The sequence below is a fragment of the Chenopodium quinoa genome, unplaced genomic scaffold (genome assembly GCF_001683475.1).
Source record: "Chenopodium quinoa cultivar QQ74 unplaced genomic scaffold, ASM168347v1, whole genome shotgun sequence".
Taxonomy (NCBI): domain Eukaryota; kingdom Viridiplantae; phylum Streptophyta; class Magnoliopsida; order Caryophyllales; family Amaranthaceae; genus Chenopodium; species Chenopodium quinoa.
In genome coordinates, this window is record NW_018744626.1 from 5,378,911 (window position 1) to 5,450,999 (window position 72,089).

At 33.0% G+C, this 72,089-nt stretch overlaps 2 protein-coding genes across 7 annotated transcripts; both read left to right on the forward strand.

The window, feature by feature from the left end:
* The first annotated feature begins 32,257 nt into the window (after window positions 1-32,257).
* LOC110700662 (chaperone protein DnaK-like) lies at window positions 32,258-43,115 on the forward strand. Of its 6 annotated transcripts, XR_002507258.1 has the most exons (6): window positions 32,263-32,653; window positions 34,238-34,319; window positions 34,621-34,675; window positions 40,327-40,447; window positions 40,993-41,072; window positions 41,177-41,410. XR_002507258.1 is itself a non-coding variant. In XM_021878236.1 (5 exons), the coding sequence occupies exons 2-5, from the start codon at window positions 34,228-34,230 to the stop codon at window positions 41,595-41,597; spliced, it is 714 nt and encodes a 237-aa protein (XP_021733928.1). In that variant the 5' UTR covers window positions 32,258-32,653; window positions 34,143-34,227; the 3' UTR covers window positions 41,598-41,910. The 6 variants fall into 6 exon arrangements, 4 of the variants coding, with proteins under 4 accessions (XP_021733928.1, XP_021733927.1, XP_021733930.1 ...); XM_021878236.1 differs by lacking the exon at window positions 34,621-34,675 and having other exon boundaries at window positions 32,258-32,653; window positions 34,143-34,319; window positions 41,177-41,910; XM_021878238.1 differs by lacking the exons at window positions 32,263-32,653; window positions 34,621-34,675 and adding an exon at window positions 42,760-43,115 and having other exon boundaries at window positions 33,654-34,319; window positions 41,177-41,327.
* Window positions 43,116-54,615: 11,500 nt separating this feature from the next.
* LOC110700753 (protein FAR1-RELATED SEQUENCE 5-like) lies at window positions 54,616-58,457 on the forward strand. The gene is made up of 6 exons (XM_021878353.1): window positions 54,616-54,736; window positions 55,694-56,070; window positions 56,377-57,095; window positions 57,230-57,269; window positions 57,384-57,574; window positions 57,656-58,457. Exons 1-6 carry the CDS (start codon window positions 54,616-54,618, stop codon window positions 58,455-58,457), a joined length of 2,250 nt encoding a protein of 749 aa, XP_021734045.1.
* The last annotated feature ends 13,632 nt before the right edge of the window (window positions 58,458-72,089 follow it).

Sequence of the window (72,089 nt, forward strand, 5' to 3'; positions counted from 1 at the left end):
TACTTAGACATAAGTAGATCGATTTTTTAGCGTTTAACCTCATTAGTTCCTTCATGAGTAATCTGCAGCAAATCCCAGATTTCCTTAGCGTTCTTGCACCCCATAACACGATTGTGTTTGTGAGGTCCAAGTCCACAGTGGAGCAATTTCACAGCTATAGCATTTATTTCCATTTTATCAAAGTCCTCTTTTTCATATTCAGACATAGGCTTAGGGATTACCTCGTTCTGAGCATTTGTTTTGGTGACTTCGAAATCACCAACCTCGATGACCCTCCAGACTTGATAGTTCTCTGCCTTGATAAAGATCTCCATGCGGTTCTTCCAGTAAGTATAAAACTTGCCGTTGAACATAGGAGGCCTCGGAGTTGAGTATCCTTCCTCGAGCTTCTCATGAGTATTCAATTTATCCAAGACCTTCCTTCTTCAGGGTTTCCTGATTTTCCTAGAAGCTAGGCTCTGATACCAATTGTTGTTTTAAAGAATACTACAAGAAGGGGGGGTTGAATTGTAGTATGAGAATTTAGCCAAACTTTTTGTGGAATTAAAATTAAGTTAGCTAAAGGAACTGAAAGATTAACTAAAGGAACTAAAGAATGCAAGAGAGATTTTACGTGGAAAACTCCTTGGCCCTAACAAGGAGAAAAACCACGACCATTTGGGATTTTGGAAAATGAATCTTCACTATAATAGGGCAAATGAACCTATTACAAGATAATGACTCAAACTCAAGTTCCTCTACGAACTTGAGACCCTGAGGAACTAGTCACCCAACTAGTTACTCTTCTCTTCTCTTTCTCTCTTCTCACTTCTCTGTTCTCTCTTCTCTTTCTCTTCTCTTTCTTTTCTCTTTCTCACTTCTCTTCCTCATACACAAATGTTCACTTGAACTTCCCCATTCCCCAAATTACAACTCGAAAGAAATCAAACTCTAGCATAAGACCATTAAGCACACTCTAATGAACTTGTGTGGAATTGACACTTGACTCGAATAAAAGCTAGAAAACTTATGTGAGCAAGGGTGAGTTTTTCCATTAGATTTCAAAGACTATTTATAGAGCAATAAACAAGTTGTAAAAACCTCTTTGTGCAGCAACACCATTACGTTACTACTCATACCCACTAAGAAGATCATGTCCCTTAAATTAAGGAGCCATGAACTCCTTAATGTGCAAACCCATGACTGAAGAAGAACATGGGAGAGTAGGCCGCAAGTTTTGGAAAACATGGGAGATTTTATTTTGTAAAAGATATTTTCCGAAAATCAGAAAAAGAAATAAAATAAAATCTTTTTAACTTGAGAAAAAGATAAACGTTTAAATGATAATAGTTTTCCTAAAAACTAGCATGCACATATTTCATCTTTTAGACCAATTCCACACAGATTTTTCGAATGCAACTTAATATCTTATACTTACATAAATCCTAAAATATAAAAATATTTTTAGTCTTCATGTTCTCTGATGAAGCTTCTACTCCGAGGCTTCTGTTCCTTGGGAGGAACTTCTCTTCTCCACTCTTCATTTCTGAAGCGCTAGTTCCTGTGAGGGAACTCTTCTCTATGGCTAGTTCTGATTCTGGCCTTCTTGTTCCTCATGGTATTTTTACAAGACACTTCATTCTCCTGGTCTTTGTAACTGAGTACACACTTAAAAAATCAAGCACTTATTAGTTTGTAAGTAAGTGAGGTTGTGTCATCATCAAAATCATTAAGTCCAACACCACCGCCCGCCGTTACCCCACCAAAAACACTCTAGAGTCTAGACCCAACCGCCGTAAATTTCATCCCCTCCCTTTCCCTCCTTCCCAAAATCGTCAGAAACTCCCAACGGCCACTTAAAATAGGCGGCCGTTTTTCAAAAAATCCAAAACGACCACCATTAACTGCCACTAAAAGTCGAAAATGACCAGTTTAGGGCCTAAGTGGTCGATCTCGACCATAAACCGGTCGTTTTCGACCCTTAGAACCTAGTTTTGGTTGGCGATAATGGCCACCTATTTTTGGTGGCCGTTGGGGCTATGCTGCCGGTTTTAGTGAGGGGGAAAGGGAGGGGGCGGAGTTCCGGTGGTTGTGGTTGGGAATGGGGGTGTTTGGGTGGGGCCGTGGCGAGCGCCGCCCAACCAGCGGTGGGGATGGGGTGGCTGGGTTAGTTTAGGGTTTTTGTTTTTTAATTTTTTTTTCCTTCCATTAATATGCTGACACGTAAGCAATGTGGACCCTACTAACGGATTTCATCCATAAACAAGCTAAGTGGTAGTAAAAGCCATTTTTTTAGAAATTTTGTGGTGTTATAATAATATTTTTTTTTAGTGTTAAAATCAATTTTATGACTCTTTTGTGGTGTTAAAATCTAAAAAATCCTTAATTTAATTAAATTAAAATAAAATAAATAATTATGTTTAAGCTAGTTTATATAAACTTAAACATAAATTATTTATATAAACTTAATTAAATTAAAGTTGTTCAAAAAAAATATATTAGCATAAATATAAATTAATAACATTATATATATATAAACTGAAGTTGTTCAAATAAAAAATATATATATTGAATTTTTTTATATACATATATATATATATATTTTTTAAAAAAAAACGAGTTGGCCCGCTGCCCGGGACGGCCCGGCCCGCCAAGCACGTGGGCATGGGCCGTGCCACGTGCTAGGCTGGTGGGCCATGCCGACGTGCCGACCCACGGGGTGATGATTGTGCCCATGCCGAATTTCAATTTTTTTTTTCACGGCACGGCCCATGACCCACAAGTGGGCCGTCGTGGGCTCGTGGCCGTGCTGGAATCGTGTCGGGCCCGTGCTGCCCACGTGCCGGCACAACCCATGCCCACCTTTAGGCTCTATCCCTCTTACTTGCCGATGCCCAGCTCCCCTTCCTCGGTGCGACGCCCATCCCCTCCTCCCTTTCCCCTCCCTTAAAACAATCCCCTTCTCAAAATGAACAAACACCCTTCCTAAAAATTTCCCCAAACCCTAAAAATGTTTGTTTTTAAGTGGGGTGTTTAAGGTTTGGGGTTTTTTTTCAAGAGGGGAACAAAGGAGAGGGTTTTTTCGGAGAAAAGCCCATTTCAAAGAGGGTTTTTTTTGGGTGGGGGAACATAGGATAGAGGGAGAGGGTGGGAGTTGTCGTCGTGGAAGAATGGCAAGAGGGGTATGGGAAATGAAAAGAGCAAGGTATGGGTGGCAGCAGGGGAAGGGAGATGGGCATCACACCGGGGTAAAGAGTTGGGTGGTGGGTAGGGAGGGGTTGGGTTATTTTTTTTTTTTTTTTTTGTAAAAATAATTATTTCTAAATTAATTTAATTTTTTTTTTAAAAAGTGAAAATTTAATCATGGTTAAAGATTTTTTTTATTAAAATAGTTAGAAAGTTTAGGGAGTTGCAAACTTTTATGTCATAAAGTTTAGGGAGTTTATAGAATTAACCTGTTACTTTAGGTCATAATGGTTTGAGTGAGTGAATTGCAACTTTTGTAAGTTTAGTGAGTAGTTTGCAATTTTAGTTTAAGTTTAGGGAGTTGTGTACTTCTCCCTCATGTATAAACATATGCCAAGTCCAGTCATAAAGATTTGTAGAATTTTTTAGACCATAAAGGTAATATATATATATATATATCCTTTTGTCACTTTGCATTGGTTCATACAAAATGGAGAAGGTATTGCGTAAGTCTAGCGGATTTTTGATATCCTATATATATTGGCTGGATGATATCCTCTATTGGCTGGATGATTTCCTTTATTGATTAGATGATATCCTTTGTTGGCTATATGATATCATGGTTGGATTATATCATATAGCCAATAGAGGATAACATCCAGCCAATAAAGGATATCATAGATACAATCATAAATGATATCATATAGCCAATAGAGGATATCATCCAGTCATGATATCATATAGCCAATAGAGGATATCATCCAGCCAATAAAGGATATCATATAGCCAATAAAGGATATCATCCCGCCAATTGAGAATATCAAAAATCCGCATTTATTATCTTATATGATTAATGTTGATAAGTATATTAGGTGACTCGTACTTCGTAGCTTTGTCCGCCCGATCGGGCGGACATTGCCCGGTCTGACCGGGCGGAAGAAGAAGAGGTGCCTGGCAAATTCGTTGAAGAAGCTGCTCTCGCGCCCGACCGGGCGAGCCTTCGCCCGACCGGGCGAGCCTTCGCCCGATCGGGCAGACCTTGCCCGGTCTGACCGGGCGGTGGGGGTTGGATACGTTGAAGCATTCGTATGGAGTTTTCTTCTCGCGCCCGATCGGGCAGACCTTGCCCGGTCTGACCGGGCGGAGAAGGAAAAATACGGAACGCGGATTTTGCGGTTTTAGGTTATCTTATTTTATTATCTTTTTGCCCAAGTATCTTTTAATTAGGGATTAATATAAAACCTCCCTAATATCAGTATTAGGGTGAAGAGAGACAGAGTGAGAGCCGTTCTTGAGAAATACAAGAATCATCTTTGTAATCTTTGCAGTTTATAGTGAAATCATTCGATCTCGGTGCCCGTGGACGTAGCTATCACATCGATAGTGAACCACGTAAATTCTTGGTGTTGTTCTTATTGTTTGCATTGAATTTCTTTATTGTTTTCTTGTTTGTTTACGACCTTTGCTTCCGCTGTCGCACAACAATTGGTATCAAGAGCTCAGGTTCAATCCTTGGAGAGTTTCTTGAAGATAACAATGGCAGGAGATTCAACAATAAGAATTGAGAAGTTTACCGGGAAAAATAGTTTCGGGCTATGGCAAATTAAGATGAAGGCTCTGTTAAAACAACAGCAGATATGGCGTCCGTTGGCTCCAAAGAGTACTACTTCGGAGTCAGGAGACGGACCGACTGACTCGCAGTTAGAAGTTATGGAAGAGAAGGCACACTCTACCATATTACTTAGTCTTGATGATCAAATCATCACGGAGGTTGCTGATCAGGAAACGGCGGCTGGATTGTGGCTGAAGCTGGAGTCATTGTATATGACTAAGTCGTTGACCAACAAATTATTACTGAAACAGCGGTTGTTTAGCCTCCGGATGCAGTCAGGTACTTCCTTACGGGAACATCTAGAAAAACTTAACTCTATTTTGCTTGATTTACGTAATTTAGATGTTAAAATTGATGATGAGGATGCTGCGTTGATTTTACTTGTATCTCTACCGTCTAGCTTTGAGAATTTTGTAGAGTCTTTTGTTGTTGGTAAGGATTCTATAACCTTAGAAGAAGTGAAGGCAGCACTTCATACTAGGGAACTCAGAATGAAAGCTACGAGTGATAATGGGGATAATGGTAGTGGGTTATTTGTTAAGTCCGGAAAGTCTAAAAAGAATAAGGGGTTTAACAAGGGGAACAATGCTGGGTCGGGTGCTGGAAACGGCAAGGATGGATCTAGTAAAACTACTACTAAAACATGTTATTACTGTAAAGAACCGGGTCACTTTAGGAATAATTGTCCGGTGAGGAAAAACAAGTCCCAGGCTGCTGTAGTTGAAGAGAAACCGAATGAGAGCTATAATTCAGAGGAAGATTTAGCATTAGTCAGTTCTGCTAGGTCTGATGATTTATCTGATAACTGGGTTCTAGATTCGGGGTGTTCGTTCCATATGTGTCCACGTCGAGATTGGTTTGATACATATGAACCTCGCAATGGGGGTATGGTTATAGTCGGTAACAATGCTCCATGTAAGGTCACAGGTATTGGTTCCATGAGGTTGAGGACTGTTGATGGGCGGAGGTTAACTTTGACTAATGTACGGCATGTTCCTGCTTTAGGAAAGAATCTGATTTCATTGGGTACCCTGGATGAATTGGGGTACAATGGTGTGTTTTCAGATGGGGAGTTGTGTATTTTCAGAGGTTCTGAGTTGGTACTTAAGGGTATCAAAAGGAACACCCTCTATGTTTTTGAGGGTGTTACACTGCCTAGTTCTGCGGTTTGCGCATCTGTATCTCACCAGGAGATGACTAAGATTTGGCACATGAGGCTTGGTCATATGGGGGAGAAGGGGATGCAGCTATTGTCCAAGAGGGGTCTTCTATCCGGGGTCAAGGTTGCCAACCTTGAATTTTGTGAGCATTGTGTGTTTGGTAAGAAACACAGGTCAAAGTTCAGCAAGGGTGCTCACATTACTGATGCAGTGCTCGATTACATCCATTCAGATTGCTGGGGTCCATCTAGAGTTGAAGGTATGGGAGGTTACCACTATTTTGTGTCATTTGTTGATGACAAGTCCCGATACACATGGCTTAGGTTGCTTAAGTCAAAGGATGAGGCCTTCAAATTTTTCAAGCAATGGAAAGCTTTGGTGGAAAATCGACAAGGAAGGAAGATCAAGAAGCTACGAACGGACAATGGGCTAGAGTTTTGCAAAGACGAGTTTAATCAGTTCTGTGCAGATGAGGGTATAGGTCGGCATCATACTGTCAGGAAGACACCACAGCAGAACGGTGTAGCAGAACGGGTTAATCAGACACTGCTAGAGAGAGTCCGATGCATGCTCTCTAATGCAGGGCTTGGGAGGAGGTACTGGAGTGAAGCTGTGTTAACAGCTTGTTATGTCATTAATAGGGGTCCTCATTCTGGAATTGATTCCAAGATTCCGTTTGAGATCTGGAGTGGTAAGTTGCCTAATTTTTCGAATTTGAAGATTTTTGGTTGTGTTGCTTATTATCATGTTATTGAGGGTAAGCTGGATCCACGAGCCAAGAAGGGGTGTTTTGTTGGGTACGGGGATGGTGTGAAGGGGTTTAGAATTTTTTCACCTTCGGAGGGTCGGGTCATTCTTAGTAGGGATGTTACTTTCGATGAAAACACCATGTATTCAATTAAAAATGCAGAGATTTCAGATTTGAGAAGGGAAGGAGACAATTTATTACAGACAGATGGGGTACTTGAGGTACATCAGTCTACCATTGCTGATTTACCTCGGGTACAATATATTGATGATGATGCTGATGTTCCAGTGCCGGGTACTCCTGAACCTGAGATTACTCCTACTCATTCTAACTCTGGGGATGAGGTGGAGCAATCTAATCAGGGGTCATCTAGTCAACCTGACACCATTCTTGAGATGCCTAAACGAGTTATCAAGAAGCCTGTTAGATTGATTGAAGAGATGGAGGGAAGAAATTGCTGTGTTGATGCGATGACAGGTTATGCATTGAGTGTAGCTGATGATGTAGAGTCATTTGAACCTGCCACATATAAACAAGCAATTAGTTGTAGTGAGTCTGCGCAATGGCTTGCCGCAATGGGTGAAGAGATGCAGTCTCTTTACAAGAACAGAGTGTGGGAACTGGTAAAGGTACCGGAAGGGAGGAAGCTTGTGGGTTGTAAATGGATTTACAAGAAGAAAGAAGGGTTGTCGGAAACTGAGCAAATACGTTTTAAGGCTAGGCTAGTTGCTAAGGGGTTCAGTCAGGTAGAAGGGGTTGACTTTGTTGAGATATTCTCACCTGTGGTTCGACATACTTCTATCCGTGTGTTATTGTCAATTGTAGCACATTTTGATCTTGAGCTGGAGCAGTTGGATGTTAAAACGGCTTTCCTTCATGGCGATTTGGAGGAGGAGATTCTGATGAAGCAGCCCGAAGGATTCGAAGTTCCTGGAAAGGAACACTATGCCTGCAGATTGCTAAAGTCATTGTATGGACTTAAGCAATCCCCCCGACAGTGGTACAAAAGGTTTGATTCTTTTATGGTTTCACAAGGTTTTGACAGGAATTCATATGATTGCTGTGTGTATCATAGTAAGCTGGATAATGGTTCCATGATTTATCTTTTGTTATATGTTGATGACATGTTGGTTGCCACAAAGAATAAATCTGATATTGCTAGATTAAAGGAGATGCTTAACTCGGAGTTTGACATGAAAGACTTGGGTGCAGCTAGGAAGATTTTGGGTATGGAGATCTACAGGGATCGGGCTAGAGGTAAGCTTTTCTTGACTCAGAAAAGCTACATTGAAAAGATTCTGTCTCGTTTTGGGATGGAAAAATCGAAGCCTATAAGTACGCCAACTACTGTTAGTTGTAAGTTGTCTTTGTCTATGTCACCTCAATCAGAGGAGGAGTTGTCTTATATGTCTAGAGTTCCATATGCAAACGCGGTTGGTTGTTTGATGTATGCTATGGTCTGTACTAGGCCGGATATTGCGCATGCTGTTAGTGTTGTAAGCAGGTTTATGGCTCGACCTGGGAGGGAACACTGGCAAGGGGTGAAAAGGATTTTTCGCTACCTGAGAGGGACAGCTGATATTGGTCTTGTGTACGGGAATGGTAAGGAATGCTTGGTCACTGGGTACAGTGATTCTGATTATGCAGCTGATGTGGATACCAGGAGGTCTGTGACTGGTTATGTGTTCACTTTGGGTGGTTCTGTGGTTAGTTGGAAGTCTACATTGCAGTCATCAGTTACGTTGTCAACTACTGAAGCTGAGTATATGGCTCTAACTTCTGCAGCTAAGGAGTCTATTTGGCTCAAAGGCCTAGTAGGTGAACTGGGTATTGCACAGGATTTTGCTACAGTGTATTGTGATAGTCTAAGTGCGATTTGCTTAGCTAAAGATCAAGTACACCATGATCGGACGAAGCACATTGATGTCAGGTATCATTTCTTACGTACTGACAAGAGGATTAAGGTGAAGAAGATTGGGACTGCTGACAACCCGGCTGATTTCTTCACTAAGCCTGTTCCGTTGAGCAAGTTTAAACATTGCTTAGACTTGCTAAATATTGATTACTACGTGATGTAGTAGGCCCTGAGGGGCGAAGTTGGGGAGCTCCTGGTGTAGGTGTGTTGGCCTTAAGGTGGAGCTTGCCCGGGGCTTGTGATGCAGGTGGAGCATTATGAGTTGTTATACTTGGAGACGAGTATGTGATGGGTCTTGGTTGAAGACTTATCGGGATGTATGGCTTATGCATGAGTCCTGCATCGGGTTTGGCTTGAGATGTTTTTTCACTATGTCTTGATGGGGTTGTTTGCTGACTACGAGTTCTCGTCAAGGTGGAGATTGTTGATAAGTATATTAGGTGACTCGTACTTCGTAGCTTTGTCCGCCCGATCGGGCGGACATTGCCCGGTCTGACCGGGCGGAAGAAGAAGAGGTGTCTGGCAAATTCGTTGAAGAAGCTGCTCTCGCGCCCGACCGGGCGAGCCTTCGCCCGATCGGGCAGACCTTGCCCGGTCTGACCGGGCGGTGGGGGTTGGATACGTTGAAGCATTCGTATGGAGTTTTCTTCTCGCGCCCGATCGGGCAGACCTTGCCCGGTCTGACCGGGCGGAGAAGGAAAAATACGGAACGCGGATTTTGCGGTTTTAGGTTATCTTATTTTATTATCTTTTTGCCCAAGTATCTTTTAATTAGGGATTAATATAAAACCTCCCTAATATCAGTATTAGGGTGAAGAGAGACAGAGTGAGAGCCGTTCTTGAGAAATACAAGAATCATCTTTGTAATCTTTGCAGTTTATAGTGAAATCATTCGATCTCGGTGCCCGTGGACGTAGCTATCACATCGATAGTGAACCACGTAAATTCTTGGTGTTGTTCTTATTGTTTGCATTGAATTTCTTTATTGTTTTCTTGTTTGTTTTCGACCTTTGCTTCCGCTGTCGCACAACAATTAATAAATGTATTTTATTTTACAAACAAATAAACCCACTGCCCACAAATCATCACCATATAAGCAATTCATCATAATAAACGGTCCACCACTTCAGAAGAACAAAATCGATCATGCAAATTAATTTGGAGTTACCGAGTCACTGTTAGCATCCTATTTAGCAACAAGATACAATGGTGTTTTCAAGCAATGGCGTTTAATCTACATTGAACATTGAAGTAATTAATTTAATCGAAAAATACTACTTGTAGGAAAATACAGAGCAGGAGATGTCCTGAAGAAGGAGAAGTAGATCCACCATTGATGTCGTCATCGTTATTATCATCGTCGCCTACAAGGAGAGAAGGAGATCCACCGTACCATTGTTGTCATCATCGTCATCGTCGTCTTTATCGTCATCGTCATCTCCTTCGCCGCACAAACTATTTGGTTAGACTTGACTGACCCAATAGTTTGTGTACAAAATATTATTACTCCATCTGTTTTCTTTTTTTGCATAAGTTTGACCGGCATATTTACCGAGATGCAACTTTGACCATTAATATCTTTAATTGTTAACTAGTAAAAATTATAACAAAATTATATTATGAAACTAGACATTATGATGAATCTAATGATATATTATAATATAATAACATTTATTGATATTATAGAGGTGAAAAAATCAAGTCAACCATGATATGTGAATAGTGCAAAAATCAAAGTGATGCATTTAAAAAAAAATGACACGTGTAGGAGTATTTAAAAAACTAGACATTGTATATGATGCATTAAGAAAGTATTTATTATGAACTATATTTAAGGAGAGTGCCCCATAATAATCAATCATAATTAAGTCATAATTGATAATTTTAATTCCATTCCACCTCATCAATGGACTCTTATGAGAAAGTGAGGGATAGCTCAAGTGGTTAGAGCTTCTCTACAGGTTCTAAGAGATCCTAAGAGCAATTCTCATCACCTATCTTTGCGGCTCTCAAAACTCCAAAAAATCAACTCTTATGAAGCCAAAAATAGTATCAACAGCTACTATATAATATCAATTCACTCCTCATTTCAATTAATCACTCGAAACATATTTTCTATGTGTCATTTTTATCTAGCTGTTTTTGTGTTTTAACATGGTATAATATTATTTTACTTATTTTATTTTATTTTGTACATGATCAAAATTTAAATGAGTAATAATTGTTTTCGTAATGCATACATGAAAATTTTATTACGATTTTCTTTTTAAATCAATCAACTAATAACTATATACTAAAAGGCACACTAGAAATAACGCGTGTCAATTTCTGGCGTGTCTTTAGTTTTTTTTTTTAAATAAAAAAATCCTTATATTTTAGGAAATTATTATACAACAATAATTGTCATATTTAACTTTATCAAAAATAAGTAAAGATCTTTTACATTCTATAGGACCATAGATGAACAGATATGCAATAAGTATTTGTTTTGGCAACATATATTTACTTTAAAAAATGCAATATTTGAGAATCCTTTTTTTTTAAGAATATATAATCTTCATATACTTGACAATAATAATTACTGAATTAGGAAAAGAAGTCTATATATGAATAATTTATAAATACTTCTTTGATTAATACTAAGAAATAAAAAGGATACGTCAATTTTGTCTTTGAAAGTTTAAAATTACCCATACGATCAAAGACCACTATAAAAAATAGAGATTAACTAGTGTGTGACCCGGGCTTTGCCCCGGGTGATACTTTGAATAATTTCATTTTTATATTAGAATCTTTAAAAGACTTATTAATTTATTTAACATGGGTAAATTAGAATACATTGACATTAATAATTTATTTTGGATTTTTTTGGTTTTTATTCTACATTTTAATACATGTATGTATTTATATATACATTGGATCAATAAAGCATGAATTAATTCTAGCTAAGATGGTAATGCATTTGGTTTCCATTCAATGAGGTTAGGGGTTCAAATCTCATTGTATGCATTTTTAATTAAGATCATTGGATGATGATGTGCAAGATGCCAAAGGCTGTTGAATGATGATGTGGTGCTAGACAAGTGTAAAACAAGAAACACGTGACACATACACAATTTTATAAACGCCTTTTAATATACAGTATAGATAGATATTAATGACGAGCGTCAAATCAATTGATAAAATAAAATAGTAGCAAATGATTTTAAAAACAGTCGCTATTTACCGACCTTTAAGATGATAATCGGTCGTAAAGTACCGATCGTTTTAAAAAGCAGTCACTCGACATAATTTTAAAACACCCATTTGAATAAAGTACTAAACAACTATTTCACGTGATATTCGATATTTAAATTTTTTTAAAGACATGAAATAAGAATAAAATAGCTATATTTTGGTAAAAATTTATTCACAATAGTTTTAGAATTTTTTTATTAAATATAATGCTAATTTAATAATGAAAATTAAAATATACCGTGCATGGCACGAGACCTAACCTTCGGGGTGAAAGTTCAGTTTTCGGTTTTGTTTTTTTCCCAAACCGAAACCAAACCACCATATTTCGATTTCTTGATTTTGCAAACCACACCACACCACTTTAGCTTTGAAACCGAACTAAACCAAACCACCTAAATTTCGGTTTTCTTAAAAAAAAAACCAAATCGCACTGAATTTTCCTATGAAGCATCATAAACATCAAATTTTGCAAAAAAACCGAACCAAACCAATCCATACAAACATAATTAAACCATCAGATTTTTACCAAAAATAATGAAATTTACCAAAACAAGCACGAAAATTACCAGAAATCATATCATATAAATGGATTTATTAAATATTAAAAAAAGAGAGAAAATTAAAAATAAGAAAACATACCTTTTAATCCAAAAAGGGCCTTGAATTTCATCTCGAATTACGTTTAAAACGGTCAAATTTGACCATGATGTGTTTTCATGGTCAAATTTGACCATTAAAACCTTTGTTTTGGCCGAATTTCGCGAATTTTGTTATGTAAACCCCAACTCGCAACTACAACTATCAAGTACGGGTGTGTTCGCAAGGAAGTTTGGGAGGGACGTGACTGGTGAGGAAGGTCATGACTGGTGAAGGAGGCAGGGAGAATCTAGGGAGGTGGTGGCTGGAGAATCTCAAATCTGAACAACTAAACTCAGAAGAAAATAAGAAATGAAAGAGGAAAGGGAAAAGGGAAAAGAGGCGAAAGAAAATTAGGGTTTATGTTATATATGAAGGGGTTATGGGATGGGGTATTTGGGCTTGTATAATTCGGTTTCAAAATTCAGTGATTGGTTTTTTGAAGGCACAAACCGAATCCAAATTGAAATATTTCGGTTTTGAATACTTGAACCGATCCAAACCGAAAATCGAAAAAAAAAAACCAAACTGAATTAACAGTATTACTTTCACCCCTACCTAACCTAGTTTTAGTAAAAAGTCAAGCGAGACATGATTTTGCTATGATTTTAAAACCTAGTATCCGTTTTTTTTTTTTTTTTTTTTTTTTTTTTTTTTTTTTTGTAAAAAAATATTAAGATTTATGTTTTTTAAAAAAAAACAAAAAACAAAAACAAAAAAAATTTCATACCTTGCTATCTTCTTAAACAAACTTTACTACTTGTAGTTCTATAGGTTTTTAAGGCTAAACTATCTCGACTAAAAGCTCACTCAAGCTAAAAAAATGTCTAATACGTAGTATATCAAATTCTTAAGCTCTTCTCAATGGACAGTAGAAGACAAATGTTGAACCTCAGCCATCACTCGCGATTATTCTCAAGAGTGAGGGATAGCTCGAGTGGTTAGAGCTTCCCTCCCGATTCCAGGAGATCCACTATTCTAAATGTTTTTACATTTTTAAGCTCATTCATTCAACTTAGCTCAACTTTAAAGAAGGTAGAATAATCCCATATTCCCATACTTGTCTTCTTTGTTCCATATTTCGCTTGTTTCAATCTGATCCCCTTCCATTTCTCCATACTTTTGTTCCGCAACAATTAAGTCTCCTCGCACTCTTGTGGCTAAAGGAACACCGCCACATTTATTTAACATCCTCTCATTTCATTATCACCGGCATTGAAAATTCTACAATGTCATTTAAAGATAATTGTTTATAGATAAATATATTTAAATTTTCTCTAAATGAAACATAATCATAGTGTGCAATTACACCTTACTACATCTATTTAACATTACATTCGCTCATGCACGTGTCGTAGGCTCATCTTTCACTTTTCGTATCTACATTATGAAGCATTTTATTAATTTCTTGGTAAATTTCTTAAGGTATTTTAATTTCGAAGTTTAGGTAATGATCCGAATCTTAAGACAAAGAATATGGACCCTCTTTACTTAAGCAAGATATCTATATCATTCCGTGCTCTCAATAAAACAATCCATGAGCGCGGTCCTTGGGCCGCTCATGCCTTTATTGATAGGTTTTGGTAATTTACGTAGTAATTATTTTCGCTTGCCCTGGATAAATGATACATCTAAAGAAAAACAAAGAAATAATCTCCTTGCTTTGTTCCACTTTTGTTATATACCCCCTCCGTTTTTAAATACTTGTTCAATTTCTCCATGTTCATGAGTTTTAAAGTAATGAAATATGGAGGTAGTGGGGTGTGTGAAAGAATAAAAAATAGTAAAAAGTAAAAGTAGTGGAGAGAACTACAGGATAGAGAATATGAAGTTAATAACATATGATTTATGTTAAATCTATGAGATAATTACCAATGGTTACAAAAAGGACATGCTTGCAAATTAAATTAAATTGTAAGCATGTAGCTTACCATTGGAGTGACAATATTGATGTAGATACATCAAGCAACGTTGCTCAAACAAGCTATGTTGCTCAAACAAGCTACATTGCTTGATTTTTCAAATTACACTTCATCCACTTAGAGCATCTCCAATGGTTTAATTGTAAGGACTTGCTTGCAATATAAATAAAATTTCTAGCTACATGCTTACCATTGGAGAACAAAAAATTGAGCACCATGCTAGCAATTGTAGCCCAAACAAGCTACATGTTTGATTGAAAAAGAGACAAATAAACTCCACTTATATTATAACATGTGTATAATTATTTATTTATTTATTAAAATTTATTTTTTGCAAACTAAAAATGTTGTAGCTTACCATTGGAACACTTTGTTGCTAAAAAGTGTTGTAGTTAAAAAATTAATATAGAAAAGCAAGCTACAAAGCATTGTAGCTTGCCATTGGAGATGCTCTTATATTTTGATATGTGTATAATTAAAACTTTTTAATTTATTTGATTATTATTTTTTCAAGCTACAACATTCTATTTTTCACCATTGGAGCACCTTGTAGCTTAATACTATACTGCTCAATATTTTGATGTATCAAGGTAAGCAACAAGCCCTTGTAGCTTACCATTGGAGATTCTCTTAGGTGAGAGAAATGAATCAAATATTGTTAATTTTTTCTAAATAAGAAATGAAGCAAATATTTAAAAATAGCCGGAAATGGAAAATGGAGCAACGGAGGGAGTAGGTACTTAGATCAGCTTGGACTAGCTGCAACTTGAAAAAAAGTTTGTGTTGTTAGTAAATTAAGCTAGATTCTCAACTTGAAATTGATAGAGTACAAATCATACTCCTAGGCTTCAACCATTAGCTTAAGCTTTTGGTTGAGTTGCTTCTCTAATAAAAATCCAACTAGTTGGTTACATCTCATCGTAGGAATACGATTAACAAGCAATATAATGTAGAAAATGTTAATCCTATCCAACCCTGCATTGAATAATTCATACACATAAAATTATGGATGATTTAGGCTTCATAAGTCCAACACCAACCAGGGAATAGTAGCACAACAAAAAGGAAAACAACCAATTTGTTACAAAGAAAGTTTCCATGTCAATGGTTCAAAACATGAATATATATATAGAAGTCTAATGACAAACATATGAAAGGATTAGAGAAACCTGTCCACCAGCTAACCGAAGCAACAAACTCTTTAGTCTCTGATGATAGATTTTAAGAGACGAAGGAGTCGTTTTCGAACCATATAAATCTGTTCAATGATCCTTGAGATAGCCATTTTTTGAGGATCTCCCCCTTGTACACCATCAAATGGTATATACCATCCCTCTAGAAACCAAGCTAATGGCACATAAATTTTGTTTCGACGATTTTCTTCTAATTCATTATACCCTTGAAGTGCCACATCTATGCTTCCTTCCTTTAGAAATTCATCAAAACATATGAAACGCTCGATCCAATGCAAAGACTTGTAGTGCTGCGTTATCAACATCAAAGAGTAACATTCCATACTAGTTGCACTTGTAGCACGGTGTATCTTTGAACTTAGCATATTGCGCATTGCACTTGATAATGTTCCATGAGCCGCCTCAACTGCGTTGTCATATGCCCGTTCTAAGGCTCTAGTAAAGATTTCATCTGAGTGTTCAATCATAACATGGTTCCTAGTAGGGTGAACTTCGACTGCAGGATCACGAAAGTATTTCACATAATCATCTATGTAGCCCTTCATCTCTTGCACCTCCTCGAGTTTTGATGTGAACAAGTACTCTTTCACTAGTTCAGAGTGTAGTAATTCTCTACATGTACTAGCTCCAGTATTTTCAGCAGTGATATATGCTATTAAAGACGACGCCTTTTCACATATGCTCAATCTGTCACTTTCTTCAGGTAGCATTTCAGGTGATGTTTCATTTTTTTCTCGGAACAACACTGAAGCGCACCGGATTATTAGCTGCACAAATATCAGTTTTTCAATAACTAACTGAGTATTAGAATATAGGCCTGGACAATTGTTAGATTGTAAAAGACTTATTTGAGAAAAATGTGTAGTGCATAGTTGAGCAAACAAATAAGCTTGTAGTTATTCATGGGATGGAAGGAATTATAAACTAAGGGCTTGTTCACGTATACTGAACTGAGTTAAATTGAACTGAACTGATTGGAGCTGAACTAAACTGATTGGAACTGAACTGAGCGGAACTGAATGGAGTTGAAATGCATATTTTGTGAGAGAAGAAAATTAAGAGCTGAAATGAACTGAATTGAATTGAATTGAACTGAACTGAACTGATTGGAGCTGAACTGAACTGAAATTAAGCTGAAGTGAACAAGCCCTAACAACTAGAATAAAAGGTTTAACTTGGAGGTTACTACTAATTGGTTGTTGGTGCAGTGGTGGATGGGCCGGGGGGCTCTAGGTAGCTAGGGAGGACTGCATGTTCGGTCCCTGTAACAACAATTGGGAGGGGACTTGAACCTAACCATTCAGAACTGAGCCTCGAATTTGGATTTTCTTATCCCAAAGGGTGAATCAAGTGGAACACCGAAAAAAAATAAAAAAATAGAGGTTACTTACTTTTCCTAAGTTTCGTCGAGCACTCGGATTTCCAGCTTTTGCAGCCCTCAAAATGAATCCACCCATACAATGGAATGCTTGAAAATGTGTGGATAGATTTGGAGAATTACTGCAAAGATTGGACAAAATCAATGAAAATACAAGTAATAGCGCGAATTTATGGTTAACCTAACACCACGTTAACTTAAATAGGTATAATGTAGAACTATATATGAATGCAGATTGTGTGCAACAATTGAGTTGCATACGTACCACTTTTGCCATTGAATCATTAGAGATGAATCACATGATTTTAAGCTGTATTTTGACAAGTCTTCGAAAACCAAATCCTTTAGGATACTTTCGTCGTAAGAAAGTTCCTGAAACGCCTTACACCTTGACAAGATTTCACATAATAGATATGATTTTAACCAACATAAACTGATAGCATCATCAAGAAAAATTTGAGAAATTACAATTCAGGGTCTTCACTCCTATAAAATAGGGTAACTATAATCAAGTCTTTTGCAATAGGTTTACATAGGTTATAAAAAGAAAAAAAAAATCATAATATGTTTTAGACAAAGAAATGAGCCTAATCAAAATGTAAGTCTTGTTAATTTCTTCTACATAAGTATGATGTGTATTTGTATATTTATTAGTGCAATTTCAAGTTTATGCTTTAAAAATAAGAAATAAAAAATCTAAAATACGCAAACTAGCTTATGTATTCATGATCATATATTCATATTGCATGATGCACAATATGACTACTACAAAGTTATTAGGGAAAAAAAAGAAAAAAAAAAAAAAAAAGAAGCAAGTGCTCTTACACCAAGAATGTATTGAACATTTCAAATCCAGAGCTTGGAGTTTCCGGAATAACAAGCATCATAATATTTTTCAAAGCATCAAATGACAAGTCTTGAATCGATGATATCTCGATGTGATCCATGGTTCGAGCTGACTTCTCGGTATGATCCATTGTTTGATCGAGCTGCTATATTGGTGTTTGAAATTAATATTATTAGAGTTAATGCAATAGTATAGAAAAAATGTTGAGACAAATACTTGAAGTAATAGCTCATAAACTAGACATGCATCAATCTTTAGATTAATTCTTGCATCATATCTTGCCAGTTTATAGACAGATATTTATATAACCATGTTTAGTATCATATATAATGATCAAGGTTAGCATGGAGGTCGGGGGAATACGTTAATAGACAATTGTGATTAAGAATTATTGCCTATTAAAGCAAAGATATGACCAAGAGTGAGGGATAGCTCAAGTGGCCTAATTAGAGCTTTCCTCCAGAAACTTGGAAATTCTGGGATCATTCTCACCATACCAAACAAAGAAAAAAGCTAAGATATGACTCATAAGTTGAAATAAACATAATTCATTAAAATAATCAACTACATCGTTAATAATTGATGTCGTATTTTTTTTGTTTGTGAATGTGTAAAATAATTTCTCACATACTCTTTTTTTAGCTAGGTTTCCTTTATTTCTTAAGGGTTACGTTATCCTTATATCCTCTTCGGTCAATTAGGCCATATTTGGAAATTGAAGAGAAAGAAATACAAAAAAAAAAAAAAAAATGGCGGAGGAAAATGTAGCTAATGAGAATTTCACTTATTATCAAATTTACTTATTATAGTGAGAATTTTTATCTCTTGATATTGAAATTTGTTGGATAATGAATCTCGAAATAAATTAACTTCTTTAAATAAAAAAAGGAAAAAGTAACCTAGATCTCCTTTGAGGTCTTTTACTTTAATTTAACATGTCACGTGTGCACGCGCATAAATATATTAAATTTGTGACACAATAGGTGATGCTGCAGATAGAATCAAATTCAATTTAGATTGCATAAAATAAGCTAAGTTTATGCATTTTTAAACCATATTTTTTCTTTGAATTGAAAAAATTGGATTAGGAGTAGTGACTGTTACTTAAATGAACATCATTGTGGAGAATAAACCTATTGAAGAAAAACTTTAAGTTCACATTCTAAAAAGTTGATATATAAATTTATGTATATATATAACGATTAATTAAAATTAAATAATCTGATCTATATCTTTTAACTTGGTTCATAAATTCTAAAACGATTAATTAAAGTTATACGATAACTTTTTATCACCTGTTAAACATGCAAAACAAAATCACTAACAAACATAAATATTGGTATAACGAAATTAATATTGAATTTTACCTTTGATCAAATTATCTTTGATTTATTAAATTAAACACGTATTGATGATTATTGGTTAATAATCTTATATATCATTTCCTAATAATTCCAACACTTTTTTAATTAATAAATATCTATCAACTTTCACTATAATTTTGTTAGTACGTTACACACGTATATATAATTGTCATTTTTTTAAAGATCTGTTGAATTTTCTTATACATATAAAGTTGTGGTTAGCAAGTGTGAAATCAAAATCATTGCAATATTGAGAAATAGAAGTAATAATACTAGATTATTTATGCGATGACTATTTGATGGTGAAAATACTGAGTTTTAAATTACTCTATGTTATGTTTTGTATAAGACAAAATTTGGACAAATGTCTCATATAATATTTTCAAATGCAAAAGGAAGTCAAATCAAGGTTTGAATTAGTTCAAAAAAAGTCAAACATACACGAAAAATTATTAAATACTCCGTATGTTAAAATTAATCTCCTTGGGATCTAAATGCCATATTGTCAATTGATTTTATTTTTTCTTCCTTGAATATATTATAAAGTTTTAAGAGACTTGACACTTATTAAACAACATGCAAGAAAAAAAAAATCCAATTTGCTAACCATGGCATAATTTGAATCTGCTATAATAATTTCTAGACAACCTAACAAATTACCACCTTTAATTTATTTATTACTTTTTTTAATACAAGTAACCACATGGAACAACTTTTGACAATTCTCTCAAATTATGCACCATTAACTTTATACTTATATATGTCACAAAGATAAGATATTCATATGTATACAATATTACAAATCATCATTAGCAGATTAAAATCAATCTATTGAACTCACAAAAAAGTCCTAAAGCTTCATCAAAATTTAGGCAAAAAATTATCATATGAAATTCAAATAAAAAAATCTCGAAAGTAAGACAAGATAAGTTGAATTCGTTGAAGAAACCAATTATTTTACAGTATATTTAATCTAAAAATCTATATAAAAAAAATAATGGATGGGGGTAGGAGGACTAACCATGGGTTATTAGAAGCTTACAAACTTCGGCGTTGAACTAAAATCACTTCTTAGAATTGAGTGACTTTTTTTTTTTTTTTAATCTTTTCCGTTTTCACTTATTCTTTGGAAATTAAACTCAACATATAGCTTCTTTCATCTAGAGAGAAAGAAAGTAAGTATACATTCTATTAGTTTTTGGGTTGGTGGGTGAAAAACATCTAATTCATAACGGTTATAAACTTTTTTTTTTTTTTTTCTCTTTATTGTTCTGGGAAAATGGATTAACTACAAATGCTATGAATGTGTCATTAAGGTGTATCATATCCTACTTTACAATATAAATGCAGCACATCATGTATGATTTATTACCATATTTAGTGATTCTCTAATTGTACCATTATTTGAAGGAAAATTTGTAAATTACCACCCAAAAAGGGGTTCTGTTTTGAAATTACCACCCATTAAAACTTTTATTTTAAATAACCACCCATTAAATTAAAAAAGTTTTCAGATTACCACCTTTTTTGTAATTCCGGTGGTAAATCAGTTTGAGGGCCCCACATAACGGCTAAAAACGGCGAATTTGACTCTTTTGAATGTTTCCCTCCTCGTTTTTTTTTTCATTATAAATTATCCAACATCAATTCACAACTTTTGCCCCAAATTTCATCCAAATTTCCTCAAATTGTAGCTGGTACATGTCTAAAATTTTGGAATTAGGGTTCATGGGGCAATAAAATTGGGGGTTTTATGCAATTTTGGAATTAGGGTTCCTGGGGCTTTAAAATTGGAGGTTTTTTGCAATTAGGCTACATGTCTAAAATTGTAAAAGGTCCCAATTGCTTACCTCAGGCGTCGCCATTGACATCACCATTTGACAGGAGCTTCACCTACGCACTTTTGGTCCCCAGAAAACACCCCAAGATGGCGACTTCAACAGCAAATGCAAGTACAAATAGGGTCCCAATTTGCAGAAAAAAAAATGTTAGGGTTCTGATTCAACCCTTAAGGGGTAGTTGCAAAGTTGACAGTGAATTAAAGGAAGCAAAAGGGGGAAAGATTGATGCTTTTGGATGAATTAATTAAAGAAATTGATGAGAGAAGATGTTTTTTTGAGTTTAATGTTTCAAGCAGAAGGTTAGGTCGAGGGAAATGAAAAAAAAAAGGAACGAAAATAAGGCGGGGCCCTCAACCGGATTTTCCACCGAAATTTCAAAAAAGGTGGTAATCTGAAATGTTTTTTAATTTAATGGGTGGTTATTTAAAATAAAAGTTTTAATGGGTGGTAATTTCAAAATAGGACCCCTTTATGGGTGGTAATTTACAAATTTTCCTTATTTGAATAATACATTAGTATTAAATTTTGCAATAATTTTATTATTTATTTACCATCTACTCTATCCACCCTATAGTATAGAGCTTCTTTGCACTTTCATGGTCAAACTTTAAAATCCTTTGACAATATTTCATCTAGATATACAAATAAAAAACATAATTATTCCAATGTGTAGTTTTATAATACTCCGTATACATTTTCATGAATATTGTTAATACATAATTAAAAAAATAATTGATAGTAAAAAATACGTCTCGAAAATAGTGCAAATAAAAATAGGATATATTATTTGGAGTACTAGTTCTATGAATTTTTTTTCTTATTTTACTTTGACCATATCTATTACTTATATGTAAAATAAAAGATGCTACGTACGGAGTACTAATTAATTTATGCTCAATTAATATCAATTTAATATAAACTCACATGTTAAGTTCCCATCTCAATTACGTTGATCTAATATTTAATTTTTATTATGTATTCTTTATTGTTGTATATGTGTGAAAAAACCTACATGAACTTGATATGATCATTCTTCGTGTCACATAAGTGAGGATATTATTTCGACTAATGAAATAGGAGAATTTTTTTTGGTAGAAATTGACATTAGATTAGAAAAGCATAAAGTGCGTCAAATTTTTTTTCATTTTGTATTGAAAAAAGAGAATTACATGTTAATTTGGAATGAAAAATATACAAATGCCACATTATAAGCAGAATTAACGAAAAATATTTAAATAATTCAAGTGTATAATTAAGGAAAAAGATTTGATTCATTCAAGTGTCATGTAGGTTGAAAACAACAAATAATAATTTGGGATTTAAATTATTGAAAAAAAAGGTATTTTGATATTAAAAATTTTATCCAAATACTATCTAATGAATTAAGAAAAAAAAATCTTACTTTATAATAAATTCACGTGCGACATATTAAAAGAAGAGTTGAATCTAATACTAATATCAATTGAAATCATACTAAATCAAATGTGCACGGCTTATATCTAGTAATAATAAATTCTAATCATATTAAAACAAAAGCAAACCCATCATTGTGCATCAAACATGCTAACAAATAGCTCAAAACAAAGAATGTTTCCATATCAAATATGGGTCTAATCATAAAAAAAACCAAATGTCTTAACTCTTAATTTTTTGAAAGAAGAAAACCTGAAGAAATTTGACTAGCTAGTATAGTTTAGCTAGAGAAAAGGATATCAAACTCTGAAATCAAATCATCTCTGATCTTGGACATGTTCATTATAAGTTGCAGATGTTTGGACAAATATTCTTGAACCACCAAAAACTTATGAACCATCGTTGTAATCGTGACAGCTCGAGGATTATCATCATAAATAATAATGCGGCCTAGATGGTAAGCCTCGGTATACCCTTCAATGAGCAAGTCATTCACATTGTTGAAACAATCAATCAAAGTCGTATAAGAACAATAGTTATCCTTCTTGACCTTCATCCAAGCAAGCCTTATACTATAGGGTATCATTGGACTCACACCCAGTGCTTGCATTGTTGATGCTGCCGCGTAACACAAGTTGTGAAATACCATAGAAAATCTCCTTGTTGATTCTCTGAGGAAGAATGTGTCGCGGCTATCTGTCAATGTCTCTAGCTTGATGTGAAACATAAGGTAGTGCCTGTCGACTATTGATGTAATATCAATCAAACATTTCAGCACATAATCATCTAAGTAGGGTTTCATCTGTTGTAACTCCTCGAGGGATGCTTCCTTCAGGAATGTCTTCACTAGGCTAGTGTGGAGCAAATCAACTGCATTGCTAGCATTACTTTGATCTTCGAAATAAGATATGAAAGCTGATGCTCTAGCGCGTTTCCTTGATTTTTCAATATCAACATTCTCAGATCTGTATGCTTCATTTTCTCCTTCAAACACCTCTGAAAAGCTCCTAATAATCAGCTGCACGAAACAAATAACCAAGAACTTTAGTTGAAGATATGATGATCATAATACTAGATCATATAAGGCGTAGAAAATTATAAGATAGTTTTTCACAAAATGTCCTTAAAAGTATACATCATAGAAGTTTCTTACTTTAGCAAGGACTAGGCGAGCACTCAAATTTCCTGCTTTCGCGGCTTTGAATATATATCCACCCATTTGATTGATCACTTGGAATTGAAGCATAAGTTGGTCTAAATCACCACTGTAAGAGATTTGACAAGAGTAGTAAAATTTTAAGTACAAGTTCTAACCTAGTTAGTTTAGGCTCAAAATAAAACAAAACAAAAGTAACAAATTTAAGATAAAAATAAGATCAAATTCAATTAGTGTAGAATGGAATTGCATGTATACATACCTTCCCCAAGAAATCACTGGGTTTGGTTCAAGAGAATCAGGAAAATAAGATCTTGGCAAGTCTCCAAAAACCGCGGATTTTAGAACGCATTCTTCTTGAGAAAGTTTCGCAAATTCCCTGCAGCTGTTCAAAGATTTCATATATATAGGTGTGTAATTCTAACTAAAAAGTCATTACAAATATCATCATGTGTTGGTACCATCAAGAACAAAGCAAGACATGTATATATATGCTATAAAGTTCGTAAATCTCCATCATTGTCACTATAATTAGTATATAATTTAGCTTATTTATTCATGTTGTGCTTGAAAGAAAAAAAAAATAAACCTAGTGAAAACAAAATGTACTAGCACCAACTCGACAATAATAAGTATAGCTAAATAATTGGGAAAATTCGAAAATAAGTTAATGACTCTTACGTGAAAGATGAATTATACACTTCAAATCCACCGTTTGTTGGTGTTGCAGCAACACGAACCATGATTAATTTCCAAATATCGCGAGGCAACTTCGAAATTGCTGACATTAATTAAGGGCAAGTAGTGTTACTATAATCAAAATTATAGCAAGCAGTTACTGAGTTACATATATAAAACATTGGTAGAAAATTAATTATGCAGTAGTTTATAACGTACAACTAACATGCATCAAGCCATCATCAACCGTATCAATTATATTTTAAACTTACTAAGAATAAGGAAGGAAATAGCAAAATTTACGGGAAGGAAGAATCTATAGGTTTATCTAATGAGTATATTAATTTTAATTGATTGCATCAATCAATCTCTAGTCATTTAGATACGAAGTATATTCTATCATTATTTGGTATTGATCGAAGATTATTGAGCATGACAATGCCTAAAATATGTATAAAAAACAAAAATGATGATAAAATTGATATACTAGGTATAAGATCAGATGAACTCTATACTTCTATAGTTAGTTCAATCAATGACTAAGAAAAAACAAGCACGAACAATAATTTTCAAATAATGAGCAACTAAGTAAGACTTCAAACTAGTGGTTTTTTTTTTTAGGGTTTAGGGTAATTTCCACTTTTACTTCTAGTATAAGAAGAAGAAGAAAGAGACATTTCAACACAAAATAAATATTAGTATGTATGTAGTAACTAATAGCTAGCTAGTACAATAGTAAATTGGATTAAAATGCACATAATAGTTGGAAAATTGCAAGTTATTAAGCAACTAGTAAATCCATTTCCAATTATTGAACATTTGATGAAATAACTAGGTCATTAATAATTTTACTCTAAAATTGAAATGAATAAGTGATAATGACTTGAATGATATTTAATACTTCATCCGTAAATTATAATTAAAGATGACAATATTGGAAAAAAAACAATTTAGTAATCTACCTTGTCCTTACACTTAACCTCCTATTAAGGGTTTTCATAGTTTTATGTTTTTTCCATCTTTTAACCCTTTTTTTTTTGGCATCTCATCCTATTTTTGGTTGGAAATTTCACTCCAAAATTACTACAGTTTATTTCATGTTTCATTTCTTCTAAATGATCAATAGAGTCATGGAAAATGTTTGGGATGAAATAAGTTATAATATAAAATCAATTAGATGTAAAAAATGTATACTTAAGACAATAACCCTACAATGATGATTTTCATTTACTCCCTCCTTATATATATATAACCCTAATTTGAAAAAAAAAATAGGGAGAGTAAAAAAACAAAAAACAAAAACAAAAACAAAAAAACCCTAATTTGAAAAGAGGAGTTCGTATAACTTGCATTACCTAATAATTTAATCTACTCTGTATATATTTATATGATCTATGATCGATTGCTCTTTATTCGAATTAATTAACCAATTGGTGCAAGGATTTTTAACATGTGTGTTTTAGGAAATAAATGAATAGAAGATTCTATTTATGATTAATTACTTCTATTTGTAATCATACAGGGTAATTCAAATTATTATATATAATGCATATATACTTAAATTCTATGTTTATGTTTTTATATTATTTTTTTGGACGTGTAATATATTTCCTTTATCTTTAAAAAAAATTTTGGCGAATTTCTAATTCCCCCTCTCTTTTCCCTGCATTTCTTAATTCGACTTAAGCTACATTTGAGAAGAGGAGATAGAATATATAGGGTAGCTAGGAATAATGAGTATGAAATTGCTATAAAATAGGGAATGTAATAACTAATACTACCTCCGGACCAATTTACTCACAACAAATGAATATTTTATGTCTCACAAATAATACCCCTTTGTTGCGAGTAAATTGGACCGGAGGTAGTATTCATTTTTATATAGATCTTCTCTAAGATTTTATGATAAATATTGAATTTGAATTGCGTCAAAAAAAAGGTATCGGTATGGAAAGGAATGAGTACAATTTAAGAGGAAAAACAAACATGAGTATCTATTTTTATTTTATGTCCGTCTTTATTAATTAATCCCTCTTTGACTCATTATTTCTTTATTATTGCCCTTAAAAGGGGCCAATAAAATTAAGAATCATCTATCTTAAACTTAACTATTTGCCACCAGAAACTAAAAGAAAATACATAAAAAAATAACAAAGAAAAAAGAGATCTTTGAATTGCTGCAAGATATCATAACTATCTCATCTTAACGAGTATTATTTGTTATTTAGCCTAATTACTGAAACACTATTTTATTTTACCCAATAAATAGGTTTTAATTAAAACAACGCATGAGTAAATTTGTTGTTGTGGGGGATAGATCGATTAGATAGCCAATTTGTGATCTTATAGCATATACACATGTAATGTTATATGGTTAACAATATGTGTAGCATATGCCTAACATTTTCAACCCCGACCTTTAACTAAATGTAAACATAAAAGACCTTAATTTTTTTGGTCTTTTATTATTTGGAGGAGGGAATGAATGAAATTCGAAATCATGTTGTTAATAATGATAGTGCTCTATATAACCTATATGATAGTTATAATAAAATAATAACTGAATTTATTTTTTCTCCCTTCTGATTTTTTTAACGTATTCATTGTAGAGGTGTCCATTATTCGGATAAAAACCAAAATTCAATTCAATTCACGTCGAATTATTAGTTCGGATCGGATTCAAACTTTAAATTGAAACAGATTGGATTGAAATTATTAAAATTTAAAATTTTCGAATTGGATCGGATCTGATCGAATTGACCTTATTTGAATTTTAAAAAACTAAATTAATTGAATATGAAACCAAGTTTCTATATATAAGGTTTGTTTAATTTTTATTAATCATGTAAAATTAGGTTGATAATCCAAATTATGTAAAACTATATTTCAATAATTGTATTAATCGCGTTTAAGATTAATTTTTTTATATACATTTTTACTTTTATAATCATTTTAGGCCCTAAAATTTTACAATGTATTTTAATTCATATTTTCTGATCGGATCCAAATGATTGAATTCTAATTTGGATTGGATTGATGAGAAATTCAGATCGGATTGGATTTGAAAATTAAGAAACGAATTTTATTTCGGATCGGATTGAATTTGGCCTAAATTCAAATCGAAAATTGAATAAACACCCCTATTACTTTAGGGGTTTCCAATTGATTTATATATATATATATATATATATATATATATATATATATATATATATATATATATATATATATATATATATATATATATATATATATATATATATATATATATATATTTATAAACTTTTCCCTATACGCTCGTCATTAATTTTTTTGACCAATGAAGATACGTAGTAATTTTTTTAAAAAAATTTATTCATCCAATATTATTATTACATTTTTCAAGACTTCCATTTAATTAAACTAACTAGTATGTGGCCCGGGTGTGCACCAGGTTGCTACTTTAATTAAACCTTGTGATTATATGTATTTAATTTATCTTTTTTGGGTTTTTTTTCTTTTCTTTTTTTTTATTAGTCATTGGGATTGCAATTATATACATTTATTTTCATATTTATAACATGTTTACTACGGAGTAATTGACTTAGATGGTTAAATAATCATATTATGATATTTTTTTTATTTAAATTACAATTAATATAAGTTTTAGCACACAATCAGGAAAGCATGTTTTTAGACTTTTTTTTTGAAGAAACATTTTAGACAAATTTTAATTATTCTTTATCATCTAGAACGAGTAAAATTGAATTAAGACAGTAAAAATTACTCAAGTTTAAAATTAAAAATTACTCAAGTCTAAAATTGTATTATCAAGGATTGTATAATCAATTTATTTAATTCCTACTAGTACTAATTTTGTTATATATTATGAAAACTTGAAGCCTCAAATTTTATAAAACATTGTAAGAGTTGTAACTCATCAACTAAAATTTACAAAAATAAATAAACAATTTATAACTCATCAATTTATAACTCATCAACTATTTCATAAAATAAAAACAAAATAAATATATAAAGAAATAAATATATAAAGAAAAATAAAAATAAAATTTGAGGATTTACCACAAGTTGGAAGATCAACAACTTCATGAGCACGGAGATCAGCAACTTCATGAGTAGGGACACCAACAGCTTCACGATTAAAGAGTTTATCAAATAAATTCTTCATTTTTTCTATATTTCTTAATGTTGAAAATGTTTTAATTTAACAATATCACTTCCTTTTATATCAGGAAAAAATAATTTATTTTTTCTTTTCAGCTTTGAGTGAAGGGCTGCAAAAATTTGTAACAGCAAAAATGTTTAATTTGGCTCATAAATGTTATGACCCTAATTTTGTTTTATATTAGCTAGTGACTGTTTGGGAATATTATATTATTGGAAATAATATTGTACATCCCTTTGGATATAGCATCCATAAGGTTCTTATACTGTCTTGATAATACTTGTTCACTTTAGATTAACAAAAATAATTTTAGATCAATTTTGTAAAATTAATTTCAACTCAGTAAAAATCAGTAACTTTATAGAAGAAATATAATAGAGAATCAGTATAAAAAAATAATTTTATTTTAGTAAAATTAATTTCAACTTAGTAAAAAATGAATTAAATTTAGCAAAAATAATTTCAATTAAGTAAAAATAATTTCAATTTAGCAAAATTAAGGTGAAGTTAACAGGATCTAATACGAGTATAATATAGTTATATAAGTTGAAAAAATAATTAAAAAAAAAAACAAAATTGTTATGAGACCACCACATATTTCTTGAGGAGGTGTATGTGAGTCGGATGGTATCCCATTGTATCAAATATTTATTACTTTTACTTATGTAATCTTTTTTCCCATCTAATATAACATGCCAGATCATTTACAAATTATTGACTATGAGATATTATGTTTTGATATTTTCCAAAATCAGTGATCATGAAATATTATAATCATGACTGGTTACCAAATTTGTTGATGGCAAGATATTACATTCCACATTCCTAATTTTTTTTTTTACCATATTGGTTGATACTTTAAATTAGGTTGTTTACGGATCGGATATCACATTTTGGATCGGATATCCGTATACTCAGATATTAAAAACCGATATCAAAATTCGATTCGAAAATTTCGGATATCTTATCCGATATTTGGATATTCAAAATTTTGGGATGGGATGCTTCGGATATTCATTATCGAATATTAAGTATAATTGATTATTATTACTTTCTAAATTTTGCTAAATTTTCCCTTTTTTATCGTTAAAGTTGTACAACATATTTTGAAAAAAAATAGCAGTTTTTTTTTTGTGAAAAACTAAACGAAGCCCTCGATCATCTAACTAACACCCGCAAATTAAACTAAAATTACAAATTTACCCTTGTTTGATTAAAAAAAGTTATTATCTAACTAACGCCCTCGATTATCTATCCACACCATCACCATCCTCGGACTCAGAATCCTATATAAATATTAATAAAAGTCAAGAACCAACAAACACGACTAATAATAATGATAATAACAATTTTAACAATACAACTAATTATAAAAAAAACTTAATATATTCAATGATATAAATAATAATTTAAACCCTATAATCATTCTAATACAATATTATAATTTTATAAAATTATTTTAATAACAATAATAATTTCAAAAGTGTAAAATCCAATAACAATCAACCTATACGTGAAATAAAAAACAAACAAAAAAGAAAAAAAAAATTGAAACCTAGGAAACGCCTAGGATTTTCGAATGACCTAGGCTGAAACGCCTAGTTTTAGGCGTTTCAACCTAGGGCATTCGAAAACTTTTGGCGTTCCTGGGTTTTGAATTTTTTTAAAAAAATTAACGCAACGTATCGATTCTGTACGGTTCGATGAGCCTTCGGCGAGGGTCAAAGGTTGTGTTTCTGGTATTTCGTCGTTGTCCCTAAGATCTAACGAATTTGATTTTGCAAAATTTAAAAAATTTGTTTGATTTTAAGGTGGTTGGGGTTGTTGTCCAATGAACGTCAGTGGCCGTTGACCACTAGAGAGAACGGTAAAAAGTTTTGTGTACAGTAAAAATGTGAAATTGAGGTAAAATTAATTATTTTTATAATCATTATTATAAGGTTAATTACGTAATTTAATTTTATTTTGCAGGCGTTAGTTAGATAATCGAGGGCGATATTTTTTTTCAATAAAATTTATCGTAAAATATATTAAGAATATTATAATAAGTTAATAATACAGAGAGTGAGGGATAACTGAAGTGGTTAGAGCTTAAAAAAAAACAGGGTCAGTTTTATATGAACAAATTAAAAAAAAAAAAACTCAAAGCGGTGCATCTATTGAGAAACGAAGGAAAATTGAATGTATGATGCATCTAATTTTGAAATTTCATATGATATATCTTTACTACTTTTCTTGGATTAAAGTCTTAAATTTTGATGGTCAACTAAGGCTCCGTTCAATTCACCTTATTTTTGCTAAATTGAAATTATTTTTACTGAAACAAAATTATATTTGTTGAACTTAAATTATTGTTACTGAACTTAATTAATTACTAAACTGAAATTATTTTTGCTGAACTGAAATTATTTTTTACTGATTTTCTATTATAATTCTTCTTTAAGAAAACTAAATTTTGCTAAACTGAAATTATTTTTAATGAACTGAAATTAATTTTACTGAACTGAAATTATTTTTACTTAATATTTTTTTTAAGGTGAAGTGAACAGGTCTAAGAAGCATATATAATACTCACGCTATCTATTCCATAATTAGGGTTTGTATTCCTTTTTGAGTGTCTCAAAATATGTTTTCCATTTGAAATTTTTTTGCTTTAATCATAAAATTATTTTTATCAAAATACCATCATTACACATTAAAATTTGTGCCCATATTATTTATTTATTTTAATAAGACTAGCATTAATTTTGAAAACAAATATCTTTTTTTTTTTTTGAAACCATTGAAAACAAATATCTTTATTGAAAATAGATTTGTTAAATGAAATGTCACATTTTTTCATAGCAAAAAATCAATACAATAATCCAAACTTCATTAATTATTATTTTATTTTATTTTTCACCCTTATTGGTTTCTTAGTGGATGTCATGTTTCCCAGCCTTCCAAGTTATTGTAAAGTATTTTAGTTGACAAATAAAAACATGATAATTTGAAATTCTTAAGAATTGAAATTGTTTGGAGGTTTTTGGTTGACAAATTCATGAGAAATAGAAATTACCATGAATTTCCACTTCCTCCAAAATAAATGAAGTAGTATCTAAGGAAACCTAGGTAAGTGGAACCTCCTATGGGAATTTCCACTTCCCTTAGTTAACCCATCACTTTTTAGAATTTTCTAGAAAGTTCAATTTCATGGGAAATCAAATTTCCTACATTCAACTAAACAAGCTCATTCACATCCTAAAATGTGTTGCTTATTTGCTTCATTTTCTTCGCAAAACTTACAAAGCTCCAAGATTGAAATAATAAACCCTTTGAAAAGGCCAAAAACTCATTGGTGAAGGTTTTCCATTTGGAAGTTCTGGGGTTGGGGTGGGTTTGAGCCTTTGAGGTGAGTATGGATATCAGAGTTGGTGGTGGGGCGGAGATGGATATTAGCTTGTATTCGGCGAGGCGGGTATGGATGTGGATACATGGGCAGTGGGCCGGTGGAGCGAGGATAGGTATAAGATTTTTCAGCAGGGATGGGTATGGATTTTAGCCCTCCTGGAGGTATTATCCTCCACATATGACACGCCTCATTGTCATCCCTAAGTCATGTGAGTATATAATTGTCGAAACTGTGTCAATGCATAGTATCTGGATCTCTAGTTTTTTATAATTTACGTTTTTTATAATTTACAACACATTACTCCAATAAGCATGAATAGATATCTTGTATCTACAACCCTTCAAAAGCCCCAACATGTGTTACTATTTGAAATTAATAGTGTAATGACGCTTTTACCCTTATGTCTTTGTTAAAATCTACAACCCTTCAAAAGCTCCAACATGTGTTACTATTTGAAATTAATAGTGTAATGACATTTTTACCCTTATGTCTTTGTTAAAATACTTTATGTCCCTTTGCTTTAAATTTTTTTTTATCCTTTTTCTCAGTCTCTTTTTCCCCCTATTTTGTTGGTCTTTTTTGAATGCTGAATCAGCAGGCTATGGTCTTCTCATCTCCCTAATTTCCTCACAACCGTTCATGTTTTCGTTTTCTTCTTTGACTACTATAGTATCAACTTGATTCTCCTCACAATAATACGCTCCTTCTCCCCGACTAATTTAGGGCTTTAGCGTTTACGAAAGCAAAGTTTAAACAATCTTCAATGTCGGACGACAATTACAATGATATTGATATGGGATAAACGAACCCTAAAGCAATTCAATCTCTTCAGGTATTTCCTCTCTCCTAAATTTGGGTTCTTTTTTATGTTTTCTTGGTTTCTTTGTAACAAGCAAATCAATCTCTAAAACTATTTTCTATTGTTGGCAGTGGCGGACCTAGAAATTTGACAATGGGGGGACAATTTCGATAATTCAACTAACATCAACCTATTTAAAAAAAAACGGGTATACAATACAAGTAATTTGGGTTTGGTTGGAAAATAGGAATAAGGGAGTAGTCGATTGGTATGGCTGAAATAAAACACCCCCCCAAAAAAGAAGTGATGTTACAAGGGGGATTCGAATGCCATATTATCTTGTGATGTTAATTTCTTAGCAAACTAGGTTAGGTCCGGTTATTGACAAAAAAAAATCATGTACGTATATATTTATTAGTGATTATATATTGTAATATCTCGTTTTTAGTCATTAATTTTGTCTGTCTCAATTGTATCCTTGAAACGGATATTATGTTTGCCACATAAAAAGTTATAGTAGAAGATTGTATTTTTTGAAAATATTTACAAAGATTATATTTTGCTATTCTATTTTCCATATTAATTAGTTAATTGAATGTGAATATTTGCCATTTGCCGAAAATTTTCTATATTTTACTAAGGACACACCAGAAACTGACACGTGTCATTGCTGGTGTATCTTTTAGTATATAGTTATTGACATTTGCCGAAAATGCTCGCTGCAGTCTGTGACTCGTGACCGCGTGGGTGGTGATTTGTGCCTCATAGTTGGGAAATAGGAATAAGAAGTAGTCGAGTGGTTTGGTTAAAATAAAGGAATTTTTTATTTTTACCACCTCCAAAAAACAACTTAATTGCTTTTACCACCTCCACATAAAAAAAAAGTTTTATTTTATCACCACATAAAAAAATGAAAATTGACTTTTACCACCAATCACCGCCAACTAACGGATTCAGTCCATAAATTCGTTAGTGGAGCCTATCATGTCCACCTGTTACCAATATTATTCGGTAAAAAAATAAATTAATTAACAAATAAAAAAACAAAACCCAATAATATAGTGACACGTGGACATGATACGCCCCTAACGGATTTATGGACGGAATCCGTTAGTTGGAGGTGATTGGTAGTAAAAGCCAATTTTTTTTTTTTATGTGGTCGTAAAATTTAATTTTCCTTATAGAGGTGGTAATGCCAAAATTTTCGCTTTTTTCGGGTGGTAAAAGTCAAAATAACTTAAAATAAAAAACTCAAAAAAAAAAATAAATGATGTTACAAGGGGGATTCGAACCCTGATCTAGGTAAACCTAAAATTGGGTTTCTTGACATATTATTTTTAGCCCACTACCAACTTAGCTAAGGCAAACTTCTTATTTATTTTTACACTCAATTTTATATAACTATTTTTCCAGTTTTATTTTTTTCCTAAAATTTTTTTTCCTCTGTTTTTTTTTTTCCCGAAAGTGGGGGGACAATGGTCCCCCCTTGTTCCTTCATGGGTCCGCCCTTGATTGCTGGTAGTGTTGGTATGATAGGACGTCAGATTATGGAAACTACATAATTTGACTATCTCTAAATCAATACTCAATTTGATGGTTTTTAAAACATGAATGAAGTAACAACAGCAAAACCGAGGCTCAAGAATGAGAAGAATTGGAAGAATTACAGCTTGACCCTTCTCCGATTGGAAAATTACAGGTACGATTGTCAAATTTCTTCTCTTTTTCTCTAATTTCCTGATAATTATAGGGGTTTTCTTAATTTCCTTAATTAACCGGGGTTTTCTTAATTTTCCATCAAATTTCTGTTAGTGTTGGTATGAATGTATGATAGGTACAAATGTTTTGGGTTTTGTCAATTTCTCATTACTATATGTTTAATTATTTTGTCAATTTTGATTCTGTTTTGCCTAATTAATCTGCTTTTTTTTTTTTCTTTCTTTCTATTTGATATATAATTGAAACTATAATTACATTATATGTTGTCTGTATGTAAGCAGCATTTGAAGAACTCCCTGTCAATAAGAAAAAGGTCGAGAAAAAAAGATTAATTAGGTATTTTTACTGCATGCTTAATAATATCTTGTTTAATATATGAGTCAATGATTAATGTTTTTTTTCTTCCTTTAATGAGTGCTTAATAATAGATCCCTGCTTCTATATGTTTCAGTTTTTTTTTTTTTTTTTTTTTTTTAAATAAAAAAAAATCTTTTAGTTTTAGGCTTTTGATTTTCGCTGCTTTAAATTACCTTGATGTTATTTAAGTAATATTGTTGATTTTATACTGTTAGAATCGTTTAAAGTCTTTTGTAGTGATGATGTTAATTCAACAGTCAAGGAGACTGTCAGTTTTAAATTATTGAGTAATGACTGCGCTAAAGAGTGGTAGTTGGTAACTAAACGCTGGAGAATTTTCAATAATTGATTGGCGAAAGTTAATAGCCTTTGTATGACAAAATTAATTAGAAGACCTGGCTCCGCTCATTTTGTAGTGAGTGAAAGAGTTATGTCTTCGTCGTGTGCAATTACTAGATATATAAATGGATCAAATTATGGAGATAATTAAGTTCGTACATTTGGGTCGTCGTTTTGTCATAGCTAGAGGTACTAACGATCTTTGGACTAGTAAAATAGGCCAAAGCCCAATTGGACGGATCCTATAAGGTCACAGAAAGGGGCTAGATCGAGCATTAGAGGACGAGGCCCATCATGGGCCTCATCACTCTAGGTGGCCGGCCATGTAGAGGATTAAAAGATGTTTTGGGCTTCGTGCCCTAGTCTAATTATAATGAGATTATAAATAGACTAGGTACCTAGGTTTGCAAGTAGAGTAAGCAATTAACTGATCAGTGTGATCAAACCCTAATTAGCAAACACGAAACCCAACACCTCTCATAGTCCTCTCTCTCACGGTTCTCTCCTCCTCCTCGGCGCACGGTGGTGTCTCGTGGTGGTGATGGTTCATGCGGTGGTCGGTTGTCCATAAAGGTGGTGATCGCGGTTTTCCTCAATCACTCGACCAATCTAGTATTGGTGGACGGCTCGTTCGAATCTCGTGGACTAAGTAGAGGACGGAGCAACGCTTGCGGCTCTATTCTCTCCCTAATTTGCCTGTCGAATAGCTTCGTGGAATTCATGCGTCAAAGGTATGATTATGTGTCTTGTGTGTTATGCATGTGATCTTGGGATTGGTACTTGATTGAATATGATTCATATTATTTCCGCTGCGTAGTACCTATAAACTCCTACAGTGGTATCAGTTAGCCTCTTGCATGAACGCGCTAGATCATAATAATACGATTATTTGATGTCCATGTTAATTTTATAATCAATTAAGAGGGAGAAATTAATTTAATTATGGTTCAATTATTATATTTTAAGGTGATTAAACTTTTGGAATCGATTAAATGTGATTTAATTATGCTCAAATTGCCATGAAGATGACCGAATTTTAGCCCTAAATTGTTCGAAATTTTCGAACCCCCCAACCCTAAATTTTGAATTTTTCGAAAATCCTAATCCTAAAATATGATTTTTGTGCTTGATTATGACATAATGCACCCTAAATCAGAAAATAAATCCTCATGGGTTTTCTCATGGAAACTATCTAAGAGGTATTATTCCTACAATCGCGTAGAAACTAAGTGTTTGTTGCTTGCGATAGTGACTTTATAGAAAGAATGTCTTCCTACAAATCCAAGTGGGAGTAAAGTTAGATCTCAATGAGATTCGAGACGAGCAACAAATGGATGTAGATAACACTACATCAGAGACAAATGCGCCCGAAATCAGCTAATTTGATAAAACATGTGTCGAAGCAAGCTAATTCAACTAGTGAAACTTCTATCGTCCTATTAGAATGAAAGGCTTCAAAGAGTTGAAGAGAATAATTCTATTGTCGCTCATACCTATCGTAGGTTACTTGGGATCAAAACAAACAATTTGTTAAAATTCTGAGAAAAGGTGGATTCTAAAATTTTCTTATTAGAACGGTTAGAATCCATGGCCTACAAGAAAGCTTTGGATAAGTGCTAACTCGGGAAATGGCTTAAAGCCATGAAATCCAGTATGGACTCCATGATTGTAAAAATGTGTTAGTCCATAATAGTCTTACAAATAGGGTCAAACCTATTAGTTGGGTAAGTATATTCGGATTATTTTAGTTATGGAGATCAAAATCACCTTCATGAAATGTTCTTGATGGTGAGTATGTATATGATACATCCTAAGAGTTTGAAATCCAGAAATTCCTAGAAAGTTTTGCAAACTTCAGAAATTCATTTAATGGATTGAAGTAAGCATCAGGGAGTTGGAACATTCGTTTTGATTAGGCAATCAAACAGTTTGATTTCCTTAGTAGAACGAAAAAGGAATCTTGTAGAGACAAGAAGTTTAGTGGGAGTAATTGGTCTTTTAAGTCTAGTATGTAGTTGACATACAATTCATATGAAATGATATATCAATGCTTGAATAAGTCAAGCAGTGGTTAGAAAGATTGTTTCTATATGATAGACTTAGGAGATGTTGAGTACATATTGGTAATTAAGATCCATGAAGTGAATCTTGAAGAATGAGGGAATGAATCGAGAGACTTATGTTGATACGGATCTTGACAAGTTCATGAAACAAAACTCTAAGATAGGATATCTTCCCATGTCTCATGGTATTACACTCAGTAAAACTCAGTGCCTTCAAAAGCCAATAGAGTTGAGTTGTATGGATAATGTACCTCATGCTTTTGCAAAAGGGTCCATTACATGTGCCATGAAATGTACAAAACAAGATGTTGCATATGACTTGTGCATGTGTAGCAGGTTTCAAGCAAATACAGAATAAGCATACGGAGAATTACCAAGAACAGATCCTTGAGTACTTGAGAAGCACTAAAAGGAATTCTTCTAGCTATTATGTTAAATGGTAGTTTAAGCAAGTTGTCAAAAGGTTACACAAATGCAAGTTTTCCAAACAGGCAAGATGATTCTAGATGGTGATCTAAATGCATATTTGTGTCTGGATGGAAAAGGACAGTGAGCTTGAAGAGTTTAAAGCAGAGCACTGTTGCATACTCAATGTCAAAATATGTGTATTAAACTATAGTAAGATAGTTACAGAGGAAAGTTCGGATTAAAAGGTCATGTGACTAACAGGTCACCTTTGCCCAAGAACAAAGGAGCCAGAGTCATATCACAAATCCAAACAAAAGGATATGAGATATCACCTCAATTATGAGATCATTGACCAGCGAAAGGTCGTGTTCTGCAAAGTTTTATTATGAGTAAGAAATCACTAAACCCCTTCCATGGACTAAGGTATGAGAGTCATGTTAAAGTCTTAGGATTGAAGCAAGTTATGTAATTTAAGTTGTATATGTTTTGAGAAAAAATATTACATGAGAAATGCATCAATTTGTAGAATTATGTTTAAAATAGAAATTATTATTTCTCTTATTTAATTATGGTTTTGGAAATTAAATAAAATGTCCAAAATAATTATGAATTGATGGGCTCATCAGGTTGATGACCTGGTGAATTGAAACTTCACAGGTGAACAAAATTCATATATTATTTAAGGTTTCTGGTTCGAGATCATTAAAGTGGACATAAATGATTTCAATAAATGAACTAGCATGTAAGATTGATTGGATAGCGCAGTTTCATGGGTTATAGGGGCATGGTGATGCTCGATCAATCACTTTGATATGCATGAATGATGCATGATCGAACTATTGACCTACTTTGAAGTTCAAGTATAGAGCTTTTGTATATATTAGTGGATTCCTTTGACATGAGTGGAACATTGATTTCATTCAATGGAAGTTGTGACTGTGGTACACTCAAACGTCTAGCCGTAACTTATAAAGGGTGTTTCCCGGTTATTTCAGAAGTTGAGTGGGAGTCATGTTGCCACAAGATTGGATAGAGTCTACCTATTAAATTAGGAAATATGTCATGGCCGCTTGAAGAGGGAGAATTTAGAAAATACGTGGTCGCGTTCAAATGCATTACACAGTAATCATTTGGTTTTGTAATTCTAACTCAGATTTCAAGAAACGATTTGTAGATTAATATGATCTCGACATGTGATGCAATCATATTATCAAATCGACACATATATTGACTTAAGGAATTTGAATATTGCACCCTTGTCTCAGACAAGTGGGAGATTGAAGGAGTTATGTCTTCGTCGTGTGCAATTACTAGATATATAAATGGATCAAATTATGGAGATAATTAAGTTTGTACATTTGGGTCGTCGTTTTTCCATAGCTAGAGGTACTAACGATCTTTGGACTAGTAAAATAGGCCAAAGCCTAATTGGACGGGTCCTATAAGGTCACACAAAGGGGCTAGATCGAGCATTAGAGGACGAGGCCTATCATGGGCCTCATCACTCTAGGTGGCCGGCCATGTAGAGGATTAGAAGTGGTTTTTGGGCTTCGTGCCCTAGTCTAATCATAATGCGATTATAAATAGACTAGGTGTCTAGGTTTGCAATGAAAAGTAAGCAATTAACTGATGAGTGTGATCAAACCCTAATTAGCAAACACGAAACCCAACCCCTCTCATAGTCCTCTCTCTCATGGTTCTCTCCTCCTCCTCGGCGCACGGTGGTGTCTCGTGGTGGTGGTGGTTCGTGCGATGATCGGTTGTTTATAAATGTGGTGATCGCGGTTTTCCTCAATCACTCGACCAATCTAGTATTGGTGGACGGCTCGTTCGAATCTCGTGGACTAAGTAGAGGAGCAACGCTTGGGGCTCTATTCTCTCCCTAATTTTCCTATCGAATAGCTTCGGGAATTCACGCGTCAAAGGTATTATTATGTTGCTTGTGTGTTATGCATGTGATCTTGGGATTGGTACTTGATTGAATATGATTCATATTATTTCCGCTGCGTAGTACCTATAAACTCCTACAGTGAGTTCTCAGCATTTTAAAAAAATTGTCAATAATTTGAGGATGGTTTAGTGACTGTAGTCTTTTGTGAATTGGAATGAGATTAGTTTGGGAATACATAATCAAATAGGATTGTACCTTGTGGCTGTTGTGGGTGATTCAGTCTTAATATGGAGGTGTGGCTAGTTGAAGTTTGTGAATTCTATAGGAAGGGTTACAGTCACTTTTTAATTGTTGAGTATTGAGTGTCCAGCAGACTGGTAATTGGTAGTGACAGGTTGAGATTTTCATATTTTGTTGATTAATGAGAGTTTATATGGTGCCTTACAAAACTAACTTAAAGCTGCTTATACTGCCTCATAATAATTTTGAATTGAGCAGTATAGGATTCATAAAAAATGAATAAAAAGAAAATGTGCGAGGGTAGAATAGTTTGTTGCGGTCTTGTGACTCAAATTAGAATGAGATTTTATGCTTTGTAAGTGTTGAAATAAGTGACTATGAGAAGATTTGATTGTTTGGACAAAAATATACTAAGGTCAGTGTTTATCATGAGGCTCTTGCCTATGGTAAGGACTGCAGAGGTGCAGAGTGCAGATTAGAAGTCATTAGATGTCCATTTCACAATGTATCACTAAAGTCTCTTTGAAGAAGAAAGTCAAGATACAAGAGCACATTTTAGTTCATTTTAATTAAAAATAAAAAATGTTGATAATTGGCAATCATTTGTTAGGTCCAACAATCAATGTTTGATCTTAACCTTAATTTTTGATTTGGATCTTATGTGTTAATCACCCTCTAATTTCTAACAGGTTTGTTGTATGGGGGCTAGAAATCAAACAATTTGCAAATGAAGTACAAAAAGAATTGCAAGGAAAGCAAAGAGAGTTCAAGGCTGACAAGATACGGGGAAATGATGTGCGTGTATCTCAGGTGGGTATGAGTGTTTATTAAACCCTTTAAGTAGTACCTATTATAGCCAACAATTTTTTGTTGATGAAATTTTGCTTATTGTTGTAGTTATTATCTATTGTCATTATTTGATATTCTTTGGCTGTAATTTAAGTAGTGATATGGTCCATTGTTGATGAGATAACTGAATAGCTCTCAAGCAACCTAACCTGCCATAAAAAAAGATGAAATCCCGTTGCAGATTCCGTGCATCGGTTGATCATGAAATGCTCCCCTTAAGTGAATTTACACTCTTTAGAGTGGTGAATTGTTAGATATATTTATAGGGAAAATTGAATGCTTCCCTACTGCTGCTTCATTAGCATGTGGATTTGAGAAGAAGAATAACGAAACAATTTTGGTTTTCGATCTTGGAGGTGGTAATTTTAATGTTTCGGGTGAGTTCTTCAAAAAGAAAAACTCCAATTGTGAGAAATTTTATGTATTTATCAGCCTTCTGCAATAGTTTACTTTTTGATGCAGTACATCAGATTTTCTTACCTTACAAATCTTTCTGCCTTTTGCAGTTCTTGAGGTTGGAGACGGAGTTTTCAAGGTGTTATCTACATCAGGTGACACTCATTTGGGTGGCGATGACTCCGATAAGGTAGGAAACAAGGAATCGGCGTGCCTAATTATGTGTTAGCTTGAATCGGTTCTTTAATTTTGTGCAGCGAAATGATACAGTTGTTTGTAATTGCTACTACACAGAATGGTAGATTGGCTAGCAGAAACTTTCAAGAAGAATGGGGATATTGATCTTCGGAATAACAGACAAGCTCTTCGGCGCCTAACTAAAGCTGTTGAGAAGGCAAAGATTGAGCTTTTAACGTTAACTCATATTAGCATTAGGCAAGTAAATGTATGTAAATACTTTTTCACAGGTTTGTGCCTTCAGACATCATTTTGGATTTTACTAAAATTGTCTATGGTGTGTTTTGACAACTTGCCTTTCATTACTTCAACACTAGATAGAAAGGAGAGAGAGAGAGAAGGGGGGGGGGGGAGAGGGAGAGGTGGAAAAAGGGGAATAAGGGGCAGGCTAGGAGAGAAGAGGAAGGGGCACACCGTGAGAAGAGAGGTGTCAGGAGAGAGAGAAAGAAAAAGGGGTAGGGAGAGACACAAAGGGTGAGAAAAAGGGGTCAGGAGTGAGGAGCCGGAAGAAGAGAGAGATATAGCAAGAAAGAAGAGTTAGGAGAAAGAGCGAGTGAAATAAAGAGAGAATGAGAAAGAGGGCCACGAGAGAGGAATAAGGGTCAAAAGAAATAGAAAGAGAACAATAAGGGAAAGTGGGGTTAGGATAGAGAGTGTGAGATAGGTAGGTTGGGGAAGAGAGAGAAGGCCCGGGAGAGAAAGGGATAGAGAGGCCGGAAGAATTAATGAGGCAATTAGAGATAAGAGAAGCTGAGAAAAATAAAGGGGGTTCAAGAGAAAGGGGGGGGGGGGGGGGGAAGGGAGCAAGTGTAACCTATAATTTTTAATGTCTTTAATAGGATAGAATAGAGACAAATTGGATTAGAAAGAAAGAGACTAACACTATGTTTGGATAATAATAGTGGAAGGAAAGGGAGGGATAGGCAATACCATAGCCTAAAATTTGATATAATTATTATCTAAGACAAATTAATTAATTTTTCCTTTTTTAGATTACTTTGACATTGTTGAATGTTTTCCCTTTCTGTTTTTGTTGAATTGCTTGTTTATTAATCGTATCATCATTGAATGTTTTCACACACTGTGGAGTGATTAGTATGTATGATGGATTTCTGTTGTAAAATCAATTGTAGGTATTGTATATATCACATGTGCCTTGTAGGATTCACTTGTAAAGGATATGATTGTTGTATTTTGTGTATCCATTTCTTGTTCTCCTGTTTGAGTTTGGATTGTCTAGGATTTGCGTGTAAGTATTGCAGTGAGGTTTTCCTGTATTCCGCTTTTCTTATTAATTAATACATACGTGGTAATGAGTTTATTTTCATAAATTTTTATAATTAATCAAAGGAAACTTTTATTTCCATGTACTCTATACATATTTGAGACAGGATGGGGGTAATAGAATCACTAACTGTGTGTTTTGTGTAAGGCGAGCTTAGTTGTACTCTAGACTAGGTTTAGACAGGATGGGGGTGATAAAATCCTCGGTCCATCTCACTATGTTGTCCTTAGTTCTTCAGGCCTAATAAGGTTTTGATTACTTTGAGCTTGTGTGTGTTAGTTTATTTTGCATTGCTATATTTCTTCTTTGCTCCTGTGTATAATTATGCCTTGAATAACTTGATACATTTTATCAGGTGAGGAAGGTTAATGATGTTGGTACCTCTTGATAAATGATAGAGCACAATCTAATCAGGTTATCTATTTGGTACAATCCACTCTTTTGCCTTTTGTTTATAACAAACATGATTTATATTTGGATGAGAATTAAAAATAAGTTACAGATGCTCTGCATGAGTACTTCTGTACCTACTTTGGTTCTTTGAGAGCAAAGGCCATCGACTCTTGGATCAACAAATATTCAGTTACTATTATAATATTTTTTGGGTGAACATTTGCTTAAATGAGTTTATTCTCTGGGGACAAGAATAGTAAAATTCAGATAATATTCCTAATAGATATTATGACTACTGGATGTAATTCGCAATTAGCCTTTTATTTTCTTCTTACTCCTCTTTCTGGCTGCACTTTTTATTACATCTCTTTTAATCTGTAATTCAGCATAATTGTTGTGTTGTTTCCATAATCATGTGCCAGTTGAAACTGTAGGAGTTTATAGGTACTACGCAGCGGAAAAACATGAATCATATTCAATCAAGTACCAATCCCAAGAATCACATGCATAACACACAAGACACATAATCATACCTTTGACGCGTGAATTCCACGAAGTTATTCGACAGGCAAATCAGGGTGAGAATAGAGCCCCAAGCATTGCTCCTCTACTTAGTCCACGAGATTCGAGCGAGCCGTCCACCAATACTAGATTGGTCGAGTGATTGAGGATAACCGCGATCACCACCTTTATGGACAACCGACCACCACACGAACCACCACCACCACGACACACCACCGGCGCCTGGGAGGAGGAGAGAGCCGTGTGAGAGAGAGGACTTTGAGAGGGGTTGGGTTTTGTGTTTGCTAATTAGGGTTTGATCCCACTCATCAGTTAATTGCTTACTTTTCATTGCAAACCTAGACACCTAGTCTATTTATAATCGCATTATGATTAGACTAGGGCACGAAGCCCAATAACCACTTCTAATCCTCTACATGGCCGGCCACCTAGAGTGATGAGGCCCATGATAGGCCTCGTCCTCTAATGCTCGATCTAGCCCCTTTGTGTGACCTTATAGGATCCGTCCAATTGGACTTTGGGCTATTTCACTAGTCCAAAGATCGTTAGTACCTCTAGCTATGGCAAAACGACGACCCAAATGTACGAACTTAATTATCTCCATGATTTGATCCATTTATATATCTAGTAATTGCACACGACGAAGACATAACTCCTTCAATCTCCCACTTGTCTGAGACAAGGGTGCAATATTCAAATTCCTTAAGTCAATGTATGTGTCGATTTGATAATATGATTGCATCACATGTCGAGATCATATTAATCTACAAATCGTTTCTTGAAATCTGAGTTAGAATTACAAAACCAAATGATTACTGTGTAATGCATTTGAACGCGGCCACGTATTTTCTGAATTCTCCCTCTTCAAGCGGCCATGACACATTTCCTAATTTAATAGGTAGACTTTATCCAATCTTGTGGTAACATGACTCCCACTCAACTTCTGAAATAACCGGGAAAAACCCTTTATAATCTCCAGTTACGGCTAGACGTTTGAGTGTACCATAGTCACAACATCCATTGAATGAAATCAATGTTTCACTCATGTCCAAGGAATCCACTGATATATACGGAAGCTCTATACTTGAACTTCAAAGTAGGTCAATAGTTCGATCATGCATCATTCATGCATATCAAAGTGATTGATCGAGCATCACCATGCCCCTATAACCCATGAAACTGCGCTATCCAATCAATCTTACATGCTAGTTCATTTATTGAAATCATTTATGTCCACTTTAATGATCTCGAACCAGAAACCTTAAATAATATATGAATTTTGTTCACCTGTGAAGTTTCAATTCACCAGGTCATCAACCTGATGAGCCCATCAATTCATAATTATTTTGGACATTTTATTTAATTTCCAAAACCATAATTAAATAAGAGAAATAATAATTTCTATTTTAAACATAATTCTACAAATTGATGCATTTCTCATGTAATATGTTTTCTCAAAACATATACAACTTAAATTACATAACTTGCTTCAATCCTAAGACTTTAATATGACTCTCATATCTAAGTCCATGGAAGGGGTTTAGTGATTTCTCACTCATAATAAAACTTTGCAGAACACGACCCTCCGCTGGTCAATGATCTCATAATTGAGGTGATATCTCATATCCTTAAGTTTGGATTTGTGATGTGACTCTGGCTCCTTTGTTCTTGGGCAAAGGTGACCTATTAGTCACATGACATTCTAATCTGAACTTCCTCTGTAACTATCTCACTATAGTTTAATACACATATTCTGACATTGAGTATGCAACAGTGCTCTGCTTTAAACTCTTCAAGCTCACTGTCCTTTTCCATCCAGACACAAATATGCATTTAGATCACCATCTAGAATCATCTTGCCTGTTTGAAAAACTTGCATTTGTGTAACCTTTTGACAACTTGCTTAAATTACCATTTAACACAACATCTAGAAGAATTCCTTTTAGTGCTTCTCAAGTACTCAAGGATATGTTCCTGGTAATTCTCCGTATGCTTATTCTGAATTTGCTTGAAAACTGTTACATATGCATCAGTCATATGCAAAATCTTACTTTGTACATTTCATGGCATAAGTAATGGACCCTTTTTCAAAAGCATGAGGCACATTATCCGTACAACTCAACTCTATTAGCTTTTGAAGGCACTGAGTTTTACTGAGTGTAATACCATGAAACATGGGAAGACATCCTCTCTTAGAGTCTTGCTTTATGAACTTGTCAAGATCCTTATCAACATTAGTCTCTCGATTCATTCTAATCATTCCTCAAGATTCACTTCATGGATCTTAATTCCCAATATGTACTCAACATCTCCTAGGTCTCTCATATAGAAACAATCTTTCTAACCATTTCTTGATTTATTCAAGCATTGATGTATCATTTCATATGAACTGTATGTCAACTACATACTAGACTAAAAAGACCAATTGCTCCCACTAAACTTCTTGTCTCTACAAGATTCCTTTTCGTTCTATTAAGGAAATCAAACTGTTTGATTGCCTAATCAAAACGAATGGTCCAACTCCTTAATGCTTACTTCAATCCATGAATGAATTTCTGAAGTTTGCAAAACTTTCTAGGAAATTCTGGATTTCAAACTCTTAGGATGTATCATATACATGTTCACCACCAAGAACATTTCATGAAGGTGATTTTGATATCCATAACTAGAATAATCCGAATAGGCTTATCCAACTAATAGGTTTGACCCTATTTGTAAGACTATTATGGACTAACACATCTTTACAAACATGGAGTCCATTCTAGATTTTCATGGCTTTAAGCCATTTCCTAAGTTGGTACTTATCCAAAGCTTGCTATTGTAAGGCATGGATTCTAACCGTTCTAATAAGAAAATTTTAGAATCCACCTTTTCTCAGAATTTCAACAAACTGTTTGTTTTGATCCCAAGTAACCTACGATAGGTATGAGTGACAATAGAATTATTCTCTTCAACTCTTTGAAGTCTTTCATTCTAGTGGGACGATAGAAGCCTCGCTAGTGGAATTAGCTTGCTTCGACACATGGTTTATCAAATTAGCTGATTTCATGCGCATTCGTCTCTGATGTAGTGTTATCCACATCCATTTGTTGCTCGTCTCGAATCTCATTGAGATCTAAATTTACTCCCACTTGGCTTTGTAGAAATACATTCTTTCTATAAAGACACTATCGCGAGCAACAAACACTTTGTTTCTACGCGGTTGTAGGAATAATACCTTTTAGTTTTCATGAGAAAACCCATGAAGAACTATTTTTCTGATTTAGGGTGTATTATGTTATCTTTGTACACATTTTACATTGATTTCATATCCCTCAATCCTGTTTAGAAAAGATAACTTTTGGAACATTTCCAAATCATAACTCTTATGACATCTTTTCTTCTGCTTTGGATAATAAGTTTCCTGTTTAGTATAATCGCAATTGTTTTTGTAATGTATGTCCTCAAAACGATATTTGTAAATCATTAAATCTTGGATCGAACAATGGCAAGCAAAGTTTGATTCCTTCTTCATAAACATACACTTTAATTGTAATGTTTCTGGATTGTGAATTAATTCAACAATTCCCTCTAGATGATCATTCCTTTTGAGTTAATATTTATCACAACAATCATATTGTGGTGTTAAATTGTTTATCTTAATCTAATTTTACATTTAATTTTTAGAATTTTGAACATTTCAATGTTTCTAAGCTTTACTTCATTAAGTAATTATCGATATATTTACTTAAATAGTTAGTAAAAGCAATGAAGTAGTTAAATCTCTTTGCTAATTTTGTACTTATTGGTTCACATACATCATATGTATGAGTTCCAAAAGGTCATTTTAGCTTATTTTACCTTTTCTACTAAAAGGCAACTTGGTCATCCTAACTTATCAAGCATGACTTCTAATTCTCAAGTGATTCATAATCATATAAGAATAAAAGTCCATCCATAACTTTGGATGTGCAAATGGTTTATGTGACCTAACCTTACTTTGTTATAAGTAAGTGTATTTTGAATCATCTAAATTTTACTTTTGTGATCTACTTATATCAATGTCATAAAACAAAATTAAATCATATCTAGCAAAATGAAAACAATTTGTTACCTTGGTCATGGATTAACACTTGTCCAAGCCAAGTAAACCAAATTCAGTATTCAAAACAAGAAAACCGAAATATTATCTCATCAAAACTGGAAATTGTTCTAAAATCATGATAAACTAATCAAAATTTAAAACTATGAAGCTACCTCTGGCCACTCTAACACTTCTAGTGCACCTTCAAGCTCCATTTCCATGCTAGCTTCACTTATTTGCAGTTCCTGCGCAACATCACTATGTTAAGCACTGAAACTTGGTATCACATACCTAAGTGAATGTTAAAATTTTTATAACATTATACCTGAGGTTGATGCTCCATTCTTCTTGAGGAAGTCATGGTATTTCTGGCAATTTCGCTTCCAATGCCCCTTCTTCTTGCAGTAAAAGCATTCACTTTCACTTGCAGCCTTGGGCTTTGGAGTCGTCTTAGGCTTTTCAAGAGCCTTGGAAACTTGCTTGTCCTTGCTCTTAGCACTAGCCTTTTGCCCCTTCTTCTTGAACCCCTTTCCCTTTTGAATCATAAGAACTTCCTTCTTAGGTTCCTTAGGGATTTGTTTCTCAGCACTAACCAGCATTGCATGCAATTGATTCATAGTCTTTACAGTGGCAGTCATGTTAAAATTCATGATAAACTAGTTGAAACTTTCTGGTGGTGAATGGAGAATGATGTTTGTTGCCAAATCATCACTATATGGGTGCCCCAGTTTCTCCATACTTTGAATTAGGCCGATCATTTTGAAAACATGATCATGAACTGTGGCACCCTTCTCCATCCTACAATCCAGAATCTCACGATGGAGCTCATACCTTTCAACTTTAGCTTGTTTCTTAAACAAGGCTTTGAGTTCTTGCATGATTGAATAGGCATCCTGGTCCTCAAAACGCTTTTGAAGACTAGGCTCCATGGTAGCAATCATTAAGAAAGTGATAGGTATAGCTTTGTCATGAGCTTCCTTGTGTTTCTTGATCTCTGCCGCAGTTGGATTTTCTGGCAGAGGTCCTGGCAATGGGGTGTCAATGATATCCTCTTTACCCTTAGATTTCAAAACAAGTCTTAGCATTCTTTCCCAAGTGGAAAAGTTATCCCTTGTCAACCTATCCTTCTCAAGGAATGGTCAAAGGTTGTAAACGTTGTTGTTATTGTGATTACGGCTACCCATCTATGTCAAAATAAGGCAAAGTTTAATAATTATGTTTAATTTAAATTAAAGTTACATAGACGCATTCATTTGGTAACTTTAAAACACTTTATTCAATAATTAATTGATCCCAATTGAAATTTAAGTGATTCCAAGATCCTTTATTTGTGCAATAATTGACCGGACTAAGGCCCTACCATCAACCATTACATTTTCAAGGTGAGTAAACTCTATACTGATTACAACTCTTGTAACTCTTGGTTGAATAATTAATCATCACATGCTTAATTATTACCCTTATCTTCAAGGTTCTAAACTCTTTAGGTAACTTTGTTGAGTATAATCAATTAAAAGTGTAAAACTTGATTTACCCCCACTCCCCTAAGATATAATATGACACCCAGCTGAGGCATGACCCATCATAAAATATCAAAGGTTTCATCGGGTTTTTAATTGGAAAAGCTATCTCAATATTACTGGGACCTAGATTTATTATTGTAGACACCCATTAGTGTCTCCCCAAAACCAAACCCAGTGATGAGTACCTTTCACGTCGAATCATAATCTCATGAAACGAAAGTGTGGAAAGGTCTAGTGTTGCGGAAAGTTTTATTTCTTTTCTCTTCTCCCTGTTTTGGAAAACTTTATTTTAAGAAAACAGCTAATCAAGTTTGGTTGGTCCATGATATGGGTCCAATAGTGGTGTAGTTGGATGGGGCTTGCAAAGACCTTTCCAACGATATATTATAAGCCTAATTCCGATGAATATTGAGGAAGTTATGGCCAATTTACTAAACTGGGCCCGGTTTGAGCTTTATGTACGGCCCAATGATCTAGGGGAGGGCCTAATGTGATTTATCATTCCTAATGCAATTAGGAATGGTTGTAGTCTTCTAGATTCTTCTAGAAGGTTCTTTTCATTCCTAATTCAATTAGCATTGATAAGTTGACTTTGTTGACTTTTCAGAGTTTTAATCAAGATCAAATAGCATTTTCGAAGAAATTATATTATTTTATCTTCCAGTATGGTAAACTTATCAGATTTTCGAAAACGCATTGGAATTAAGACTGGCGTCCAACCCCAGGCCTTGGCGCCTGGAACCAGGCTTGGCGCCAGGCGCTAGCCACTGTAGCCACTGGTGCCTGGCGCCAGTTAGCCAGGGTTGGCGCCAATCCTGTTTTGTGATCTTCAGACTCTGTTTTGTTAAATTATCTTTTTTGGCTGATTTTCTCTATAAATATCGTATTAAAAACTCCGTTTTCAGGCATCTACAATCATTATTCACCAACTATCTTCATCATCTACATCTATCATTCATCAACTCTCTTCATTCACAAGTTTTCATTCATCCTTCATCAATTCTTAATTAAAAACATTCTTTCTTTAGCATTCAATTCTTTCTTGCTTTTTAATACAAAATTCCGCATTCGCAAGATCTAGAAACACCTAGCCATATTCGAAGTTGCCTTCGCCCTAGACGTGAAAGAAAGAGGTACGAGGCATCCAAGTAAGTACTTTAATTGATTTATGATGTAGAAATCATGTTTACATTGTTATTATGATTCCTAGTATCATGTCTAGGTTAATTTTAATATTAAATATGATTGTTATGATGCCTTTTATTTTCTTCCTAATATTTATTCATGTTAGTATCATGTCAGGGTTAAAGATTTGATTTTTATCGCTTAGTGACATGCTAGGGTTTGTTATTAATCTTGTTAGTATCATGCCTAGGATCTTTCTATGCTTTAACATGATTATGATTATCATTAATTATGATTGATATTATTATTATTAATGATATTATTTATTATGTTGCTTGATATGTATTATATTTTATATTGTTATTGCTTGATCACCTTTTTATTGCATGTTTAAAGGGAATTTGTACTTGCAATCGCGCTTAATAAGATAATTAATAATCTTGTTAGGGTTAATGTGATTATAATTCAAGTGATCGCCAATAATAGTTTATTTGTGCATTAATATTCAACCAACATAGATTAAACAGGTTTAGGGTTAATCCTATTGTTGTTAATCAGAAAGCGCACATGAATACGAGCAGAATAAAGTAGAGGCCTATTATTAGGGCAGGTTCAATCTCTTTTAGGTTGGATTTGTACCTTCATCCCCGAACCCTATTTTGGTTCATGACCTTATGGAGTTGACGATCTCTTGGATCGTTAAGGGGTGTAACCTTCATCCTATGAACGGTTTACAAGTTCCTTAAAAACTTGTTGGCGACTCTTTTGCTCTATTTTCTTCCCTTTTGGACGCCACCGTACTTTAGTGTATGATCACAGTGGGGTTCAAGCTAGTGGGATTTTTAAGGCTTGAAATTATTCCCTACAATTATGTTGTGATTATTTAGTGAACTCTAGCGCATCATCAATCAACATAAATAAAATCTAACATGCATAATCTACTAATGCAATAAATCATGACATAGTATTGCCCCTTAGTCCTAAGAAAACTAGAAATGAAAAGGCTCCCACTTGAATCATCATGGATCTCCATCCAGCTTTCTCCTTTGGGCCTTCACTTCATGGGCTTCTTTGGACTAACACTATTTAAATAACTATTCTATTTACTTTAAATAAAAGTTACAAAAATACTTAACGGTACGCAGACCGTATTTAGATTACAAAAATACTTCACGATGCGCAGATCGTATTTAAGAATCTATGGGCCATACTAGTCTATATATAGCAATATAATATCATATATTATAAAAATGCCATATAATAAATCACTCAACATGCTTGTCTAAACTACAACATCGAATGTTCATAATAAAGTCAACGCATTTCCTAAAATATCTCATATTTTAATCATAATTAGACAATATCATATATTATTCATGACCGTTTATTAAATATCAATATATTTAATTTAGTCATGAGATAGAATCAAATCATATTTTAATCTAGAAAGATAAATCATATTTAATCTTTCATGATTATCCTAACAAATTTAGGAGATTTTATCCTAATTACTAGCCAATCAAATAATTTTAAAATCAATTATATCCTAATCTAATTATGGGATAATCACATTATTTAAATCAAATATTATCCTTTTTGAATATTTCAGATTATCCTAATCAATCTTATCCAAAATTAACCACTTTAATTAGGATAATTACCAATTTAACAACTTTAAATATGGATAATATCAAATATAACAACTTTTGAATATTTGATTTTATCCTAAAATAAAAGATTTTATCCAAATAAAACCAATTTTATCTTTTAAAATAAAAGATCATATTTTCAAAATATTTTATCTTATCCAAAATAAAACTGATTTTATCCCAAAATAATTCACAACTATCTTGAAATAATTTTTTTAAAAATAAGATAATTAACATTTTTTTTTGAAATACCGCAAGCCACCATCGCCGGCCACCGTGGTTGGCTAGCCGAAGCTAGCCACGGTGGCTGGCTATCATAACAGCAGCCACTACCGCAAGGCAGCAGCGGGCAGCTGCTCTGGCAGCCGTGGCAGCAGCCGTGCAACGCTTGCACACTGCTGCCCACAGCCACCCCGACCTCCGCCCTCCCCTTCCCTCCCTCTTGGACCACCACCTGGTCGGCAGCCGCCGTGGCTGCGCCACCCAGCCGCGGTTGCCGGCCACCCAAAACAATTTTTTTTGTGTTTTAATTTAATTAAAATAACACTTATCATAATTAAATTAAATCAGTCCATAAGATTAAAATTAAATCACATTTAACTTTAAAATTAGGGTTCTTCATAAAATTAATCCCAATTTAATTCTAACTTTTAAAATTAAATTGATCATCATAAATAAAACATTTTTTATGCATAAATCAATCCGATTAAAATTATGAATCATAAAATAAATCGAATTAAATCAAAATCAAGCACAAAAATCATATTTTAGGGCTAGGATTTTCGAAAATTCGAAAAATAGGGTTAAGGGGTTCGAAATTTTCGAACAATTTAGGGCTAAAATTCGGTCTCTTCATGGCTATTTTGAGCATAATTTAATCACATTTAATCGATTCCAAAAGTTTAATCACATTAAATATAATAATTGAACCATAATTAAATTAATTTTTCCCTCTTAATTGATTATAAAATTAACGTGGACATCAAATAATCGTATTATTATGATCTAGCGCGTTCATGCAAGAGGCTAACTGATATCACTGTAGGAGTTTATAGGTACTACGCAGCGGAAAAACATGAATCATATTCAATCAAGTACCAATCCTAAGAATCACATGCATAACACATAAGACACATAATCATACCTTTGACGTGTGAATTCAACGAAGCTATTCGACAGGAAAATTAGGGAGAGAATAGAGCCCTAAGCGTTGCTCCTCTACTTAGTCCACGAGATTCGAACGAGCCGTCCACCAATACTAGATTGGTCGAGTGATTGAGGAAAACCGCGATCACCACCTTTATGGACAACCGACCACCGCACAAACCACCACCACCACGACACACCACCGATGCCTGGGAGGAGGAGAGAGCCGTGTGAGAGAGAGGACTTTGAGAGGGGTTGGGTTTCGTATTTGCTAATTAGGGTTTGATCACACTGATCAGTTAATTGCTTACTTGTCATTGCAAACCTAGGCACCTAGTCTATTTATAATCTCATTATAATTAGACTAGGGCACGAAGCCCAAAAACCACTTCTATTCCTCTACATGGCCGGCCACCTAGAGTGATGAGGCCCATGATGGGCCTCATCCTCTAATGCTCGATCTAGCCCTTTTGTGTGACCTTATAGGATACGTCCAATTGGACTTTGGGCTATTTCACTAGTCCAAAGATCGTTAGTACCTCTAGCTATGGAAAAATGACGACCCAAATGTACGAACTTAATTATCTTCATAATTTGATCCATTTATATATCTAGTAATTGCACACGACGAAGACATAACTCCTTCAGAAACAACACATTTGCAGAGGTGATATTAGGACCCCTTCCACTTCTCTCTTAACATACTTTAAGTCTTTGACCTTAAAATTAGGCAATAAGGGTTCAACTGTTTGTTTCACTGGGTGAGTCGTATTGCACATTCTTCTATTGAGCTTGGTTTTAATTTCTTACAATTCCATAAAACTTATGTCGTTTTTTTTTTTACCTTTGTCTTTTGAAAATGATTTAACTCAGTCTTTTGTGACTGTGTTTTCCATTTAAGTCTTTGTGTGATACGAGTTGACGTGAATGTAAATATTTGGAATTTTGACATTAAGCTTTCTACTTCTTTTGAAACTAGCCACTAACTTTGCCTGACCTTCAAAGACATATTTGATATATTTCTCTGAGTCCATGTTAACAGTACACAGACTTTGATATTTTTCTTAAGCATTTGGTTTATGCTGTTTGTCGAGCAAATACATATTGATATCCTATATCAACCACGAGTGTTGATATAAGGGCATTTCTAACTTATCACTCATTAAAGTTAGGAAAAGAATGGAAAGTGAGTGATACCCCGTTGCAAGCCCTCCGTTGCACCCAATTGCAGACGTTAATTCTCCTAACGTCTGTTTAGCTCTCCAGGTCAATATTGGGGTTGACCTTTTGACAAACATTGCGTTTTACTTTCTTGCTCATGGTTGATTTATTGCAATAATTTTCAAATTCGATTCTAGTGGCGATAACTTTGAAGTTGTTGATTTCATTTACAAAGTCGAAGAATTGTTGATTGTTGAAATCCATTGAACACTCCAGTTATTACCGAATTCGAGTGTGTAATCAGTGTATTCTTTAATTCGCATGCAAATTGAAGATATTCTATAATTGTTGTGAAATTAGTACTATACACCCGGGTGCACCATGAACATGGTGCACCTGGGTGAAATTGTTGCTGCATGACATGCGTGATCTGTTTTTAAAAAAAAAATCATGTGTTTCCGTAATTTAAGGGATTGTGAAGAACATTCCATATTATTTGTTTCCAAAATTACTCCATCTACATTCTTCCATTATTTCAAATATTTTAGAGAGAGAAAATTAGAGAGAAGTTTAGAGAGAGAAATTATCAGCGATTTACAGAGAATTTCAGAGCAATTTTCTCAATTTTAATGGCGTATCAATCAGGATTTCGACATGATTCTGATGCTAGATTTGTTGATGATAACTATGGTGATGATAATGATGATGATAATGGAGGTGAATTTGAAGATATCGTAAACAGAGACGAAGGTAATTTTTGTTGAATTTTTGTTTTGATTATTTATTTGTGGATATATGAATTGTGAAATTATTAAAAATTAGGTTGAATTTGATTTTAGATTTAGATGATTGATTGTTCAATTGATTGTAATTTTTTTTTAATATAGGTTTTTTTTTTGTAAATATATATAATTGTTGGACGTTGAAGATGAAGTTCTTTTTATATTTGGACATGTTCTTTATTTTATTGATTTGTTATGTTCATAGTGTATATGTTCTTTTTATGATACATGTTCTTTTTCATATGATTTATGTTCTTTTTGTGAGACATGTTCTTTTTTTTTCATGTTCTTTTCATGATACATGTTCTTTTTTTATGATACATGTTCTTTTTCATATGAGTTATGTTCTTTTTTATGATACATGTTCTTTTTTTTAATATTCATGTTCTTTTTATGATACATGTTCTTTTTTTTCATGTTCTTTTCATGATACATGTTCTTTTTTTATGATACATGTTCTTTTTATGATACATGTTCTTTTTCATATGAGTTATGTTCTTTTTTATGATTCATGTTCTTTTTTTTAATATTCATGTTCTTTTTTTTTTTATATATTTTTGGTGATATAATTGCTGGACGTTAAATATGAGGTTCTTTTTATATTTTGTCATGTTCTTTATTTTATTTATTTGTTCATGTTCACAGTGTATATGTTTTTTTTATGATACATGTTCTTTTTCATATGAGTTATGTTCTTTTTATGATACATGTTTTATTTATTTTTTTATTTTCATGTTCTTTTCATAATACATGTTCTTTTTTTATGATACATGTTCTTTTTATGATACATGTTTTTTTCATATGAGTTATGTTCTTTTTATGATATATGTTATTTTTTTAATATTCATGTTCTTTTGTATGCAGATGTTCTTTTTATATGAGTTATGTTCTTTTTTTAATATTCATGTTCTTTTTATTATTTTAGGCTTTACTGAGGCAAAGGAATCTGAACTTTATCTCAAAAAAGTCAAGTCTGATGATGAGGCATATGAGTTGTACAATAATTATGCATTTAAACATGGATTTGGTACACGTAAGGCGAAAAAGAATTTTAGAGAAGATAAGGCTACTATTCGCCAACGATTTTGTGTTTGTTCTTATGCTGGTTTTAAGAAAGAAAGAAAGCCAGGTGATGAACCAAAAGTGTATCAGAAGAGAAACTGTCGCACAGGATGCAAAGCAATGATTCAATTTGATGTTGAATTAGATTCTGGTTTGTTTGTTGTTGTCAAACATCTCATGGATCATTATCATAGCAGAATTCCAGTTTCAAAAAGACATTTGATTAGGTCTCATAGGAAGGTATGATCTTTTTATGATACATGTTCTTTAATATTTTAGGATGTTCTTTATTATATATAAGTATGTTCTTTGTGAAAACATTATGTTCATTAATGTTCTTTTTCGTATAATGTAATGTTCTTTATGCATTTTCAGTGTGTTCTTTTTAATAATTTTAATGTTCTTTTTCAGTAACAGTGATGTTCAATTTATTTTCATAATTGTTCTTTTTAGTTTGCATCATGTTTATTAATGTTTATATTGATACTGATGTTCTTTTCTGAAATATTGATTTTAACATGTTCTTTTTTTCTTAACTATTTATAGATCAGTCAAGAACAATTTGGTATGCTTAATAGTTTAACTGAGAATGGTATACGTGTTGCTGATGTTGTTCGAGTTTTAAAAAATCAAGCTGGTGGTGAGAAAAATTTGGGATTTCTTTGCAGCGATGCTTATGATGCTTTAGCTTCAGAGAAGAGGAAGAAGTTTGATGGTTGTGATACTAAGCAACTACTCAGTTATTTTAAAGAACGCAAATCAAATGAGTATGACTTCTACTATGATTTTGATGTTGATGATAAAGGTCATTTGCAATCTTTCTTCTTTCGAGACAATAGGATGAAGGTTGATTATGATGCTTTTGGGGATTTATTGGTTCATGATACAACATATCGTACAAATAAATATGCTATGATTTGTGGTCCATTTGTTGGTATGAATCATCACAATAAAAATGTTATGTTTGGCATTGGATTTTTGATTAATGAGAAGTGGGAGTCATTTGTGTGGTTGTTCACTACCTTTTTGAAATCGATGGGTGGTAAACATCCCGTTTCAATCATGACTGATCAGGCCCAAGTTATGGCCAAGGCTATTAGAATTGTCTTTCCAAATTCTCGGCATCGATTATGTACTTGGCATATCAAAGAGAATTCAAAGAAAAATATCAAAGGACTGAGGGAAAAAGAAGGGTTTAATGAATTGTTTGACATAGTCCTAAAATACACAGATACTATTCAGGAGTTTGAGCACTATTGGTCTAGGTAATATTCTTTTGATGTTATGATTTTATTTTGATTTTATGATTTATATTTTCACATGTTCTTTTTTGTATAATGTAATGTTCATTATGCATTTATAGTATGTTCTTTTTAATAATTTTAATGTTCTTTTTCAGAAATAGTGATGTTCATTATATTTTCACAATTGATCCTGATGTTCTTTTTCAGAAATATTGATGTTCACATGCTCTTTTTTGTATAATGTAATGTACAATGTACTGTTTAATATGTTTTTTTTGGCAATTACTGTTGTTCATTATATCTTTACAGTATGTTCTTTTAGTAAGAATTATGTTCATTAATGTTTTTCCAAATTTCAGCATGCTTACAAAATATGATTGCAAGAATAATAGTTGGATCAACAACTTGTATAACATCAGAGACATGTGGTGCCCTGCATACTGTAAGGACTATTTTAGTGGTGGTATTTTATCTTCTCAGAGAAGTGAAACTACAAACAGGTCTGTTTCCCGTAGACTTCATATCACTAATGGGCTTTGTGAGTTTTAAAATTCTTTCATTGAGGTTGTTGATGAATGGAGGAGTAAAGAAAGCAGAAATGATTATGACAGCATGACTGGCAATCGTCATTTAGTGTGGGCAGATGTTGGTTTGTTAGAGCATGCTCGAAACATTTACACAATTCAAGTGTATATACAATTTGAGGATAATTTTGTGAGTGGTGTTCCTTGCACAGCAAAGATAATAGGAATTCAACATCCTCTTTATGAGTATCATGTTGGGCATCCAAAGAGGGATTTGATCATGCACACTATTTCTTTTGATGAATCATTGGTTTCAGTTGATTGTACATGCAAATATTTTAGTGAGGTTGGACTACTATGTAAGCATTCATTGCGTGTTCTTCATTTGAACAACATCACCTACATCCCGAAGAGGTATATTATGAAGAGATGGACAAAGGCTGCAATGTGTACTCGGGTTGATGATAATGTTGTAGCTGAATCGGGAGTTACACCTTCAAATGTGTGGAGATTACATATTATTAGGACTTTTATAAGGCTTGCTGATCGTGCACAAATTGATTTAAAGTCGCGAACTGTCATTGAGGAAGCTATTGATGAGTGCACCAACAAAATTGATATTCTTCTAAGGAAAGATGAAAGTGAAAATCAAGAGTCTTCAAATACTGATTGTCAGTCAACTGTAACACAAGATCAAGGAGATGGTAATTTGTTGGAACCACAAGGAGTAAATGAAGAATGTGTTCCTCAAACTGAAGATGTGAATGGTAAACAAAAAGCTGTAGTTCAAGTAGAAATTAAAGATCCTATCAAGAGAAGAAAGAAGGGGCAAAGAAACACTAGACCTAAGAGTACATAAGAAAAGATAACCAACAAGCTAAAGGGTCAAAAAATCAAGTCATGGAAAAGGAAAACAACAAGAGGTGTTTCAAAATTGAAACAAAAAGCTCAAACTACGATTAAGGTACAGATTTGAGAACTCACAATACCATGTTCTTTTTACTTTACTTTATGTTCTTTTATATATATGTTCTTTTTACTTTACTTTATGTTCTTTTATATATATGTTCTTTTTACTTTATTTTATGTTCTTTTATATATATGTTCTTTTTACTTTACTTTATGTTCTTTTTTACAAAATTAAAAGTTTATATGTTCATTTCACATTAATATATGTTCTTTTTAAATATATGTTCTTTTTACCTTACTTTACGTTCTTTTTTACAAAATTAAAAGTTTATATGTTCATTTCAAATTAATATATGTTCTTTTTAAATATATGTTCTTTTTACCTTACTTTATGTTCTTTTTCACAAAATTAAAAGTTTATATGTTTATTTCACATTAATATATGTTCTTTTTATATAAATGTTCTTTTTACCTTACTCTATGTTCTTTTTTACAAAATTAAAAGTTTATGTTTTCATTTCACATTAATATATGTTCTTTTTATGTATATGTTCTTTACATATCTTAACTTTCTTTTTCCATTAATATATATACTGCTTAACTTATTTTTTTTTATTTTTTTTTCATTTGTTGTGTTATAGGAATTTATGGTTGTACCAAAAGGAAACATATTGGCACATTCAAATGAGTTTGGAGGATCATTAGAGTATTTTGAACTTGATGAGTATTTTGGAGTTCATGTACTTCCTTTTGAACCTTGTCATTAGTAAGAAAATTTAGATTTAATGTTAGTTTTACTTTTTTTTTTTTATATATTTTGTAGTAGATTCAGCATATTAAAGGTTTTTTGAACTTATATGATTTCTTATATAGCATATTATGCACACTTGTATTCATTTCAAATCAAATAAACAATAGTCATTCATTAAAAAGAACATGTCATTGATTAAAAAGAACATGTACTTTAGTCAAAAGAACATATCATAAATTGTAAAAGAACATTACTTATATAATAGGAATATGTTTTTTGCAAAAAAAAGAACCAAGTCATATAAATACATATAAATAATTGAAAAAATAATAAGCTGTTGCTATTACGTTAATGTTTCAACATCCAAATAAACCTGAAATTTTAAATGTTCCCTAATTCTTTGAAATGTTTTTTGGCACGAGCACACATTTCTGGTTTCTTCATGTTGAGATCAGTGGTGATAAGCTCATATGTGTACCTCAATCTTAGCTTCTTCAATGCATCAAACTGTAAAAAGTGAATGAATAAATTACAACTCAGTCAATAAAAACAAAGCACAAATTCATTTATAGATAGACAAATCTTACATTATTAGCTTTGAGACCACAAGTCCATTTTTTCTTCCCAAAATATGTTTCCATGTGTCTCATTGCATACACACCACAATCAATATTGTTTTTCTCAGTCCTCCATGGCATTTGAACTAACTTCACAGGGTAATTGGACATGTTCTCCCCTATTTTAATATCTTTGCTTTGCAAGTATAACCCAAGAGCATTTCTCTGTTAAAAAAGATTATAAGTTATTATCATAAAGAACATAAAAAAAAAAAACATAACGGTTGACTAAAAAGAACATACGACACTGAATTCTTACTAATTTTTCAGGATAGTCAAAATATTTATTCTCCATTGGGATTCCATCTGCAAGTGGTCTGTTGTCAAGTATATCTACTGTCTTTGTCCTAGTGTTGATGACAACAACATAGAAATGTACAGATACGTACACAGGGAAGAAGAACTGAAACATTTAAAAAGAACATGTCATCGAAGAAAAAGAACATAAGTATTAAATAAAGAACATGTTATTGTCTACAAAAGAACATAACTAGTAAATAAAGAACATGTTATTTATAAACAAAAAGAACAAACTACAACAAATTAAAATGAACATAAGTGGTAAATAAAGAACATGTTACCTAAAAGAAATAGCATAATATAGCTTATGAAGAAAAAAATTTCAACTTACCAATTGATATCCATCTGAAGAAAAAGAACATTCATGGTACAATAAAGAACATTTCACTAAAAAGAACATCCATAATATATAAAAGAACATGCACACTGAAAAAGAACGTTCATGATACATAAAAAGAACATCTAGAATATATAAAAGAACATGTGATTAAAAAGAACATGTTCTTTAGTCAAAAGAACATAAGTATTAAATAAAAAACATGTCATTGACTACAAAAGAACATAACTAGTAAATAAAGAACATGTTATTTATAAACAAAAAGAACAAGCTACAACAAACTAAAATGAACATAAGTGGTAAATAAAGAACATGTTACTTAAAAAAAATAGCATACTATAGCATATGAATAAAAAAAATTCAACTTACCAATTGATATCCTTCTGCAGATTCTATTTTGTTACTTTCATTGAGCCAAAAATGCATAGTCTCAAAAAATTTGTCAATCCTATATCCAGGTGTTGGTGATTGACTATCATCAGCATATGACTCATTCATGCATAGTTGATTCTTTAAAAAAAAAATCATATAAAAAATATTTGAACACAATAATTAAAATAAAGGAATAAAAAGAACATATTTCACTAAAAAGAACATATCTCACTAAAAAGAACATCAGGAATTATGTTACTCACAAAGGCATTGTTTGCAAAGAAAATCCTTTTTTTATCATCAACAAAATTCCTTGAATTGAGGATTAATGCCCAAGCATCAATAATATCAGTGTATAAATACACATTGTCCCCAAGTGTTCTGAACATTTCTCTTGTCAAATTTGTATGCCCATCATCATACATCCATTCACTAGGAAAACAATATGAAATTGTATAAGTTAAATATAAACAAGAGAAAATGATAGTATATACTGCTCTTTAATATGTACCAAACTTACTCGTCATCAAGTTCTGGGGCATATGCATACTCTAATATAGCATGCTCAAACTATTCTGTTCCTTCTATCATATGAGAATATTTTACAAGGTAAGGTGACTTGTAAATATATGCCTCCTTTCTAACCCTTTTGACAGCTTTAGGGGATCCACTATAAAAAATAAATAAATAAATAAATTGCAAACTATCATAAGTTAAAGAACATTCATATATATTAACAAAAAAAAAGAACATTTAATATTTTTTATACAAAAAAAAAAACATTTAATATAAATTATAAAGAACATTTGCCACAATCAAAATGAACATGCTTACTGAAAAGTTTAATAATACTATTAAAAAGATCATCCCACTTAAAAGTTTATTTATAACATGCACACTGAAAAAAACATTCATGATACATATCTAAAGAACATTTATAACATTGAAAAAGAACAACAACTAAAAAGAACATTCATAATACATAAAAAGAACATTTCACTAAAAAGAACATCCATAATATATAAAAGAACATGCACACTGAAAAAGAACATTCATGATACATAAAAAGAACATTTCACTAAAAAAATCATCTATAATATATAAAAGAATATGCAAACTACAGAAGAATTTTCATGAAACATAAAAAGAACATGCACACTGAAAAAGAACATTTCATAATACATAAAAGTTCATCATACAACAAAAATATTTACCAATCTTCAACCAGAGTTTCTTTTCCTTTTTTCAAATTCTTCTCAGTTATCTCCATTGACTCAATTTTCTTCTTCTCTTTTTCTTCATCTTTTTCCAGAATTTGTGTTTCAACCCTTTCTTTTGCAATTGTTTTCTCTGCCTTTTCTTCCCTTTGTTCATTTTGTCCTTCTTCCATGCTTTTGTCATTCACCCTTATAACACTCAAAAAGAATATAAGAACATATATAAAGTAAATAAAAGAACATACAATACATACTCAAATAAAAAACATAATTTAATAGATAAAAGAACATAATTAATAAAAAAAAGAACATGCTTATAAATAAAAGAACATGAATGTACTTTCACAAGAGTCAAAGAACAAACAATACCAAACAAAAAGAACATGCATATAAATAAAAGAACATGAATGTTCTTTCAAAAGTGAAAAGAACATACAAAAGTTAAATAAAAAACATATTCTTTCAAGAGTCAAAGAACAAACAATACCAAACTAAAGAACATTTTTATTAAACAAAAACAACATATAAAGTCAAACTAAATAACATATTCTTTAAATAGTCAAAGAACAAACAATATCAAACTAAAGAACATATTAAAAAGAACATACTTATAAATAAAAGAACATGAATGTTCTTTCACAAGTGAAAAGAACATACAAAAGTCAAATAAAGAACATAAACCTGTTCATCACAATAATATTACACATTAATAATTCAAATAATACATTTCTGAATAAACAAATTGCATAATTAAAAGTCAGTATTTGAGTCAGTTAGTTACCCCATCGTTTGATTACTCATGACTTGGTCCATTGCATTGGACTCCAATTGTTGCTCGGTGAAGTGTGAATCATATTGAGAAATGTCATCAAAAGCCTGATCACCCATATTGATTGTACTTGACATGCTTAACCCAAGTGTAAGCCTTAGGTCACATGATGATTCAGGCAATGTGGTGGTTGGAGTAATGACATTAAATACAATTGGTTCAAGTGTGGATGATTGAGTTCTCTCCTCCTGAACTCCAGATCTTCAACACTCATATTGTCACCAAATTCCTTGGTGTTTTCCTCAAAACCAGCCATCTTGAAAACATTATCTACCATTTCACCAAACCAGTCAGAGGCAAAGAAATCAGTGTCCTGACTAAGAATAGAAGTCCCTTCTTCTCGCTGTGTAGGTATATTTTTCTGATTTTCTTGGGAAAATTTGATTCCAGAACATTTTGCCGACATTGTACTCACATTTAATAATGTGGTGTCTACATAAAGTGTGTTACCATGGAACCTCTCCCCTAATTTTAAAACATTTGAGAGGTTCACAAACCCTTCAGCAATTCTCTCTGTTGCCTGACGAAGCAATAGAGTATATTCCTAAAAGATGAAGAAGTATATCATGCATACATTAGCAGAAGAATATATTGAATATATTCAACAAAGTATAGAACATGTGATGAAAAAGAAAAGTTTATATTGTACCTGCAAATTTGTAGGTTGATGCTGATGTTGTTGTTGCTCTTGATGCTCATGTTGTTGCTGTTGTTGTTCATGTTGTTGCTCTTCTTGTGGTTGTTGCTGCTGCTGTGGTTTTTGTTGTTGTTGTTGTTGTTGTTCCTGCTGCTGCTGTTGTTGTTGCTGCTTCTGCTGTTGTTGCTGTTGCTGTTGTTGATGTCCTTCAACATCTTCAATGGCTAAGACTTGGCTAATTTCTGGGGCTTTGATTCTATCCAAAACTGTGCCAATCCCAAAGCCATTTGTTACCTCAAGATTAATCCTTTCTTTGATCATATCACCATTCCACTCTTTGACAAGAGGAATTTCTCTTGGAAAGCTTGATGTACCCCGTTTAAGTCGGTCAAAGTAGCAAATCTACATAATTAAAGAATGAAACAAATGATAAACTACAAATACATTCATAATAATTAAAAAGAACATAAAATTAAAAAGAACATCCACAATTTATAAAAAGAACATCCAAATATATAAAAAGAACATCCATAATGAAAGTTAAAAAGAACATCAATCTAAAAAAGAACATCCATAATGAGAGTTAAAAAGAACATCAAACTAAAAACAATCATCCAAAATATATATAAAGAACATCCATAATGAAAGTTAAAAAGAACATTAAACTAAAAAAGAACATCTAGAATGTGAGTTAAAAAGAACATCCATAATGAGAACATCTATAATGATAGTTAAAAAGAACATCCATAACGAGAGTTAAAAAGAACATTAAACTAAAAAAGAACATCCAGAATTTATAAAAAGAACATTCAGAATATATAAAAAGAACATCCAGAATGAGAGTTAAAAAGAGCATCAAACTAAAAAAGAACATCTAAAATATATAAAAAGAACATTTAAAATATAACTTAAGAAGATCATCAAACTAAAAAGAACATCAAGAAAATATAAAAAGGAACATCCAACATTTATTAAAAGAACATCTAGTACATAAATAATGAAATAAATGATAAACTACAAACTTATTATAAATAATAAAAAGTACATATGAAAGTACAAAAAAGTACATATGTACATTAAGAATATTTACCGTAACAAATGGCAATGGTCCAGGAAAGAATCTTTTTCTATCTCCCTTCCAGTAAATTGTCATCTCCTTCAAGCTCTCTACTGTATAGGAAGACCAGTCAAATTTTGATATTTTGTTGGTGTCAGCTGCTGTGTACATGAACCTATCATAAAAAAGCAACAACTAATAAGATAAAGAACATGATTGTATAAAAAGAACACAAACTTTATAGAAAAAGAACATAAACATTAGAGAAAAAGAACACTAACATTAGAGAAAAGAACACTATATTTTTACCTATAAAAAGGCTGTGTGTTAGACACAGACTTGATGCAGGAATTCACTACAATAAGTAAGAAACTCCTCTTCCAATTATCATCAAGGGGAGTGTCTGGATTACCTAACTTTCCAGCTAAATCTGTTAAGTTTGGAATACTCCCATCACTATATGCTTTCACTTCTTTCATCACCTCAAGTAAAACTTCATCCTCAAGGGCAGCATCTTTTATCTCTTCACCTCCAATTGGTAAACCATATACCAGGTGGGCATCAATGGGTTGTATATCAATTTTCTTATTTTTATCACATAAGAAATAGAGACCATCAACTTCCAAGTTCTCCACAAGTGTGGCTGAATACTTAGGGGTGCCCTTTGGCATATCAAGATGCAAGAAACCGCCAAACCCCATATTTTCAATGGCTTGCAACTTGTCCTCCTGTTTTGTGCTCTGCAAAGTTTTTACCAAATTTTGTAAAGGCTTAACAGTGTGCCTTTGCTTCAACTCTAAATCCTTTATTTGTACTATAGCCACTTTTTGTTCATCTTCCTTATCATCCTTTGTTTTCATTCTCTTGTTTTTTGGTTTTGGCACACTTACTATTGTAGATTCAGCCTTTGATTGTGAAATTGATTGTGAAACACCAACTTCATGTTTCTCCATAACTGGGAACATAGGCTCTCCCAATGGTGCCCTCCTTTTCCTTAATACAATTTTTCTTCCACCACCTTCCTCCACTATACCTTCTTCTACAACTTTATCAGTAGCTGGTTTCCTAGCTGGTTTAGCTGGTGCAGTATTCCTGATATTTTTTATACAAAAAAATAAAACATTTAATATAAATTATAAAGAACATTTATCACAATCAAAATGAACATGCTTACTGAAAAGTTTAATAATACTATTAAAAAGATCATCCCACTTAAAAGTTTATTTATAACATGCACACTGAAAAAAAACATTCATGATACATATCTAAAGAACATTTATAACATTGAAAAAGAACAACAACTAAAAAGAACATCCATAATACATAAAAAGAACATTTCACTAAAAAGAACATCCATAATATATAAAAGAACATGCACACTGAAAAAGAACATTCTTGATACATAAAAAGAACATTTCACTAAAAAAAATCATCTATGATATGTAAAAGAACATGCAAACTAAAAAAGAACATTCATGAAACATAAAAAGAACATGCACACTGAAAAAGAACATTTCATAATACATAAAAAGAACATTTCACTAAAAAGATCATCCATAATATATAAAAGAACATACAAACTACAAAAGAACATTCATGAAACATAAAAAGAACATGCACACTGAAAAAGAAACTGAAAAAGAACATCAATACTTTTTCTTGGTAGCAATTTGTTTGAAACGATAATCTTTCTTCATTTTTCCTTTGCCTTTCAATTCTTGGGGTTGTGAAGGATCTTCAGTCTTGACTTCTTTTGGTTCTTCTTCTTCATCCCTTTATTTATTTTTTCAAATTATGTATTAATTTAAATAATAAAAGAACAAGAACATACCCAAATCTTAAAAAGAACATTATTGACATTATGTTAACCAAAAAGAACATCAAAATATATAAAATTTTAGTGACCCTACCAACCAGATCTACAATTTATAATAAAGTTTAAATGCCATTGAATTCTTCAATAACCAAAAAAGGACCAGAACAACATGAATATTCTAGATAATGATACTTTAACTTACTTGGGAATATCCTGTACCATAGTTTCTATGGATCTTAGGATTTGGGGGTCCACAATTGGTTCCATATCATCATGTTTCTTTTTACTCACATTTCCTTTTACATTAAACAATTCACAAAGAGGTAGAGATTCCTCATCCTGTTCTTGTAATTTACTGTAAAATAATTACAAAACAACAACATGAAACCAACTGAAAATTCAATAATTTCAAAACCAATATAAAAATCGAAAAATTGACAAGTTAAAAAATAACCTTTCTTGGTTTTCCTCCATTTGTTGTTCTTCTTTCTCCTCCAATTGTTGTTCTTCTTTCTCCTCCAATTGTTCTTTTGGAACATCTTGTACTTCTTTGCTTTAATCATTTAAAAAAAACCCAAAATGAACAAAATTAAACATTTTAAACACCAAATTATTGACGAAAAACTGATTGCATGTACAAAATTATTACTTACACTTCACTAGAATCCACCATTTGTTCAAATTTGAAAGTTTAATTGTTGAAATTAGAACAATTAATCCTAGATTTTCACTTTGAATATGACGGTTTTACGGTTTTAATTTGAAAAATAGAAAAAAGATAGAGAGAAAAGATCTAGAGAGAGAGAGAGAGAGAGAAAATATCTAGAGAGAGAAAAGATTACTTGTGAAATGATTTTTACTCACAATAATTACCAAAAAAGGTGGGCCATGTGTCAGTTATTTTCCGAAAAAAAAAGTAACCCACCTTTCAATTTCTCGCGTTCTTTTTAACCAACTCTTTATGTTCTTTTATTAACCCATGTTCTTTACAATCCTTCTTAATGTCCATTCCGCCTTTTTAACTTCGGTAGGGGTCTGCGTTTTATGTTTTAGCGTATGTCGTTTTGATCGGGTGCACCATGCGCATGGTGCACCCGGGTGCACCAACCAATAATTGTAATTGTTGAGTTCGATAGCGAAATGATGGGCCGATTTTGGAATTGTTGAGCTCGATTGCGAAACCAAGGGCCGATTTTGGAGTTGTTGAGCTCAATTGCAAGATTGCTTGAGGTTCAGTTGGTGGTTGTGGAATTCGATTGCAAGATTGCTTGAATTTGAATTGCAACAATTTCAATTGGTGGATATGGAATTCGATTGCAAAATCAAGGTAATGTCATTTTTTTTATCATATAGTTCACGTATTAATCGAATCAATAAATTCTTGAAGTATTGTTCGAATCAAATTTCGGACTAAATTTCAATAATGGAATCAATAATTGCTTGAAGTATTCAATAATCGAATCATTAATTGCTTGAAGTATTGAAGGCAACCCAATTTCGGACTAAAAATGATTTTTTGTGTTAATTGGGTTCTAAAACTGTATTGATACGTTAATGGTTTTCTAATTTATTAATCAATACACTACAGGAAATTGTTATTGCCCAACTCTAACTCAGCAAATACTTGACATGTTTGATGTTTATTCAGGAATTTCTGTAAGAGCTGTAATGATTGAATTGTTCATATTTGGTTAATGGTATGTGTAATCATATGAATTATAGGCATCCATATAAAATTGTTACGTTACATGTTATTTCATAAAGCCAGGGGTTGATTATAATATATGCTGTGGATTGATATGGTGTAATCATATGGATTGAAGTATGGATAGTGTTAATAGGAATTGTTGACATGGCGTTGGCCTCTTTCCTGTCTAATAGGAAGTATGGATAGTGTCAATAGGAATTGAAGTATAGTTTGCATATATGTGGGTAGGATCAGAACATATATAGTGTTATGGAACTACAACAAACACGATCAAGCTCTTTGCTGTCTTTTTTTAGTTTGCATATAATTTCTTTGGGATAGTACATATACAATTCAACATTTCAGGATGAATTTGTAAGTGTTGGTGGAAGGGGAAAGGTAATTTCAAGGAAATTGGATTCTATACCGTGCTGTTGATGGTTTGAATGAAGTTTCCGTGCTGTCACTGTTAATACTTGTGCTGTAAAGTGAATCTTTTGAATGCATATCCTGTCCAGTGGGGATATTCACATACGGTGTAGAGGTCTTCCCATTCAGGGCAACATAAGAATTTACAGTGAAAATTATAAATGAAAAGGCTTGTGGTAAGCTTGGGGTAAGCTTGGGGCAATGTAAGCTTGGTTTAAACTCGGGGCAATGTGGCTCATTTGGGTAGCCATGCTTGAATCTGCAGTACTCTAATTGTATATGTGTAATTTATAATATGTATTATAGGCTGACAGAAGTGTTTGTTTGGTGCCAAGGAGATTGAAATACAATAATCCTTGTATCTAAATGACAATCAGTAGTTGATTTTTTAATATGGGTCGATGTTGAACAAAATTGAAAAACTTGGCTTCTGTAACATCAAAAAATAAAGATGTAATTATTTATGAATGGCCCAAGTTTAATGGCCCACAATATTTGGAGGCTATGTGCTTTGGGCTTTTACATGTTTTTAAGATGGAAGACTTGGCCTTGTTACAATGAAAACATAAAAAACTGATTTTTTTTGTATTGGCCCATAAAATGTGTATGGGCTTTTAGTTTTTGAAGTTGTGTTGAGCCAGCAGTTTTTACGGTTTCTAATGGAGTACATTTTTTTTTTTTTTTTTTTTTTTTTTTGATAACAATGGACTAATATTTTGATTGCATTGATCTACAATCATTTATTTATGTTTTTCATACTTATACTAATATAGGTTGTTTTATATACTTTGTTTTTAATGTTGTAATTGGAATGTTACTGCTTCTGGGAGATTTTTTACAAGTTTTTATGTTATTGCTGCATGTTGTATAACTTGAATCAATTATCAATGCTAAAGATTAAATTCAGCGTAAAAAATAAAAAGGATAAAGATTGGGTTGTTACAGGGCTTAGTTTTCTGAACATGGAGACATGTTTAGGCTGTTTCTTTGCAAAAAGTGGGCTTTTATAGTTGAAATCTACAGTTGTTATATGGCCCAAGTTTTAAGGCCCATATAATAGCTGTTGATTAAAGAACCTTAAAAATTCATCAATGATTTAACAATAACACTCCTGAGAAACAAGCATTTAATAAATTACAAAGTACAAAATTGACATCAATGTATAAAAAGCATTATTAGGTATATATTGATTGACCATGGTAATAATGGTAGATCCCAACCACTAATACGACATGCATAATGTATTGATAGAGCACAACCATATGCGTTAATGGATAGTTAGGCACAATGTTTATACTTGAAAGTTTTTGAGATCTCAAATGGATTGAAATGTGATACTAATCATATACCGAACATGATATATCATATACTAACCATATATCATATTAAACACGAATAATAACTTAATAGTCATTTAATATTAATAAGATAGAACATGATATGACAAAATAACATGATAATAAAATAATAGACATTCTTAATACTAATATTCTTAGTTAAACAATTGGCCAAGTTATGGCACGGGACTTCTGAATAAGGCCTAATAGTTAGACCACCCAAAATAGTAAATCTCAAACTAATTATAATAATATAGCGAACGTTACTATAGTAACCCTTGTATCCTTTACTATTGTACAGGCGATAGTGAAAAACCGTTTTGCTCAATAAGATGGTTAGGGTATTCCGAATGTTCCGATTTAATATGATAACTTTTGCCAGGCCGTCACGGGTTTGTGGAAACGCTTAATTTTAAGGGGCTGTTCCGCACACCCTATGCGAGGAACTGATAGTAACCGTAGCCCTTCTAATCGTGATTATGTAAAAGGCGAAGATTCCATGAGATCAATAAGTGCGCTGAGGTATTCCGAGAACTTCGAATTAATTATTTTTTACATGAATAACACATGGTAAACATTACGCGAATTTATGAAAAGGAACTTATGAGTAAGGCCTAAAAGCGAGACCAACCCATGAAGTAACTGTTGTGAATCTAATTATAGTAACCTGGGTAAATCTCAATCTTATTATATTACTAGCGAGAGTTTTACAATGGTAACCCTTTTTACCATTACTATAGCACGGGCGATATTGAATTCTTTTTTTGCTAAATAAGAGGGGGTCAGTTATTCCGAATTGTTTGATTTACTTATAGTTAGCTTCGCGAGGTCGTACCGGCTTCGTGGACATGCTAAATTTTAAGGGGCTGTTCCGCACACCCTACGCGATTAACCGTTAGTCACCGTAGCCCTTTTAACCATGACTATGTGAAAGGCGCAGAGTCCATGAGATCAATTAGTGCAACGTTACCATTGTAACCCTTCTAACCGTTACTTTCGTAGCGGCTATAGTGAAAATCTTGTTTGCTAAATAAGAGGGTTGATGTAATCCGAATTGTTTGTTGCAACATTTAATCCTTTGCGAGGCCGTCTCGGGTACGTGGAAACTAGGAATGGCAACGGATCGGATTCGGTTTGGCAATTGACTAAATCCGAATCCGATCCGTTTAGTGAATGGCCCCTGGACTCGAATCCGAATCGAGTCATTATCCGAAAAATCTGAGTCTGAATCTTATCCAACTCGTAATTTTCGGATACGAATCCGTTCCGTTTAAACGGACCTCCGATATGATTAGAATAAATTTTTTTTATATTTTAATGTCATATACCTATAATTGCTTTTATATTGTCATATCAAGGTAAGTATAATTATAACATATTTAAATAATGTACTAAGTTACATAATAAATTTTTGCTACAAAACAAGCAAACAATTGTCCCAAGTTATAAAGCATATGATCATACTCCCGGGTTCGGGCTCGGATCAGACTCTATCGGACTTTGCGTAGGGTCCAAGTCCAATCCACCTCCTATTCCGATTCGGATCTTATTTATCGAATTCGGATTCGGACTAATTATAAACGAATTCGAATCGGATTTTTTTCTTCGAATCTGATCAGATTCGAATCGAACTCGGATGAAATTTCCATCCCTAGTTGACACGATATATTTTAAGTTTTCAAATCCATTCCGGGCCGAAATCGGATGAAATTTCGGATTTAAGTTTTCAAATCCATTCCGGGCCGAACTACTTACCACATCAGCCCAACTCCAAACCTAATTATTGATCAATTATTTGGATCCAATCCTAAAATCCGAATTAAAATACCTTGCTAAATTATTGGAGTTTAACGCGATTACAAACATCAAATTGCAATAGTAAAATTATATTTTTGATAGTCTAGTGGTACATGACTTATACCAGTGTTGAAAACATAGGTTTACATTATTAACATTAGTATAATCATGAACATAGTTTAACATGATTAATATTGACAATATTTTTTTTGCTATATACCACTTTCATAATTTGGTTTATTCGGTTTATCGGATCCGAACTAGCTCAATCCGATCTGTTTTGAAAATACGAATTTTCAAAACAATTCATTATAATCCCATCCGATTTTAATTGATCATTCGGTTTGAATTGTAATGGACTTCCGTTTTTTTCCGAAACGAACCCTAACCGTTAGTCAC

What these genes read in the sequence shown, in the direction of transcription:
- LOC110700753 (XM_021878353.1), top strand. Translation starts at nt 54,616, where the DNA reads ATGGCGTATCAATCAGGATTTCGACATGATTCTGATGCTAGATTTGTT. An exon ending in TATCGTAAACAGAGACGAAG is followed by an intron (nt 54,737 to 55,693) that starts GTAATTTTTGTT and finishes TTATTATTTTAG; the next exon opens with GCTTTACTGAGGCAAAGGAA. An exon ending in AGAAGTGAAACTACAAACAG is followed by an intron (nt 57,575 to 57,655) that starts GTCTGTTTCCCG and finishes TGATGAATGGAG; the next exon opens with GAGTAAAGAAAGCAGAAATG.
- LOC110700662 (XM_021878236.1), top strand. Translation starts at nt 34,228, where the DNA reads ATGAATGAAGTAACAACAGCAAAACCGAGGCTCAAGAATGAGAAGAAT. An exon ending in ATGATGTGCGTGTATCTCAG is followed by an intron (nt 40,448 to 40,992) that starts GTGGGTATGAGT and finishes TGCCTTTTGCAG; the next exon opens with TTCTTGAGGTTGGAGACGGA. An exon ending in GTGGCGATGACTCCGATAAG is followed by an intron (nt 41,073 to 41,176) that starts GTAGGAAACAAG and finishes GCTACTACACAG; the next exon opens with AATGGTAGATTGGCTAGCAG.